The sequence below is a fragment of the Cornus florida genome, unplaced genomic scaffold (assembly GCF_030987335.1).
Source record: "Cornus florida cultivar Cherokee Brave unplaced genomic scaffold, ASM3098733v1 CherokeeBrave_3.0.0_Hap2_Chr09, whole genome shotgun sequence".
Taxonomy (NCBI): Eukaryota; Viridiplantae; Streptophyta; class Magnoliopsida; order Cornales; family Cornaceae; genus Cornus; species Cornus florida.
The window spans coordinates 61635325-61707062 of record NW_026775579.1 but is presented as its reverse complement, the minus strand read 5'-3'; the positions used below and the strand labels follow the sequence as shown (position 1 = coordinate 61707062).

Below are 71738 nucleotides of genomic sequence, written 5' to 3'. Positions count from 1 at the left end.
TTGTGTTTTTCATATGTTGCTTAGACAATATATACTTAATTGGTCATCCTTGCTAATTAAATTAACCAAACACACACACACATCAATATTGCAACACACATTTCCCTCATTAGTCACTTATTAAGGGTGTAGAAAAGTATTATTTGGTTGTGACCTCTAAACCCCAAGATCTCTCTCTCTTACTTACTCTTTATTGCATTCAATTACTTAGTTTAATTTGCTCTCTAGTTTAATCAACCGACCAACTATTTGTTTGATCACTCGACCTACTAACCTCAATAGTGATTCCACAAGCTAGTACAACAACTCTATCCCTTGGGACGATCCCTACTTGCCCTAACTATATTTTTAGTGAAGGTAGTAGTGACTTTTATAAATGTAAAACTTGGCCCTCGCCTTAATGCACACTCTTAAGCTTATGGTGTAGTGCGACAACAACACACTCCGACCAAGTTTTTGGCGCCGTTGCCGGGGATTAGGCAACGTCGTATTTGTGGAATTCATTAGGAATTAGTACTCTTTTGATCGTGTCTTTACTTTGTTTTTATTTTTCTTTTGATTACTTATTGTGTTTGTTCATCTTTGACAAAGAGCATTGAGCTAGGAGGCAAGCAAAGGAGTATTCAAGCAAAGGAGCTAAGTAAGCAAGGAAAAATGCTAAAAATTTTAAAAAATTGCTAAGCTAAGCTATAAATTTGGAGTTGAAGTGCTAAAGGAACTTTGTGAGACTTTCTTTACTCAATCCCTTAGTAAAATCATCGGCCCACGTGGAGGCTTGTTTTTAAATTCATAGATAAATCGTGAGCCCGTGTGGAGGCATTCTTAATTGTTCTTTACATCATTGTTGTTAAAGCATAGGAGTATGGGTTAAGTGTTTGTGGAGGACGTTTCATTGAATTGTTGTGAAGTTGAAGTGCTTGTTCATTTATTGTGTGTTTTACATTGTGCATGCATGGTCGTAGATCACTAAAACCAACTCTTGTCCCTCTTGATTTGCATCTTGAATCCGTAGTTAGAAATCCTAGGGGAAGAGGAAGTTCTAGTTCTACCCAATCTATTACATCAATGGAAGGCCATAATGAAGAGCATGTAGAGGACCTTGGTCACATAGACCAACAAGGTATCCTCCATCCAAATATGCATCATGAGAACATTTAAGTACCATTAGACATGCCTAGGCCATTCATTCACCAACCACAACAACTACAAGGCCAAGTTCCATTTGGAATACCAAGGCTAATGTATGCTCCACCACCCCCCATAATTCAAGGCAACCAAGGTGTCCATCTTGCACCTTAAATTACTAATCCTCCACTTGCTTTAAGAGATCACTATGTGCCTAATGAATATAATGCACCCACATGCATTCAATTGCCACCATTTAGAGCACATCACTATGAAATTAAGCCACAAACCATTCAAATGCTTCCTAACTATCATGGACTTCCAAGTGAAGAACCTTACAAGCATTTGGATGAGTATCTAGAAGTATGTTCCACCGTAAAATATACGGACATGCTGGAAGAGGTCTTAAGGCTCAAACTTTTTTCATTCACCTTAAAGGACAAGGCAAAATATTGGTTTAACAATCTTAGGCCTTTTTCAATCACTTCTTGGGCAGAAATGCAACAAGAGTTCTTGAAGAAGTACTATCCAGCTTCTAAGACCAATGCCATGAGAACCTCAATTCGGCAATTTTCACATGGGGATGGAGAAACGTTTCATGAGGCATGGGAATGCTTTATTGAATTGCTTAGGAAGTGTCCACATCATGACATGCCCAAATTACAATTAGTTCAATATTTCTTTGAGAGCTTATCGGACAATTATAAGGGCATGGTTGATGCTTCCATCGGTGGCTCTTACATTGATAGGCATGAGGATGACATGTGACGTCTTTATGAGAGCATGAGTGAAGATTTTTTGCATGGAACATTATCATCCAAGAATGGTAGAAATTCACAAGGTAGGAAGAGTGTTGGCTTACATCAAGTCGACCACTCAAATGAAATAGCCGCCAAAATGAAGTCTTTATCTCAAAGGTTTGATCAATTTTTTATTAACTAAAACTCGGCGAACCAAGTATCTTCCTTCCCTAACCACTCTCATATTATATCGAATGAATCATGTATGACTTGTTCTAGTGTTCTTCATTCTACTTCTCATTGTCCTCACGGACAAGTGCAAAATGAACCTAATAAACAAGTCAATGCAGCTTTTGTGAACCAAGGGAACAATCCTTATGGTACTCATTATAATCCAAGTTGGAGAAATCATCTGAACTTCTCTTAGAAAAACCAAGGAGAGGGCTCAAACCCTTCCCAAGGCGGTTTTCAAGGGAAGTACATTCCACCTCCACTTCAAAGCCAAGGATCCCAAGGTTATAGACCTTATCAATCACAAGGGAATCAATTTTCTAACTCTCATTTTCCCAGCCAATCTTATTCCCAAGGAAATGCTAGAAGTCCCGCCTTTGAAGAAAAAGTTTTGAATGTTTTGGGCACTCTTGAGGCAAACACACAATTACTTTATTCCCACTCTCAATCTATTGCGAAGCTAGAAACCCAAGTAGGGCAAATAGCAAGCACTCTTAATGCAAGAGAGAAGGGAAAGATGCCTATGAATGCCCCACCTAAGCAACAATGTGTTGTGGAAACCCATTCCTCATCGGAAGGCCACACCATTGAGCATATTAATGCGGTGACTACCTTACGGAGTGGTAGGATTGTGGACAATCAAGTTGAAATGTCCAATGAAGAGATTGAACCGGTGCAACCTCAAGTTGTCACCCATCCCGTTTCACATCCCATTCCTCCTTCATTGCATATACATGATCTTGTGAATGAGAAAGCTTCAAAATGTGATTTGAAGAATGATTTCGAAAATGATTTGAAGAAAGATTTGCCGAAAAATGAATTTAAAAAGGTTTTGTTGAAAAATGATTTGAAACAAAGTGATTTGAAAAATTCTTGTGTTGAAGAGTTTTCAAAAGAAAATGCTAAAAAAGTGTTTAAGCCAAAAGCTCCATTTCCGGATGTCTTAAAAGGATCCATTTCAAAAGATAAGCAAAAGGCAAAAACCAATGAAATCATGGAAATGTTTAGGCAAGTGAAAGTCAATCTTCCACTTTTGGATGCAATCAAGCAAATTCCGGCTTATGCCAAATTCTTGAAAGACTTGTGCACCCAAAAGCAGAAGAACAAAAGCCAAGCACCAAGAAAAGTGGTTTTAACCGAGCAAGTGAGCTCAATTTTGCAACATAACACTTTACCAAAGTTTAAGGACCCCGGTTCACCTACCACATCATGCATCATTGGTGATCATATTATTAATCGGGCGCTTCTTAACTTAGGAGCAAGTGTTAACCTTCTTCCATACTCGGTTTATGTCAAATTGGGCCTAGGTGAATTGAAACCGACGTCGGTAGTTTTACAACTTACCGACCAATCCATTAAGAAGCCTAGGGGTATCATTGAGGATATTTTGATAAAGATTGACAAATTTTTCTTCCCCGTTGATTTCGTTGTCATTGACACGGAACCGGTCCCCAATCCTAAAAGCCAAATTCCCGTTATCCTTGGCCGTCCTTTCTTGGCAACCGCTAATGCCAACATCAATTGTAGGACGGGGATAATGAAGATCTCATTTGGCCACATGAAGGTGAAGTTGAATATCTTCAATCCCACACCCAACTCATTTGATAAATATAAATGAGAGGTTAATGTTGTAGATAAATGCTATGATCTTCAATGTCAAGGAAGTGAGCTTTTGTATAAGACCAAAACTTCAAAGGGATCATCTTCAACCTTGCATTCTCAAAGTGTTGTTTCAAATTCTTGCTTTGAAAGGGTATGAAAGCCCAAAGATTGTGTTTGCATTGACAAGGGATCAAAAGTTTCTTTTGAGCTTAATCCAACAAGTTCTTCAAAGAACTATTTGTTGGGTAGAGTTCAAAGCATCTATCACCCCAACTAGGAGGGGATGCAATACAAGATCTTTGATCCGGGCTAAAAGAGTCCAACGTCTTGCTAGAGACGTTAAAGACTAGCACGACATTTTGTAGGGTGTCAAAACCTATTCCTCCCTCATTTCTATCTTAAATTTCATTTCTTGCGAAGTCTAGATACTTGTTTTTGGTTCATATGCATTGCTAGGAACTGTGGTTAGGATTGCATGAGCTTTCATGTTGGAGTTGAGCATTTTGCATAAGTTTGATCAATCTCAAATGAGAGTTCGATTGATCGAACTTCTACCTGCATCCAACACTTAGAAAAAATTTTGACATGCATCCACCTACATCCAAATCACCTTTCTGTCCCATTGTTCAAACTTGTTCTCAGATCGATCATAACTTTTTCGATCGATCCAAACCTCAAGCTCGATCGATCTTGAGTTCTAACACTTAACCAAATTTTTGAATCAAAAACATGCATATTTTTTCTCTCTGTCAGATCGATCAAACATTTTGTTCAGATCGATCACAGTTCTTCATCTCACCATTTTGGACTTTGTTTGACTTTTTAATTTTCAAAAATCCAAAAATATTTTTATTTTATTTTATTTTCCAAAAATACCAAAAAGATTTTCTTTTATTTACTTAATTTTTCAAAAAAAAAAAAAATTTACTTTATTTATTTCAAAAATCCAAAAAGATATTATTTTCTTTTATTTTATTTTTATTCTTATTTTTCAAAAATCCAAAAATATTTTCTATTTTTCAATTTTAATTTTTAATTTTTAATTTTAGTTTTTAATTTTTCAAAAATTCCAAAAATACTTTGAAGAGAGATCATCACAGTTCGATCGATTTGAAATCTCAGTTCGATCGATCGAACTGGACAGGAAAATTTTAAAAAAATAGAACCTGAGGGTCTCAAGATCGATTCATTAGATCGATCCAACCCTCTTCCAAACCCTTAATCCCTCATTCCCGTCACCACTGTGCACCCATCTTCATTATCATCTCCAGCAAATCTCCGGCGAGATCCAATGAGTTTCGACTCTCTCTCTCTCTTCTCTCTCCTCTCGGATCTGAGTTTGCATCACCCCCTTCGCATCTCATCTTTTCTCCTCGATTTTAGGTAAGATCCGAACCTCATCTTTGATTTCAAGCTTCAAGTTGTTAAATACATGTTTTAAATGTTAAATCCATGATATATTGATAATGATTTCCTCCATTGATGAAGCTTGAGGCACTATGTATATATGTGTATATATATATGTTTATATGTTTTGTATATTTTTTATTTTTGAATTGATTTTAGGAGTATGGGCTTTGTAAAGTGAGTAGGATTGATTGTATGATGTGTTGATGGGCCCACAACCATGTCGTGAAGGCCCCGTGCCATCCACGTCACAGATCTGTGACTTTTCAACTTTCATCTTCGCACATTTCGATCGATCAAACTTCTATCTCAGATCGATCTGGTGAGATTGATCAAACTCATTTTTTTCAGTTTCTCAAATCGATCAAAGTTTTGAGATCGATCTCACAATTTTTTGTGATCGATCGAACTTTACAGATTTCATACACACATTCCATGCATCTTATCTTGTGTCCATGCTATCTCATTCATGCCCAATGCCTATGATTTTTCACATTGGATGCATTTTACACTTATACTGCTTAACATGTTCACCTCCTATCACTTGTACAGATTCATGTCATATATATTTTGTCTATCTTATTTGACATGTATGTTTCTATTTTGTACTTTCAATTCTTTATTCTAGCACTGACTCCCCTTGCAAGTTTTAAATTATTTTCAGGCCATGCCTAAGCGCAAGACTGTAGCCCGCGGTCACTATTACCGCCGGGGCAGGCACACTTTTGATGCCGAGGCCGGTCCCTCTCATGCACAGGACCCTGCACAGGAGGAGCCATTAGAGCCTACTCCACCTCAGTCACCTTCTCATGAGGCTGAGGCTAATCATATTCCATCTACTTCTGAGGCTCAGCCTACGTTTACACCATCTCCATCTCCATCACAAGATAAGGCTGAGGCTGAGCATTCACCATTATCATCTCTACCACACCAGCCAGTTCGAGAGCATGATAGGCCCGCGCCTAGATATGCACAGATGTCAGTGGCCCATGAGTCAGTTTTTGACATAGATTTCTTCTCTAGATCGGCGCTGACCCGATCAGCTTCTAATGATATTATCCGGAGGGGCCTTGCAGCTATTCTTGCCCCAGTTATTGAGCCAGTCCACCCGCGGCTAGTACGGATGTTCTTCCAGAACCTCTGACTGTCCCCGCGTACCACGGCAAAGTTGGTCACTACCATAGATGGCCACCAGATTACCATTACTATGGACACACTAGCTAGATCATGCCATTGTCCACATCGATGCCCTCCGGAGCTATAACCGAGGCTATACAGGCCTTCTTATGCCGACATGGCAGTATTTCTGACAGGTCACTATGCCGCTGGCGAGACTTTCGCCACCCGCACTTATCTTTCAGATGACCTATGGTTCTTTGATTCTGTTCTCTTTCGGAACATATATATGGCCGGGCACAAGATTCAGCGGCGAGGAGACTATCTGACAACCCTCTACGCATTCTATACAGGGCACTAGGTATCCATCCCCGCGCTCATCTGGAGTGTGATGAGGAAGCTCTACGATGAGCATATCAGCAAGGAGAGGCCCAAAAGGGCTAAGTCTCTCCCATTTGGCCACCTCATCACCCAAATCTTGATTGATCAGTGCTATCATTTCCATCCTCGGGAGCACCCTGGGAGAGGTTCCTGTCACTTCTTGAAGAAGGACTGGGACAAGAGCTATAATGCTATTATTGCCCGACTATAGGAGGATGCAGCTCAGGCGGCAGAGGACTTAGCTTTAGAGGATTTAGAGGTTGAGGCCCCAGCAGCAGTAGCAGACCCGGCAGCGGACGACTCACCAGTTGATCCGGCTGTCGAGCGTATAGACATTGATTTAGAGCGACCTGCAGATGACGCAGAGCAGCACTCTCCAGCTGGATCACCCATTCATGCAGAGGAGCAGACTCAGGATCTTTCTTCTGATTCATCCGTACCTGAGGCTCTTAGTCAGATCCCTAGCTTTGGAGAGCGTCTTCAGGCTCTTGAGGATGCAGTGGTTGCTATCAGAGCTGATACTACTGCCATTCGAGCCGATGCTGTAGGCCACCGAGCTGATTTTGCTACATTCCGCACGGATGTCATGACTGCACTCCGAGACTTATCTCACAATATCCGCGGAGCTCGCCCTGCCCATCCTGCCTCGTCCACCTGAAATTCCCAGTTTCTTCTATCTTTTCATACTACACCTCTATGATCTATACTTCATTTTTGTCACTGTATATTATTTGCAGCCGGATATGTCGGCTTTGCTCTTTTGATGTACTCTATACTTTATTTTCTTTATATATACTTTTGTTATTGATGTCATTTATCATATTCTTATATCTGTCTGTTTGACTCCATCAGGTGCATCACAGTGACTACAGTGAGAGAGAATGCTACACAATTTTTAGGACCACCGTTATATCTCTCTCCCTACTTTATCTGCTTTATCCCATTTACACTTGCATGTCCACTATGCACTGATTATCCCTTTTGTTATCTGATGAATTTATCCGAGTGCCAAATTTCAGGACCACAGTTAATCCCAAGTTTGGGGGGGCCATGCTACCCACTTTGGATACTTTAGTCCCAGCCATTCTTTGCCTTAATTACACCGGTATACTCTTTCCTTTTATTCTCTTTGCACATTGAGGACACTGTGCCTTTTAAGTTTGGGGGTAATGGTGTATGTTACAGTGTTTGCTTTTAAATTCAAAATTTTGAGCATGACTTGTGTATTTGAGAGATTTTCTATGATTGGTCCATATTAGCGATGATTTTGATCTTTTAAGGACTATATTGCTTAGAATTTAAAAATTACTTGACTTGAGAGTCCAATACTCCTTGCATGCCTTATGAAAGCCATTTAGGAGTAAATTTTTCGAAAGATTAATATCTTGCTTGCATTTGCGGTCCACATCGTCTTGATTTTGTGATTGTTTTGAGATTCATTCTAGGATTCTACACTAGCATAGGCGTATACTAGCATTCATTTGTGGGGTACATGCTTTGTTGATTATTGAATTGGTTATATCCCAATTGGGCTAGTAGTGCATTGAAAGATTTTATTCTTAATAAAGGTGGATAACAACCCCTTTTCACTAAGTAGCCGAGATTCTAACCTCATCAAGCACTGAACTTCTCGTGCCGAAAGGTGGAGGGCCCAAACTCTAGGTTAATACTTGAACTTGCTTACAAAAAAAAAAAAAAAAAAAAAAAAAAAAAAAAGTGAGGACTTCTCCCAAATGGTGAGAAGTGGAAAATGATTAGATGGAGGTTATCTTGATTTGTAGCCTAGTTGATTTGAGCTTGTAAGTCCGTAGGGGTGTTTGAACGCCTAATGCCCTAAAGCCGTCTGGTTTGGGAGTCATTGACCTAAAGCTCGACCTCATGAATCGCTAGAAAGCTTAATAGATCAACACATTGCACCATGCTTCCATCTTTGATCCAATAAAAAAAATAAAAAAATAAAATAAAAATCGAGTGAAAAGAATAAGCGCACCTAGAACAATAAAACTTTAATAAAAGGTTAATTTTTTGTCTTGATGATCGGAATTAGATTTGTGTGCTAGTTTGAGTGTAAGGATGTGATTAATTCTTTAGTTGGCTTAGATAGCAACACATTTGATGCCGGTCCACTCAAAAAGAATTCTAGAGTTGTTTTGATCTGCATGATCATTTTTTTGATGTGTGGAGGACCATATTTGCTTGCTTGATGTTGAGATTTTGGGAGATTGCTTGGAAATGTTTGAAAAATTGCATACTTGAGGTAGTTTTCTCCCAATACTTGTTTGCAATATTGGTGTCTCTTTTGAAAGAATGAGCTTAATATTTATGGGTATCATCTCTGGAAACCCTCACGAGACTTCACTCGTCCACTAGGGGTAACCTAGGGGTTTAAAAGGCTTGTTGCATGTGCTAAGGGCAATCGTGTTCCCCACGAAAGTGGTGTTATCCATTTATAACTTTCTGGTTCCTAATTAGTTAGTTGTTCATTTCATTCCTTTACTTTCTAGTTCATTGCTAGGGACTAACAATATTTAAGTTTGGGGGTGTGATGAACGCTGAAAAGTGCGTATTTAAACCCCTTAAGCTTAGGCATTCTAGTACATTTATCTATCTTACTTTACCGTTTTAGATTGATTTCGTGTTATTTCCATTTTTAGGCACTTATCCCGAAAATAAGCTAACTCAGCCAAATAAGAGCAGAAATGAAGCAATTCTGGGATGAATCAAAGAAAGGAGCCAAGTGGAAGCAAAAGGAAGAAAAAGGTGGAATTCAACATCTCCGATCGATCTCAGATCAAAGTTCGATTGATCCAACATGATCAATCTCAATACTTCAAGATGGATCAGAGCCATAATGACATTTTCAGAGATCTCAAAAGTTTGATCGATCTAACATCATTCTTCAATCGATCGAACTACTTTGTCCTTATCCAAATGATTGATCTTATCTAGTTGTACCACCCTACCAACCACTTTTGTCCTTTTCCCAAAAATATCTTCGAAATATCTCATATTTGTTTTTATCCAAAAAGACGCCGCCATTGAGGATCGATCCAACTTCACTTCGATAGATCTCAGCCATGTTCGATCGATCCAAGTCCAAGGTTCGATCGATCGAACTTCCTCCAGTGCAAAAAAGTTAAATTTCTAGCTCATTGAAAGCTGTCCTTATCCAATCATTGGGGAATATTTTATGCATGACCCTAGCTTATTTTGTGTGTCATTTGACCTACCTATATATAAAATATGATACACTTTTAAAAAAAGATTTAATCTATCACAATAGAGGCTATTCTTAAGGAGGAAGAAAGGAGGAGAAGGTTATAGACACAAGCTTGGGAGCTCTTCATCAACCAAGGAGTAGATTTCTTCCATGGAGTTTACCCTTGAAGGTTGGAGAAGCATACCATGAGTGGCTAGACATCCTCTTGGGGCTAGAGTTAGGCCCAAGCATGATTTTTACATCTTAATTTTGTGTATTATTCAGGGATTAGTGTTGGAATACATGTTTTGGCACTTTTATATTTATAGATCTTGTTTATTCAATGATTTATGTGGTTTAATGCTTCTAATTGATCATTTCATTATATCCATATGTCTATGTATGCTAGAATAGATGTTCATGTGTTTGTCTCTATTTCTTGTGTTATTGATGCATGTGTATGTGTATTAATGACATAGATCTAGAGATTGTCAAAACATAGTGCTTAATGAAATGCTTTTGTAATTTTCTTAATGGTTCATGCTCATTGCTTGATGGATTGTGCCTCTCCCTTAGCTTAATTAGTTTAATTTCATGTTATTAGCTTAATTGTAGTGTAGTGGTAATATAGTTGTTAGATGGAAGGACAATCCATGCTTGTTGTTTGATGTTCCATACTTTTGAATGCAAGTAGCATATGTCTCTAATCTTGTGGTACATTTGGCTTGTAAGCTTAATGAAATGATTAATGACTTGCTAGATATATTGTGTTTTTCACATGCTACTTAGACAATATATACTTAATTACTAGATATATTGTGCTTTTCACATGTTGCTTAGACAATATATACTTAATTGGTCATCCTTGCTAATTAAATCAACCAAACACACACACACATCAATATTGCAACACACATTTCCCTCATTAGTCACTTGTTAAGGGTGTAGAAAAGTATTGTTTGTTGGTGACCTCTAAACCCCAAGATCTCTCTCTCTTACTTACTCTTTATTGCATTCAATTATTTAGTTTAATTTGCTCTCTAGTTTAATCAACCGACCAACTATTTGTTTGATCACTCGGCCTACTAACCCTAATAGTGATTCCACAAGCTAGTACGACAACTCAATCCCTTGGGACGATCCCTACTTGCCCTAACTATATTTTTAGTGAAGGTAGTAGTAGCTTTTATAAATGTAAAACTTGGCCCTCGTCTTAATACACACTCTTAAGCTATAGTGTAGTGTAACGACAACACACCCCACCAGAATCTATGTGGGATAAATAATATTTAGCAGTTGTTGACTTATTATAAAGCATTAACTTCTAATTTTACCTAAGTGTTAGTCTTCTATTACAAATTTAATTCCTTCTTTAATTCCCTCCATTTTCTTTTCTATAAATATATCTGCACTAACCGTTCGTCTTCTATTAGGAATTAAATTCCTTCTTTAATTATCTCCATTTTTTCTCCATAAATATTTGGGTTAATTCCACCTACACTCCCTGACGTTTGCCCATATTCCACTTACACCCCCTCTACGTTTCACTATTCCACCTACCTCCCTTGAGGTTTTGATTTGTGCAGCAAATTACCCCCTGCCCGTTAAGCAACTCATGGTGTGTGCTGATGTCAGCATCAACAAATTGATAAAAAGTCAATTTTGCCCTTCGAATGTCTAAAATGACATCTTTAACCTTATTCACCAATACGCAATTACAAAATTGCCCTTAATTTGTTAACTAAAGTGTACAAAAAATCATCAGCCTTGGCATCAAACTCGTTGTCCACCTCCGTCACTTTAGACTTCCTTTCTTTCACTGTTGCCATCCAGTTTCGACAAATATCCTCTTCTTCTAAATGCCCAAAAGCCGACTTCACACTCGCCGACTTCCTTATCTTCGCCGGCAACTTTGGTGGAACTGATGGTCATCCGTGAGTTGACTGTAAATCTCATCCATTGTCCGTAAATCGTCCCCAATTTTACCAATGATATGTTTCGGAACAAAATGGGTCTCTGTTTCTAAAGCTTATTGTTTTTAGCAAGGTTGTTAAAATCAGGGTTCTATCTAGAATCGTTTTGGATTCCGTAGAATCGGAATCGTAGAATCGGATCGTAAATCGAAAGATTCTACCAAATTAATAAAAATACAACTCAAACTAATTTTCTCAACAAAAATTATCTTCAAAATAAATAAAAATGAGCCAAAACACAAATATATATATATATATATATATATATATATATATATATATATATATTAATAAGTTCATATAAAATTATCAACAGATTCTTTTAAAATTTACAACAAATTCTTTTAAAATTTAATTTATTTATTCAGTTTTTGGAATGCTAGACAAATTTTATATAAATGTAAATATTACATTGGGCTTCAAAAACTTAAAATTTATAAAGCCCATTTGGCCCAGCTGTACAATAGAGCACAAGAATAGTATAAGGCCCAAGACCAATCTTTTTTAGGCAAGTCTGACCTAGGTCAGACTTGCCATCTCAAGAGAGCGTGTTTTGTTGACCATCTCACCTTCGTGAAAGTCCCTAGCGGTAGACAGAGAAAGCAAAATTCCCCTGTTGCAATTCCCTGCAGCAGCGGCAACTCCTCTAGTCTTTTTTAGGTAAGCCCTCCTCCTCCTCTACTTCTTCTTCACCAAAGCCCTAGCATTCTTTTTGCCCTCTGCATCTTATCTCTTCTCGGAGTTGTGCTGGAGGCCGCGAAAGAGAAGGAATTGTTGCATTGTGGTAATCGATTTAGGGTTTCTTCATAACTCTTAAACACAAAACAAGACCACAATCATGGATAATTCAGAATCATTGGGATCGTATAGAATCATACGATTCCATAATTCTACATACGATCCTGGTGATTCAACTCACGATTCTGCAGAAGCCACGATTTTTCTGTAATTCGGATCGATTTGGGCTGTTGGACTGCACGATTCTACTAGTCAGAATCGCAATTTTAACAACCATGGTTTTTAGGGCATTGAGGATACATAATCTTCAAACATGGTTACTTAGAGAGAGAGAGAGGAAAAAGTCAGAGAGGATTGTGGCTTCTGCAAATGGTTTTAGAGAGAGAAACAATACTAGAGAGATAAAAGGAGAGAGAGAGAGAAAAAAAAAAAAAAAAGAAAAAGAAAAAAACGTCAACATTAAAACATAAAACTTCATAAAAAAACAAAGTCAACGTGACAAAACTACATCTACTATGATAGGAAAGAAAAAGAAATAAAAAGAAGGTAAAAGTGTACAATCTGGCAATCCAAATATGTGCGCCTTCGATTCTTCGCCATTGACTTCCATTTCGGCAGTGGTGGTGGTGGAGGAGCCGACATCCACTTCGTTTTTCTTCACAGGAATGGAATCAGATTCTTGGGGTTGTGATGGTGATGGTTCGGATGGTGACGAAGTTATAAAGCTAGGCCAAATTCTTCTACAGAGCTCTGGCGTGTGTATGGCCATTTTGAATTGGGTTTCATCGAGGTAGGAATTGCTGCTCACCGGACTAAATTGGGTTTGGTCGAACTTAGTTCATTCTAGCTTTAAGAATGACTGAATCGCTAAACTGGGTTTCGTATGACTGAATCGCTGCTCGCCGGACTGAAAAAGGAGGAATCCTTAGTTCAGTCCAAATGCCGAACTTCAACGCCGTCGAATCTACAGCCGTGTAGTCACTGTCGTAACGCTGGACAATAACGAGGTAAGCTGGATCAAAGACGACTGCGGCAAAGTTCACAGCTACCTCGACCCAGTTCAGTTCGGAGATCCCAAGTCCGGTGGAGCTCAATTCAGCCGACGAAGTTTCGTTGCCGGCAACAATGAAGAAGAAAGGGAAAAAAAAAAAAAAGAAAAAAGAAATATATATATGTGTGTGTGTGTGTGTGTGTGAGAAAGAGAGAAAGAGTAGAGAAAGAGAGAAATTTAATGGTGTTAAGGGTGTTAAAACTAGTCCTTTCCTTTAAGTTATAAATTTTAATATATAATTCAAGGGTAAAACAGTAAAATTACACATTTTCGTTGGTAAATTAGATGGTGGTTACGGACAGGGAGTGTAGGTGGAATTATGAAACGTAGAGGGGGTGTGTGTGGAATATAGACAAACGTCAGGGGGTGTAGGTGAAATTAACCCTATTTCTATCTCTATTTTATCCGTGTAGCTTAAAAAGGTAAAAAATAATAATAATAAGAGACGATACCAAAAAGGTAAAGGGAATACAAATATATAGAGATGATTTTATTAACATTTAAGACTCCATTAACATCCATTCTCTCCAATACAATTTAATTTTATTAAGATGTTATACAAAGAATCTCAATAACCACTTTGGACTCAATTAACATTTACTTTCTGTAATACAATTTGATTTTATTAAAATTTTATAAGTAGGTATCATCACTAACAAGTAATCAAATATCTATCTGCAATTACATGAAGGTATCAGGTTGTGTGAGGAATATAGATGAGATGACTAGAGAAAAACTGAAGAGAGAATGAGAAAAAGAGAAGGAAAAAAAAACTCTTAGGGTATGTGAAGATAAGAAAGGAAAGTAAAAAAATGGAAGAGAGAGAAACTTAATAGTAGTAGTTATCACTTTAAATATTGTGACAAGGCATATTCATATAGACAGCCACATAGATTAGGTCACAGAAATCGGTTTATCTCTTCGGTGCAAGTATCATTTTCCATATATGTATTGTTGTGGATTATCTCTTTGTGTAAAAAGTAAACTTGTATTCCGTAACGAAGCTCAGAGCTCGGCTCGAATAACTCGTGAACAATTCCGAGCCGAGCTTGAACACTAGGAAGAGAGCTTGGCTCGAGCTCGAGTCGAGCTCAACCATCTTTAACTATACAGCCGAGCCGAGCTCGAACAGTCCACTACTCAGCTCGGCTCATTTACAGCCCTATTGTTTGGTAACGTAAATTTGTTGCAAGATTTTTTAGATCAAAAACATAAAAGCATATTTGGTAAAAAGTATAGCAAGTTTGAAAATTTAAATGGCTAGTTAAAAATGTCATTTAAATATTTTTTTTCTTTCTTGAATAGTACTTTTGCTACAGTGTGGAAGCAACCAAAAACATTATTTTTATGCTTTTGATTTTAATCTCTTTTTCTAAAGTGTTTGACATTACCAAACATGCTTTCTACTTTACCTTCACTACAGTACACTAGTAAAATATATATGTGTATATATATATATGTAAAAGCAATTGCTAAACAAACCCTTTATAGGGATTTTTGACAACAGTTTTTACTTCATGTTTTTTGCTTTTAGTAATGTATTGTAGCGAAAGTAAAGCCGAAAACATGTTGTTAATGTTTATTGTTAATTGAATAGTACCGAAGCACTTTCGAAAAAGAAACTAAAATCTGAAGCATAAAATGATAGTTTTGCCATTTAATTTTTCAAACTTGCTATACTTTTTACAAACATGCTTTTTATGTTTTTACTTTTAAAAATCTTGTAACAAATATACATTATAAAACAAGTTTTGAACTAGTGTTAAACACACTTTAAAGTAAAGACACTACTTCTATTTGTGGTCAAAGCAAACGTGGTTGCTATTAATAAGAATTTGTTCCAATTTCAATGATCATGATGTCTTATAAGAGAATAAACTATTGTTTAAACGCACTATAAAAAATTTCCTGATAAAATTTTTATATACGATAAACCCAAAAATCACGCGTGTAATCCCAATCATAAAAGGCACTAATATAATTAATATATTGATTTCCAAAAATAAATAAATAATTTATTGTTCTTTATGCAAATTATTATTTGTTAAAAAATCATAATATTATGAACAATTATGTTTTAATTATAATTTTAATTTTAGTATTATGAACAATTACATTTTAATATTATAAGTTTAAAACATAAATTAATTTTAAATCATACTATTAATAATAAGAGTAAAAAATAAAATTCACGAATCACATAGAAAAACTATATTCAACAGACAAAGAATTACAATCCTTCAACATAGCTTAGTCTAACCACGACGGCCTAACACTCCACTTCCTCAAAGCCACTAGCATTTTATTTTTAAAATATTGAACATGATAAAAGTTATAATTAAAATAATGCATGATAAAATATTGAACATGATTGAAGAAGGGAAATATTATTGTTGTTGGAATTTGAAGAGTAAAAGAGAAAAGAAATTAAGGAAAATTAGAGATATTTTTAGGAATTTAAAATTTTAGGGGGACATTTAGTGGAATTCCACAAATATATGCATATAAAAACAAAAAAAATAGATATTAGACTTGGCCTTCGGTCTAAACTCACTCCGACCTTTGCATAAAAAAATAAAAAATAATATGATGAGCGCTGAAAAGTGCGCATTTAAACCCCTTAAGGTAAGGTATTTTAGGACCTTTATCTATCTTATTTTCCCGTTTTATTCTAATTTTGTGTTATTGCCCTTTTCAGGTGCTTATCCCAAAAATAAGTCAATTCGGCCAAATAAGAGCATTAAAGGAGTTAACTCAAGTTGAATGGAAGAAAGGAGCAAAGTGGGAGCAAATTGAAGCAAAGTGTGGAAATTCAGCATATTCGATCGATCTCAGCATTTCTTCGATCGATCGAAAGTTCATCAATCTAAATAATTCAAGATGGATCCAAGCCCTTATCCTTATCCAAAAAAATCCAACAAGTTCGATCGATCCAATATTTCCCAGATCGATCGAAATGATTCAATCTTATCCACACCTACCACTTTTGTCTTCTTCCCAAAAATATCTCAGAGATTTGTCTTTATTCAAAAAGGCGCCACCAAGGAAGATCGATCTCTGCAGCATTCGATGGATCTCAGTCATGTTCGATCGATCTCAACACAATTCGATCGATCGAACTTCCTCAAGTCCAAAAAAAATAGATTACAGCTCATTAAAAGTTGGCTCATGGTGCAATCATTGGAGGGACCTTGATGTACGAGCCCAGACCATTGAGGTGACATTTGACCTACCTATATAAGGATTGAAAGCCACTTTTAGAGCATATACACATAGTAGATAGTTGTTATTCATAAAATTATATTTTTCATATCTTGGAGAGAAGGCTAGAGATTAGAGAGCTTTACACATCTTGAGAGTTCTTCCATTCTTGTAACGTTTCCATCAAGAAGGAGGTCATTCCTACCATAGAGATAGCCCTTGAGGGTTGGATGACTACTTCAATGAGTGGCTAGACATCTACTTGGGGCTAGAGTAGCCCCTAAGTTTGCTTCCTAGACTTAGTTCTTTGTATATTTTTGGGGATTTATTTATAACAATGTTTTGACCTTGGATTTATATATATATATTGTGGTTTCTACTTAATGTGTATGGATTAATGCTTTCAATTGATTATCTACTTCTAACCATACGTCTATGTGAGCTAGAATGGATGATTCATGTGCTTTTTTTTAGATTTAGTGAAATTTATGCATGTCTATGTGTATGGATGAAGTTAATCTAGCAGATGGTCAAAACATAGAGCTTAATTGAACACTCTTACAATTTATTTAATAGTTCACACTTGTTTCTTGATAGATTGTATCACAACTTTAGCTTACTTAGTTAAATTTCATGTCTTTAGTGTAGATGTAGTGTAGTTGTTTTAAATTCATAGATAGGTGGACAATCTACTCTTGTTCCTTGGTGTTCCATACCTATGAATGCATTTGGTGTATGTTTCTAGATAGTTGTGTATGCATAAATTGTGGTTTCATTGAATGAATTTTGGTCTCATTTGATAGGTTGTGCTTTCTATTTGATTTGGCTTGACAACCTATGCTTATTTTCCATCCATGCCTAGTTTCAATTAATGTCACACACATACACACAAGTTACAAGTCAATTTCCCCATTAATATACAATTGCTAGTGTCTAGTGAGTCAAGGTTAGTGGTGAGCTCTAGTACCCCAAGTCTTTCCCTCTATATCTTTCTCTACTTTATTAATCATTGAATTTTGTTTACTTTAATTTTAATTGCATAATAGTTTAATCAATCAATCCAACCAATCTTTGATCACTCGACTTACTAACCCTATATATTGTTTCCATTGCATCGGTACCCACGATCCCTTGGGACGATCCCTACTCACCATAGCTATATTTTTAGTTAGAGGTAGTGGTGGCTTTTACAAATTTAAAACTTGGCCACATTGTACACTCACACTCTTAGTTTATATCTTTGCAAACTTTTGGTGTAACCGACGGCTTTTGAACCACCAAGTTTTTGGTGTCGTTGCTGGGGATCTAATTGGCAACGCCGTGTTTTGGAAGCAAATAGGAATTAGTACTCTTTTGATTGTGTCCTTTCTTTATTTTTTTCTTAGTTACTTATTGTGTTTGTTCTTGATTGACTAGGTACATTGAGTGAAGGAAACCAAGCAAAGGAGAATTAAAGAGCAAGGAAGCCAAGTGGAGCTAAGCAAGGTAAAAATGACTAAAAATCTAAAAAAATTGCAAAGCAAGGCTAGAAAGTTGAAAAATATTTTGAAGTTGCTTAAGGACCCCTTGTGAGATCATTCTAACTCAAGTTCTAGTTAAATCGTCGGCCTGCGTAGAGGCTTGTTTTTCATTTCTTAGATAAATTGTGAGCCTGCGTGGAGACAATTTACTTTTCTTTGCATGTTGTTCAAGCATGGGAGTATGGGATCATTCTATGTGAAGATTTGTTGATTTGTTGTGGGGGCGAAGTGTTTGTTACTTGCTTATTTCTTGTTATTGTCATTGCTAGTGCATGCATGGTCGTAGGTTATTAAATCATACTCTTGTCCCTCTTAATTTTCATCTTGAATCGGTTGTTTGTAATCCTAGGGGAAGAGGTAGTTCTTATCACTCCATTTCATCAATGGAGGAGCAAAATAATGACCATATGGAGGACCTTGGTTACATAGACCAACAAGGCATCCTCCACCTTAATGTGCATCATGACAAAATCGAAATACCCTTAGGCATGGCTAGACCATTCATTCCACCACAACAACAAGGCCAAATTCCATTGGGAATGCCTCAACAAATCTTTACTCTACAACCTCCTACGGTTCAAGCTAATCCAGGTGTTCGTGTAGCACCACCAATTGTGAATCCTCCCATTGCTTTAAGAGACCATTATGTGCCTAATGAATATAATGCACCCACTCCCATTCAATTGCCCCCATTTAGAGCATATCACTATGAAATCAAACCACAAACTATTCAAATGCTTCCTAACTATCATGGACTTCCAAGTGAAGAACCTTATAAGCATTTGGATAAGTTTCTTGAAGTGTGTTCCATCGTGAAATACACGGACATGCTGGAAGAAGTGTTAAGACTTAAACTTTTTCCTTTCACCCTCAAAGATAAGGCAAAATACTGATTCAACAATCTTAGGCCTTTTTCGATAACCTCTTGGGTGGAAATGCAACAAGAGTTCTTGAAAAAGTACTACCCGGTTTCGAAGACCAATGCCATGAGAACTTCCATTCACGAATTTTCTCAAGGGGATGGGGAAATGTTTCATGAGGCATGGGAAAGATTCAATGACTTGCTTAGGAAGTGCCCACATCATGAAATACCTAAGTGGCAATTAGTTCAATATTTCTTTGAAAGTTTACCAAATAATCACAAGGGTATGGTTGATGCATCTATGGGTGGTTCTTATCTTGATAAGCATGAAAATGATGTGTGGCAATTGTATGAAAGTATAAGTGAAAATTCCATGCATAGATCTCTGTCTTCTAAAAATAGTAGAAATCTAGGTGGAAGGAAGAATGTTGGCTTGTATCAAGTTGACAACTCCAATGACATAGCCGCCGAGATGAAATCTTTATCTCAAATGTTTGATCAATTTTTAATCAACCAAACTTCGGTGAATCAAATGTCTTCCTCCCCTAATCATGTTCATCATTATGCATCTAATGAATCATGTATGACTTATTCTAGTGTGTTACATTTTACTTCCAATTGTCCCCTTGGACATGTGCAAAATGACAATCATGAGCAAGCAAATGCCAATTTTGCTAACCAAGGGAATAATCCCTATGGCAATCATTATAATCCAAGTTGGAGGAACCATATGAACTTTTCTTGGAAAAGCCAAGGGGAAGGCTCAAACCCTACCCAAGGTGGTTTTCAAGGAAAGTATGTTCCGCCTCTAATGCAAAGCCAAGGTTCCCAAGGTTTTAGATCATCATCATTTCAATCACATGGAAACCAATTCTCTAATTCTCATTTCCCAAATCAATTTTTTTCTCAAGGAAACTCTAAAAGTCCCGCTTTTGAAGAGAAAGTTTTGACCGCTTTAGGCGCTCTAGAGGCGAACACTCAATTGCTTCATTCTCACTCTCAATCCATTGTTAAGTTAGAAACCCAAGTAGGGCAAATAGCTAGTACTTGAAATGATAGAGAGAAAGGGAAAATGCCTTTGAATGCCCCACCAAAGCAACAATGTATTGTGGAGACTCATTCCTTATTGGAAGGTCCCACAATTGAGCATGTCAATGCGGTGACAACCTTGAGAAGTGGGAAGATTGTGGACAACAAGGTAGGTATGTCCAATGAAGAGAGTGAACCGGTGCAACCAAAAGTTGACACCCGTCCCGTTTCACATTTTATTCCTCCTTCATTGCATGTGCATGATCATCATATTGAGAAAGCATTGAAAAATGATTTGAAAGATGAATCAAAGCATGATTTGAAAAAGGACTTGAAAAAATCTTGTGTTGATGATGTTTCAAAGAAAAATTTTGAAAAAGCTTTTTAGCCAAGAGCTCCATTTCCGGATGCCTTAAAAAGATCCATTTATCTTGATAAACAAAAGACCAAGACCAATGAAATCATTGAAATGTTTAGGCAAGTGAAGATTAATCTTCCACTTTTGGATGTAATTAAGCAAATTTTGGCTTATGCCAAGTTCTTAAAAGATCTTTGCACTCAAAAGAGAAAGAACAAAAGCCAAGCACCAAGAAAAGTGGTCTTGACCGAGCAAGTGAGCTTTATTTTACAACATAAAACTCTCCCAAAGTTCAAAGACCCCGGTTCACCCACTACCTCTTACATCATTGGTGACCATATCATCAATCGGGCTATCTTAGACTTAGGAGTAAGTGTTAACCTTCTTCCATACTCGGTATATGTCAAATTAGGCTTAGGAGACTTGAAACCGACGTTGGTAGTTTTACAACTTGCCGACCGATCAATCAAAAAGCCTAGGGGTATCATTAAGGATGTTTTGATTAAAATTGAAAAGTTCTTTTTCCCGGTTGATTTCGTTGTCATAGATACGGAATCGGTTCCAAATCCTAAGAACCAAATTCCCGTTATCCTTGGCCATCTTTTCTTGGCAACTTCAAATGCCAACATCAATTGTAGGATGGGGGTAATGAAAATCTCATTTGGGCATATGAAAGTGAAGTTGAACATTTTTAATCCAACCCCGAATTCAATGGACCAACATGAAGAAGTGTGTGTTGTAGAGGAGTGTGTCAACCATGAATTTGATGAAGTTAAGTCTTTACTTGATGTTGAACATTTCCATGGTTTGTCTACCAACTTGAAAGCAAGGAAAGTTGCATTGAATTCAAGTATTCCAAGGGCATGGAAGCCTAAGAGTTGTTTTGACCAAGGACCGTCAATGTCGTTTGAATCGAATCCAATAAGTTCTTTAGGGAGTAATTTGTTGGGTGGGATTCAAAAATCCATTCACCCCATCAAAGAGGGGTTGCATAACAAGATATTTGATCCGGGCTAAAAGAGCCCAACGTCTTACTAGAGACATTAAAGACTAGTAAATGCTTCGTATGGTTTACAACCCTATTCCTCCCTCATTTCCATTTTGCATTTCATTTTCTTGCGTCGTCTAGATATGTTTTGGGGTTTATACTCATTGATAGGAACTATGAATGAGTATGCATGCACTTTTATTCTGAAAATAGACATTTTGTACCTGTTTGATCGATCTCAAAAGAAGTTCGATCAATCGAACATCCCTTCTTGCATCCAATCATCCCTCTGTTCCATCGATCAAAATTTTCCTGCATAAATCAGTTCTCTGTGTATCGATTGAAAATTTCTTTAGATCGATCTGAAAGTTCCTAGATCGATCCAACTTTTTCTCAGATCGATCTTCACTCCACACTTAGAAAATTTTTTGAGATCCATGAAAAAGGCCTCTCTGTGCATCGTTCAAACTTTTCTGCAAGTTTTCACCTGTTCGATCGATCGAAGTATCTTTCAGATCGATCTTACATTGATCGATCTGTACCCCCCTTTTGTTGACTTTGATTTGACTTTTGAACTTTAATTTAATAAAAATCCAAAAAAAAAAAAATATTTTGAATGTTTAGTTTATTTTATTCTCAAAAACTTCATAAATATTTTTAATTTTAGGAAATTTTTCAAAAATCTAAAAATAATTTTATTTTATTTTTATCTTTATTTTTATTTTTATTTTTATCTTTCTAAAAAAAAAAAAAAAATCAATAATAGTTAGTCATTTCGAAGCATAGATCGATCTGTGTTCTTTCAAGATTGATTTATGTTCAATCGATCTGAGATTTTTCCAGATCGATCGAACTTGTCGGGACCAGTTTTTAAAATAAAACCCTAGGGCCATTTTGATCGATTTGTAAATCGATCTCAGACCCTCATCCCTCGCCGCTGCAACACCCATCCCTCTCAGCTCCGGCGAACTCTTCAGCAAGCTTCCCGAGCCTCGAATCTCTCTCCCTCGTCTCAGATCTCGTCTATCTCTCTCCCGATCCACTTCTCTCCTCGGATTAGGTAAGTTTGTGTTTCCATTTCCATTTTCGAGCTTCAACTTACATGCTTGTGATGCTTCCATACTAGATCTGAGCTTCCCATAATTGATTTTTGCGATTTTTGACTTAATGAAGCATGTATATATGTGTGTATATATATGTATATAGATGTGTGTATAAATTTGATTCCGAATGTGATTTTGAGTTGACAAGTGACCCATACTGTGTTATTGTTGTGTGAGAGAGCCCCACAAGCTTGCTTGGGTGCAACAGAGTTCGATCGATCTCTGTTTTTCTCAGATCGATCTTAGGGAGATCGATCTCACTTAAATCCAAATCGATCCAACTTGGATCGATCTCATCTTTTTCAGATCGATCGAACATCACAGATTTGCCTATACACTTCACACACCATCTTTTGTGTTCCATACTACCTTATTTATGCTCAATGCTTGTGTTTTTCATATTGTATGCATTCTATACTTGTACTGTTTAGTATGTTACACTTGGTCACTATTTATTTGGCTGCGTCATCACTTGCATAGATTCATGATTAATATTCTGTGTTGTCTATCTTATTTGACATACATGTTTCTATATACTGTGTTTTAACTCTTTATACCAGTACTAACTTATTTTGCAAGTGTTTTTCTTTTTATTTTGCAGGCCATGGCTAGGGTAAAAACTATTGCCCATAGGCATTATCCACACCGAGTGAGGCGGCGAGTAGAGGAGCAGGCAGGCCCATCTCATGTTCAGGTCCCTATTCCGGAGCCAGCTCCAGAGCAGGTTGATGAGGCTAAGCAGCCTGAGCAGTTAGAGCAACTAGAGGCAGATCCAGTTCAGTCCCCATCAGCCAACTCGAGACTACAATCTTCAGCTTCAGCATCATCTTCTTTAACTGAGGCTGCGCATATACCTTCTCCCTCACGGCCAGGCCAAGACCGCGACAGACATACCAGGAGATACTCACGCCTTGAGGTGGCATATGAGTCAGTATTCGACATTGTCTTCTTCTCCCAGTATCTCCTTACCCGGTCTGCCTACGATGATATTGACTGGAGGGGTATTTCAGCTATTTTGGCCCCAGTCACCTATCCAGTTTACCCGCGACTTGTTCGGTTGTTCTACCAGAACCTCCGTCAGCCCCGAGTAACCTGTCAGAGCTGTACACTATTATTGAATGCCACCCCATCCGGATCACGATTGATATTCTTGCCAGAGCCTCTCGATGCCCGCATGTCTGCCCTCCTAATGTTCATTATCCTCTCTTGGAGTGGAGGCATTCTTACGCAGACATAGCCGTGGCACTGACCGGCCACTATGAAGATGGTGAGACTTTCACCACCCAGACTTATCTGCCCGATGACCTTTGGTTCTACGATTCGGTACTCTTCCGAAACGAATTTATGGCGGGCCATAAGATCCAGAGCCGTTCAGACTTTCTCGTTGCTTTATATGCATTCTATACAGGCCACTGGGTATCCATGTCGGCACTCTACTGGAATGTCATGATAAGGCTATATTCGACCTACATTAACAAGGCCAAGCCCAAACGGGCCACTTTCCTACCATTTGGCTAACTTATCACTCAGATCCTACGGGATCAGCGCTATCCCTTCCACCCAGACAAATACCCAGAGACAGGAGCTTGCCACTATGGCAAGAAGAAGTGGAATAAGAGCTACAATGCTCTTATCAAGAGACTGGTGGAGGACGCTGTTCTAGCAACTGAGGAGCTGGAGGAGGAGGAGATGGCAGCAGCAGCAGAGCCAACAGCAGACGATCCAGCAGTCGCACCGGTGGCTGCAGTATATATGGCCATTGACTTAGAGCAGAAGCCTCCAGCAGAGGAACTACCACATCACTCTTCAGCGGGGTCACCATTACATTTCCCAAAGCAGGCTCAAGATGCACATTATTTTCCTGATCCAGTCATACCTGAGGCTCCAGCACTGACACCCGGCTTTAGAGAGTATATCTAGGCCTTAGAGGACGCAGTTGTCTTTCTTCGGTCAGATGTGGCATCTCTCCACTCCGATGTCTTAGCTGCACTGCAGGGCATATCCAGATATATCAGGGGATCATGCCCCACTCGCCCTACCTCAGCTGCCTGATCTCTATTCCTTTCTTTTATCATGTTATATATCTATGATACATTCCTGCTATTTTGATACAGTTATATTATTTTTGCGGCCAGTCTGTCGGCCCTATTACTGTGATGTACCATATACTATTTTTAGTTTCCTATTTTATGCATGATCTTTTGGATGTCATATTCTACTATTGATATATCTGTCTGTGACTGACTCCATTATCAGGTGCATCCCAGTGACTTCAGTGAAAGAGTGCTGTCCGAATTTTTCAGGACCACCCTTTTTTCTCTTTCATTAGTGCATTTGTTATCCTATTTACACTTGTATGTCCACTGTGCACCATTATTATCCCCTTTGTTATCTGATTAGCTTTTTTCCCAGTGCCACCTTTTCAGGACCACAGTTTATCCCAAGTTTGGAGGGGTTATATCACCCACTTTGGATACTTCTGTCCCGGCCATTCTTTGCCATAACCACACTGGTATACTCTTTCCTTTGTTCTTTTTGCACATTGAGGACACTGTGCCATTTAAGCTTGGGGGTAATGGGTATTGTTACAGTATTTGCTTTCAATTCAAAATTTTGAGCATGACTTGTGTATTTGAAGGATTTTCTATGATTGGTCCATGACTAACTATGATTTTGATCTTTTGAGGATTATATTGTTTAAAATTTAAAAATTGCTTAACTTGAGAGTCCAATACTCCTTGTATGCCTTATGGATGTCATTTAGGAGTAAATTTTTTTGAAAGATTGATATCTTGCTTGCACTTGTGGTCTACATCATCCTGATTTTGTGATTATTTTGAGATTCACTCTAAGATTCTACACTAGTACAGGCGCACACTAGCATTCATTTGTGGGGTACATGCTTTGTTGATTATTGAATTGGTTATATCCCAATTGGGTTAGTAGTGCATTGAAAGCTTTCATTTTGATAAAAGTGGATAACAAACCCTTTTCATTGAGTAGCCGGGATTCTAACCTCATCAAGCATTGAATTTTTCGTGCCGAAAGGTGGAGGGCCCAAACTCTAGGTTAATAATTGAACTTCGAAAAAAAAAAAAAAAAGTTACAAAAACAATAAAAAAAGTGAGGACTTCTCCCAAAAGGGGAGAAGTGGAAAATGATTAGATAAATGTTGTTTTGATTTGTAGCCTAGTTGATTTGAGCTTGTAAGTCATTAGGGGTGTTTCAACACCTAGTACCCTAAAGCCGTCTGTTTTGGGAGTCATTGACCTAACACTCGACCTCATGGATCGCTAGAAAGCTTAATAGATCAACACATTACACCATGCTTCCATCTTTGATCCTTAGGATAGAAAAAAAAAAAAAAAAATCGAGTGAAAAGAATAAACGCACCTAGAACAATAAAGCTTTAATAAAATGTTCACTCTTTATCTTAATGATCGGTACTAGATTTGTGTGCTAGTTTGAGGATAAGGATATGATCATTTTTTTAGTTGGCTAAGATAGCAACATATTTGATGCCGGTCTACTCAAAAAGGATTTTAGAGTTGTTTTGATTTGCATAATCATTTTCTTGATGTGTGGAGGACCATACTTGCTTACTTGGTGTTGAAATTTTGGGAGATTGCTTGGAAATGGTTGAAAAATTGCATACTTAAGGTAGTTTTCTCCCAGTACTTGTTTGCAATATTGGTGCCTCTTTTGAAAGAATGAGCTTAATGTTTGTGGGTATCATTTCTGGAAACCCTCACGAGACTTCACTCGTCCACTAGGGGTAACCTAGGGGTTTAAAAGGCTTGTTACATCTGCTAAATGCAATCGTGTTACCTACGAAAGTGGTGTTATCCATTTGTTGCTTTCTAGTTTATAGTTGTATAGTTGTTCATTTCATTCCTTTACCTTTAGTTCATTGCTAGGGACTAGCAATATTTAAGTTTGGGGGTGTGATGGGCGCTGAAAAGTGCGCATTTAAACCCCTTAAGCTAAGGTATTCTAGGACCTTTATCTATCTTATTTCCCTATTTTCTTCTAATTTCGTGTTATTGCCCTTTTCAGGTGCTTATCCCAAAAATAAGTCAATTCGGCCAAATAAGAGCATTAAAGAAGTTAACTCAAGCTGAATGAAAGAAAGAAGCAAAGTGGAAGCAAATTGAAGCAAAGTGCGGAAATTCAGCATGTTCGATCGATCTCAGCATTTCTTTGATCGATCGAAAGTTCATCGATCTAAATAATTCAAGATGGATCCAAGCCCTTGTCCTTATCCAAAAAAATCCAACAAGTTCGATCGATCCAATATTTCCCAGATCGATCGAAATGATTTGATCTTATCCACACCTACCACCAACCTACCACTTTTGTCTTCTTCCCAAAAATATCTCAGAGATTTGTCTTTATTCAAAAAGGCGTCGCCAAGGAAGATCGATCTCTACAGCATTCGATGGATCTCAGCCATGTTCGATCAATCTTAATACAGTTCGATCAATCGAACTTCCTCAAGTCCGAAAAAAAAAATAGATTCCAGCTCATTAAAAGTTGGCTCATGGTGCAATCATTGGAGGGACCTTGGTGTACGAGCCCAGGTCATTGGGGTGACATTTGACCTACCTATATAAGGAGTGAGAGCCACTTTTAGAGCATATACATATAGTAGATAGTTGTTATTCATAAAATTGTATTTTTCATATCTTGGAGAGGAGGCTAGAGATTAGAGAGCTTTACACATCTTGAGAGTTCTTCCATTCTTCTAGGGTTTCCATCAAGAATGAGGTCATTCCTACCATGGAGATAGTCTTTGAGGGTTGGATGACTACTTCAATGAGTGGCTAGACATCTACTTGGGGCTAGAGTAGCCCCTAAGTTTGCTTCCTAGACTTAGTTCTTTGTATATTTTTGGGGATTTATTTGTAACAATGTTTTGACCTTAGATTTATATATATATCTTGTGGTTTTTACTTGATGTGTATGGATTAATGTTTTCAATTGATTATTTACTTCTAACCATATGTCTATGTATGCTAGAATGGATGATTCATGTGCTTTTCTTTAGATTTAGTAGAATTTATGCATGTCTATGTGTATGGATGAAGTTAATCTAGAGATGGTCAAAACATAGAGCTTAATTGAACACTCTTACAATTTATTTGATGGTTCACACTTGTTTCTTGATAGATTGTACCACAACTTTAGCTTACTTAGTTAAATTTCATATCTTTAGTGTAGATGTAGTGTAGTTGTTTAAATTCATAGATAGGTGGATAATCTACTCTTGTTCCTTGGTGTTCCATACTTATGAATGCATTTGGTGTATGTTTCTAGATAGTTGTGTGTGCATAAATTGTGGTTTCATTGAATGAATTTTGGTCTCATTTGATAGGTTGTACTTTCTATTTAATTTGGCTTGACAACCTATGCTTATTTACCGTCCATGCCTAGTTTTAATTAATGTCACACACACACACACAAGTTACAAGTCGATTTCCCCATTAATATACAATTGCTAGTGTCTAGTGAAGTCAAGCTTAGTGGTGAGCTCTAGTACCCCAAATCTTTCCCTCTATATCTTTCTCTACTTTATTAATCATTGAATTTTGTTTACTTTAATTTCAATTGTATAATAGTTTAATCAATCAATCCAACCAATCTTTGATCACTCGACCTACTAATCCTATATATTGTTTCCATTGTGTCGGTACCCACGATTCCTTGGGAAGATCCCTAGTCACCCTAACTATATTTTTAGTTAGAGATAGTGGTGGCTTTTACAAATTTAAAACTTGGCCATATTGCACACTCACACTCTTAGTTCATATCTTTGCAAACTTTTGGTGCAACTGACGGCTTTCGAACCACCATAATAAATAAATAAATAAACCCCACTAATGGGTAAGATATATTATTGGCTTTTGTCACACCCTACCATAGGAGTAGTTTGCATGGCAAATCATTCTAGAATTCTTTGCAATGTACAAATGGCAGATGATAATAATACGAGTAGTCTGTATGCTAGGACATTTTAAAATTCTTGGCGCTCGTGTAGTATAGATTTGTCATTTATGTTGCATTCTTCATAATATTCTACACTTGTATAGTAACTTTGCAAATATCTCAAAGAATTCTCCCAACAGTTGGATATGCGACATGTATGCACATCATAGCCATCCATTGGAAAGCACGCCTAAGTGCATATAAGTAGGAATAAGAAAACAACTAGATGTAAGCAACAAATTTCTTTTTAAAGTGTCTGAGTTGTGCAAAAACTATCAAACTATCTTGATGCAGGTTAACTTTCATTTGGCTTTGAAGGTATGTAGCGATTAGAATGGCAGGATTCGATACATCATTTGCTATTTCTTTTCTTATTTTTTAAATTTTTTTCAGAACAAAAATACTTATTCAAATATTTTTTTTATTTTTTGTTAGGAATTTTCTTTTTAAACTGCTTTTAGATTTCTTACAACTGTAAATCGTTTGTACAGTTATTATTAGTCTTCTTGTATATAATTTTCATTCTTCCAATAAAAAATTGATAAGTTATAATAAATTTTCTATTTCATTAACCATCCATATTTATTACATAATGTCAATCATAACCATTATATTAGAAAAAATGAAACACAACCACACGACCGAACCAAGATAACAACGAAAAAGAATTACAAACTATCAACATAGGTGGGTCTAACCACGATGGCCTAACACTCCACTCATCAACACTTATTCTATCCCTCAAAGCCACTCTACATTTCTGCATTTTGTACAATAACATTTTCGAAAAACCAAAAAAGTATGATACAAGACTTCAGAATTAATGGGGATGGGATTTATAACTGTTTTTGTAACGATCCATTCCACCACATGATATGATATTACCTACATATAAGCACTTCACTTTTATGTGGGATTGTGCACTCGTAACTTGTCAGTGTGGTAACCTGTCAGTGTCTCGCACTCACCCACGGCACATCCGCCTACAGGGTCATCACAATTCACCCCCCTTGGAGGCCCGACGTCCCCAACAGCACACTTCCGACTGGATTAGGCTCTAATACCATTTGTAACGACCCACTCCATCACATGGTATGATATTTTTCTGCTTTGGGCCTAAGCTCGCACGGTTTTGCTCTTCGGCTTTACTCCAAAAGGCCTCATACCAATTGGAGTGACACCTATATATAAGCACTTCACATTTATGTGGGATTGTGCACTCGTAGCTCGCCAATGTGGTAGTCTGTCAGTGTCTCGCACCCGCCCACAAGGTCATTACAATTGATATCATACCATGTGGTGGAGTGGGTCGTTACAAATGGTATCAGAGCTGACCTAGCTGGAAGTGTGCCGACGGGAACGTCGGGCCTCCAAGGAGGGTGGATTGTGATGACCCTATGGACGGGTGTGCCGTGAGCGGGTGCGAGACACTGACAGGCTACTACATTGACGAGTTACGGGTGCACAATCGCACATCGCCTGGGAAAGGGAAAGGTAAAGTGCTTATATGTAGGTGTGTCACTCCAATTGGTATGAGGCCTTTTGGGGTAAAGTCCAAGAGTAAAACCACGCGTACTCAGGTCCAAAACGAATAATATCATACCATGCGGTAGAGTTAAGTCATTACAGCTTTCCTCCACTATAATGCCAATATCATGTTGCTATCACCCTCCTTGACCCTGCTTCTGCTACTGGAAATGAACTTTTGAGCCGTAAGTTATGCCAAACTCTCCTTGACACTGACTTCTTGTCATCTGTTGAATCTGCTACTGGAAATGAACCTTTGAGTAGTAGGCAATGGTTTTGTAGTTCTTGTAACCCTTGCAAATGCTTTACATGGGTCGATATGCCTAGTCTTACTGAAAGAAAAAATAAACTGGGGGCTGTCCACACTAAAAATGAAAATTAGTAAAAACCGACTACTTTCCTAACTCAAGCCTAAAAAGAACCACATTAATGAAAGAAAAAAATCAAAATCAAATCAAATCGACTCAAATCAAGTGTGTATGCCTGTGTTCAGTAGAGAGATCGCGTGTGTGTGTGTTTGGGGGGGAGTCTGGCTGCAATTTCTGTGATAATTGCACCAAGTGAAGCTCAAACAGTACTTTAAAAATTCAATTAGTCAGACATACCTTTTTCTGACTAATTTAAAAGGGTGTGTTTGGGTTTCTTCTTTTTTATTTGTAGCAAAGCCGTCACTGATGTCCACGTCTATACAGCTTTGCTCTACGTGGCAGCTCTTCAGCAAGCAACGTTGCGCTTTGGGTGTTGATTGTATTGGGCCCAATTTAGTTTGGGCTTTTTCATTAGTTTTGTGTTTAGTTAAAGAGCAAACAGGCTCAAGCCCAATCATGGTTGGTTGCTTTTTTGTTTGAGCCCGTAGAGCAAAGCTGTATTAGACGTGGACTGACCACTTTTGCTACCAATAAAAGAAGAAACCCAAACGCACCCTTTTTCAATTTTCTGTTTTCCTAACCCTAAACGCTTGAGATCGAGAGTTTTAGAGAGAGAGAAAGTAGAAGGTTTTTGGTAATGGAAGAGGGCAGAGCTTCATCATCAGCATCCACAAACAGGAATCAAGAAATGTCAGCGTTGTCTCGTATCAAGAAAGACTGCTTCTCTTTTACGGTTTCCATACAAGAAGGTTTCCGCTATTTTAAGGCCACTTTAACCGGTCAGGTAAGCCCTCTCCTCCTCTCTTTCTCTCTATATATACATATACATATATATAATAACGGAAGCATGCAGGCGAAGAAGATGACTGCAAGAAACGAGAAAGAAGCAACTGAAGCTGACCTACAGACTGCAAAAATGCAGGTTGAAGCTGTTGATGCTGCTGAGGATGCCAAGAAGAGGATTGATAAATCCAATTAATTACAAAATAGAAAAAAATAATAATAAAATTATTTTTATTTTATTTTATTTTTTTGTAATTTTTGTACAATCTAATTTTAGGGCCTTTTTAAGGAATTATTCGGATATATGATATTTGTGTGATATGTATATTAATTTTTGCTTGGACCCAAAAAGCTTCCTTTAGTTATCAGAAAAAAAAAAAAAACAGAAAAGTCGCTTTGATGATTCGATGGCAGTATCAATCAATATGGATTGGGAACTTAACTTTTTTGTTTTGTTTTGTTTTTGCTTTTTTCCTCTCTCCAAATGATAGTACAATAATTTAATAGTGATATTTATAGTTAAATATTATCCACTCCGGTGATAGAGAAGTCAAATGGTTAATCTAGTTGTGATATTTGTATCATACCATTACATCTATTTAAATTGATTAGACTCCTCATCTTGAAGAGGAGAAATCGTTGTCATCATTTGAGAAGTTTCTCTCACACGCATACGGTGGGCAATGGGGGCGGTGTACACCCTCCCACAAATGTTTAGAAATCTCCGCCCAAGTTTTGGAACAGGGAGAGTCCTGTTTTAACTCCCCGTTTTAAACCATGCGGCTACCATCCCGGCCCCATTTTGTTCTATAATTTTTTATTTTTTTATTTTTTATTTTTTATTTTCTCAAATACAATTATATAATTATTAAAAAAAATATTAAAAACTTATTAAAAATGAACAATTAATAATTTAAAATAAAATTCAGTATAAATGTTCTTAGTTTGCAGATTCTGTTGCTCTTTAAAATAGTTGAGAAAGTCAATGAATGCAATTTAAGAATTTTAAAATTAACTATATATACTAATGATTTAAGAATAATTTACCTATACAAAAGAAAAAGGACCAGATGATCTTCATCCACCCCATCCTAAATTCAACCAGATGATCTTCATCCACCCCATCCTAAATTCATATAAATTTTTATTAATAAAAATCATCACCGCCTATAAATCGGTACTAAAAATTATCACCGCCTATAAATCGGGGAGGAGGGCAGGGTGGGGGCGGGTACCCGTCCCGGGCAAATTGCCATTTCTACTTTCACACACTCAAATCATTATATTTAGCGGGCGCACACAAATCATGATATTTAGCATTTACCATTATTGTTATCATACAGATTTAGGCTTATAGCATTGTTAATCAGAATACTAGAAGGGAAGGGTCCTCTACAAGCATAAAACATTAGTTAATTAGTAGATGGAGGGGCTTCCAAACGGATATAATCATACATGAGCCCTTGGAAAGGGCTAGTGTTGCTTGCTTGTGTTAGATATATGGTATTTTGGCCTTGAAGGAGTCGAGTGCTTGGTATGTCCACATTGAACAGCCAATACAGCCCATGAATACCGTGTCTTGCTATTGCATTATCCTTCCCAATCAATCCACTTGAAAATTCTGGAGGCTCTGCTTTTGGATCATTAATCCTAACCTTAATTTCCACCAAAAAAAAAAAAAAAAATTAATAATAATAATAATTGTGTCAATGTACTTGCTAAATAGGATCTAAATTAATGACCTTATATATTAATGAAAAATGTTAAGTGCAGTCGTGACTGTGCAATTCCAGTTCATAAGATTTTTTTTCCCCAAGTCCCATAATATTCAAGGACTGAACTTGTAGAGCCACGTTTGTACTTGGCACAACTCTATATCAATTCATACCAGTAACGAGTGGTTACATATTGGGTGGCTTTTATATCAATGGAAAATGTTAAGTGCAGTCGCGACTGTACAATTTCAGCCTATAAATTTTGTGGGCTTCCATGCGTAGTTGTTACCAAAATCTCAGTCTTTAGATTTACGGGTCCGTTGTAAGACCCATAAGATTCAGTTCCGATTGTATTTAGCACAACTCTATGTCAATTCATACCAGTAATTGGGCAACGTTTGCAGAAGCAAGTGCCACGCGCAGTTTGTGGATTCCACTTTGATACGCGTTGTCATTGTTGAACTTTATTTGCCATGTAGTTCCATCGTATGTGCCATCACCAACTTTCCTACACCACAAGATATAACATTGAAAAAGGAAAGGAAAAACAAAAATTCTCAAACCAAATAAGCACAAGTCTAATCTCTCACACATGATTGTGAAATCCGGTTAGCGGAGTGACACCATGTCCTTAAGAGGAAGGAGGGCCGGTTCAATTTGAGGCTTTAAGCGAAAAATATAAAAGATTCTTAAACATAAAATATAAAAATTAATTTAAAATTTTGTATTCGAGTTTAATAGGAAATTTAGAAAAGTGAAAAAAAAAAAAAACCTCGATGCAAGAAACACTTAATACACTTTTTGCCCACACCCAGGCTCAAACCCCTCCACTTCTCTCTGAGGATGAGGAGGTTATACTATTGGGCTAGATGACCTTTGATACAACAAATGTTTCTTCACTTTTCAATACCAATTTTTCAAGGATTAAAAATATATATATATACAAATTATTATTACATGAATTAAAATTGGGTATTAGGTGACCGGCTAAGTGGCCTAAGGCTCAAGCCGGCCCTGTGAGAGACTCGGTTTACTCTGACTCGACTTGTATCGAATTTTTATAAAACTGATGGATATTTAACTATAAATTCTAATGAGTTGATTGAAACAACCAGTAGCTAACTATAATAAGTACTAAAAAGCACCGAGATCCAAGCTAGTCCAATTATTTGAACCAGCATTTTACTTGTATGCTTGTGGAAGTTGAGAAGTTCAATTGATCTTTATGAATTCTAAATAGCATGAAATAAATGTTTACCCAAACAAAAAGTTCTAAATTTGAATTTACCAAAGGTTGAAATGTTTAAATAAGCCACAAGCTTTAAAGAAAAGAGGCCAATATTGTTAGAAACTCGCACCTGGTTACATGAGCAAAGAACCAATCTTTTTTATAGTCACTAACACCCACTGTGTAAACTAAATCCCCTTCAGGATACAAATCTGCATATCTTTCCCACAATCCATATTGTCTAAACCTGCCATTTGAACGAGAGAATTTAAACTTCAACTTCAATCATAAGATAATTATAATTAAGTAGAGTCTTGATTAAAAAATATTGACTATATAAATATTGGAAAATACTAAACATCACGGAGTTTATTTATATGTCTTTCTAACAATTTAAGCTTTCAGAGCAGTTGGTAAAACCCGTCTCAATAAAAGTTCCAAATCTAAAACATAGAAAATTAAATCATAGAAGCTAAAAAAAAAAAGCACATTGTACTTCTATATTATATATGTTAGGGAGCACTGAAGTTGGACACGCCATAATACGTTAGCTTGTAGATTATCTGTCAATGTCAAATATATAGTACTACTAAAGACATCTCAACTCAATAAATGTTATGTTTGGCGGCACCGAACTCGTGTTTTGAATTTGGGATTGAAGAAAATTTAGTATAAAATTTGAACTAAACTTTCTTCAATTCCAAATCCAAGGCACTGATTCGGTGCTCCCAAACATAACAAAAGTCTTTTCCCAATCGGTGCCTTGGATTTGGGACTGGAGGAAGTTTAGTTCAAATTTTGAATTAAATTTTCTCCAATCCCAAATCTAAGGTGCCGATACGGCGCTGCCAAACATGGCATCATCAGTGTAATTGAATGATTTTGGTCATCCTAATCTGTCACCAAATCGTAGTAAGAAAGGCTAACCTATCTGGGTGATTGACATAAAGTTTGTTGATATATTTGGGATTAGGATCAGGTATGTAGAATTCTGCTGCGGATCGATCAGGGATGCCTATTTCCCACAATGTAGGTCCATCTCTTGGAGGCTCATACATAAGATGGCCAATATCAATATCACAACCTGCTTCACATTCTTTTCATTATGAGTAAATATGCAGGTGATTTGAAGGACAAAATGATACATCCAATATAAGAACCTCGAAAATCTAATTAATGTAAATACATATGCATGACCTGAGGTAATGGTAATGGCAACATCATATCGATAATCTCCAATAAAACCAGGAACCCAAGCGTAAAGATTATAGTCGCCTACACGTATATTCTTGATTGTAAAATAGCCTTCTTCATCAGCTGTGGTCCAGAATTGATAGCCCTGCTAAGAATATTGCCATATAACATATATAACTACCTAAATGGTGTATTAAGAGGTGACCTAAATTGGCCAAGAAAGCCCTTATTTTGGTGCACTAATGGCATAACATTGTATGATGACAACAAGAAGAAATTCAAATGGATCACCTTGCCTTCTCTTTGCCATGATCCGATGTCTCCTGGTGGAGCCAACCCCACATAGGCACCATTTGCTGAGATAAAGTTCTCACTGATGTACCTAATCAGGTGTGATTACAAAATTTTGATTACTCAAACGTCAAACCTATATATATTTCGAAAAGACAATATAAGATCGTTAGCGGGTTTAAATATTAAAGTCTAGGAGTAGATAATGGTTAACAACGTATCAGATCAGATAAGGTCAGGAGTTCAAAATTCACCGTCACTCTGATAATTAAAATTAAAACATGTGTTGGACCAAATGAAGGCCACGTGTGGCGGGGCATTAGTGAATTTGACTCTAGTTGATTAATTTTACATTTTTTTTTGGGTAATTTCTTGACCTGACAACATTTACATTAAAGATTGGAGTTGAAAAGGATATTGTGTTTGCATCAACAAATTTAAGAAGTAAGACGTTCCCCTCTTTTTTAATGTAGCATATCAAGCCCAAGAGTTCAAATGAGAGAAATTGATCAAGGTGAGCCAACGAAAATAAGAAATAAGCACCTACTATACCTGTCTTGGACTAGCAAATAGTGAGCCAAGGAAAATAAGAAATAAGCACCTACTATACCTGTCTTGGACTAGCAATCTACCATTAACAGTACCCCTCTGATCAGAAGTTGGAAAATCCTTCGACTCGGGGAAACTATATGGCCAGCAGCGGACTTCATTCTTCATCTGCATATCAATATCTATGTTAGTATATACACAGTGGTGCATGGTTATCTAGTTTGGAGTAATTAACAAGCACTTTTTCTATGTCAAACCTGTTCTTTGGCGTCGTTCCAGAGCTTAAATGTGTCATTATCATCCAACACTGAATTAAGATAGATGAAAACCGGGCCAAAAACTTTCTTCCATGGTTCGCCTGATTTGAATTTCAACACATGATCCTCTCCCCCATAATGGGCACTTACAAACATCTAATGACACACCAATTCAGTTTGTGTTAATTAAACTTAACTAAAATGATCATCATCATAACTGTTGATACTATTGTGATCGTTAATGAATAAGAATATAAGGGGGAAAAAAATTTGCCGATACAGAGGTTGTTATTATATAGTTACATACAGCAAGGGCTGTTGGATTAACATGGGATGTTAGATCCTGTTTGAGTGGACCTGCAGTCTTGAACTCATTGCTGGCTGTGATTTGCCAGAATCCCACGGGCGGGTCAAAGCATATCCACCCGTGAACCCGGTTATCTTTGTTCTCACATGAGTACTGGTACTTGTCATCTACCTGCACTTCAGGAGACATATCAAAACCCCATTGTTGCAACACAATGTACATAACAGTTTGCAGTCAAATATGCATTATATACTTTATCTCAACAATTTCTTTGCCGTTTTTCTCCTTTTCTTTTTCGTTTTAGTAAATCACGGCATAATGTGTTCTCTAATTTTATTTTCTTTTCTTTTCTCGCAAAGAACTCCCACAATGTTTCTGGGAAACCCAAAACTTTTAGAATTTTTTTGAAAATTCAAGCAATTTGTATATATAAGGTACATAAGGGTAATATGTACCCTAAAGGCTCGAACAATTGAGTTCAGCTAAAATGTGACCGTTATAACAAGACGGATAATTGACCAATCCAGCGACAATCTGTTGTAACTTTTTAGCTTTCACTTTGAAAGAAAATGAGATACCAATAAGCCACACACCTTGGTGGTTATAAGGTATTCTATAAACGATAACATGAAATGATAAAATCAAGAATTGCAAGGTAAGGCTTTACCTCTCCTTTAAATTCTGGCTCAATGGGGTTAACAAGTAGGACTGCTTCAGGGAAGGCTAGTTCTTCACCTCTTCCTGGTAATCGGTCATCTGGTAGGGGCATGCATCTTTGTCTATTATCTGCTATTGCCATGTACCGAAACCTGGTAGCTCATCAAAGTACACCATTTTATTATTATTCTTTTTTTTTTTTTTTATTCTTATTATTTTTTTCATTTGAGCATGAAAGTCAATGTACTTAGCAAAAGTATAATTCTTTAGAATTTGTTTACTTGTCTATTTTGAGCCTGAACACGATCCTGGTTTCATCGAGGTTGAAAGCAGGCATGTCCTCTAAGTGTTCGTAAATGCTGTAGTAATAAAAGCCCGAGGAACCACGAAGCATTATGAACCTACATGATCATCATTATTCTCAATCAATAAAAGGATTGAAATTCTAAGAGTGAAATGATCATATGTTGTGTGGAGACGGTATAGGACTGACTCATAAATTTTTACTCTGAGACCCATTTTATCCAATGAACCATTTGGGTACTCTTTTAAAAATAACTGCATATAAGGGATTTAAGTAAAGACCTTTTGTCTATATTTAAGGGGGCATGCTCATGCTGGAGAGAAGGGTACCATGTCCTTGCAAATGAGAGCTCTACTTTTTCCTCATTTTCTACTACAACCTTAAAACTTGTTCCTTTGATCCTGCATATATGATCATTAAACCTTGTTACTGGGGCTATTTACTTGAGTGAAAAATGGCATTATTTATGTACTATCACAGTGGCATTTCAAAAATCACCTGAAAAAGTTCTGTAGAAAAATTGAATTGCATGAATTAAATAATAGAAAATTGAACAATATTGGGTCAGGATTATCTGTTTTTATATATATATATAAAAACAGATAATCCTGACCCAATATTGTTCAATTTTCTATTATTTAATTCATGCAATTCAATTTTTCTACAGAACTTTTTCAGGTGATTTTTGAATATATAAGATTATTACAATTTACTAATATATAAAAACAGATAATCCTGACCCAATATTGTTCAATTTTCTATTATTTAATTCATGCAATTCAATTTTTCTACAGAACTTTTTCGGGTGATTTTTGAATATATAAGATTATTACAATTTACTAATTGCATGGACACAAGGGGCAGGATTCTTATATAAAATTCACTTTACAAGATTATTACATATTTAAAAATTCAAGTTATTTTAGATAGAGAAAAGTGAGCTGAGGAGGACATACGCATCGAATTTTCCACTTGTCCCCGACCTTCCCACTTTGCTCCAATTGAGGGTCGAATACCTGCATGTTGAATTAACTTGTTAACCTTGCAAAACATTCCATACATGACCTATAAAGAAAATGAATCCCATACCAGATTTCCTTTGCTGAATAAATTTTCAGTGTAAAAAAATTTATGTATGAGGGGTTTTTTTTGTGTGCGTGTACCCCTATTTTGGCATTGTAAAAGAAATTGGTTTTTAAATTTTTTTTTTTTTTTTGATGCTAAACTTTACTGTCTTTTTAATTGTGTAGATGATGTTCTTCTTCTTTTTTTGTACCTTGTTTTGAATATATCTTACTTACCGAAAACAAAAGGCTAATACTTCTTGTTTTGACACTAGCAAGAATAATATTACAAAAAAAATGCTAATATATAATATATCTCAATGTGTGTGAACTAGTGTACATATATGATAGATATGTATATAATAAACAGAAGTAATTGCAAACGGTGTTTACCCTCCTCCATTGGGTTCTGAATTATGAAACTCAAGCAAGTTGTCAATTCCATTGTATTGAATTCCAGTGATTGTTCCCCCTGGATTTGAGAATGTGGCTTGAAGTATGCCATTATCTAACACCACCTGCACAGGCAAATTCAATGGATGTCTCATTCATTATATACATTTTTATAATCGAAAATCTCATACAGTTCTTAATACAAGAAAATATTTTCATGTTAGCTGAAAAAATATCATTTTTCTTTGGAAATTTTTTTCTGAAATAGTTTCCATTGAAGTTAACATATCAATAGTAATTTAATCATACAATCAAGATAGTGATGTGCTGTTTTTCCATTTGTTAGATATATGCTTGTAGAGAGAAATGCTTGGAGAGGATCCATTCCCCATCTTGAATATGCAGTATCCTTCAAAACTACACACTAGCTAGGATGAATGAAAAATCTATAAAATAGATTTACTTGCTTATCTTGAATATGCAGTTGCACCCCTTTGTTAGACATCAATCCAAGGCCTCCTTAGCTTATATTGCTTGCAATTTATTCCGGAAAATAAGAATCTGCATGTAGATTGCAAATATAATTGATTAATTAAGCAACAATAAATGGATCATCAAGATCGAACACCTTAATATAGTATAGTAAATGCAAATTAAAAAACAACACCATCAATGAGCATTAGTCCAAACTCCAGACGGAATAATCTCTCCGTTTCAAAGGGGACCTTGAGAGGAGCCCTGTTAGAGGCAATATTACAAGTGCGTGCGTTTGCTTAAAATTTCAAAATAATAATAATAATAATAATTATGAAACAACAAACAAGAAAGATAACTTCGTGCATGCTAAGAAAATGAGTAAAAGAACTTTCTTAGTTACATTTCCTGATTTGGAGGAGAGAAATCATGTTACCTTTTACGACTATGTAATGGAGACAGAGAGAGTAGGACTTTGGAGCTAGTCGTAATATTGGTTACTCCATTTATTATGACTTGGTTTCTTCAACCAGACACAAAAAACATCTTTTTTTCTTGCTTCTCTTCATTACATCTCTTTACTTCAAAGTCACCTCTGTCTTGGTGATTTTTTTTTAAGTGCAAGAGTTGCGGTGTAAAGAAGAAATTAAACCAGTATATTCTGATATTTTTTTACTTTTCATAACTGGGTCCTATGGTGACCCAACAAAGTTCACAACCGTTACTGAGCTCCATCACAAAGACCCAATTGATGCGCTTTAGTTCCAGTTCAGTCCAGTGGAAGCCCAGAAAGTTTCAGCTAGTCCGGCGAGCCACAGTTTCAGACGACCCGTGTGAGCCACAGTTTCAGTCCGGTGAAGAGCTAGTGAGCTTCTCAGTTATACACTTCCGACCCAACAACTGAGATCAAGAGAAGAGAAAGCACTCTGTCGGACTTTCACGGCATCTACAACGCCGACGGCGAGACCTGGAAGTGAGTTCAACACCAAGTCTCTACGTAAATTCGTCGAGCATGTAGTGGACGTAGGGGGAGTACATGCCCGCACAAACCGTAACACCAACCCAAGACGATCAAACCCTAAAACCCCATCATCATTGATCCACCAGCAAGCCAAGACCAGCAACAGAACCAGAACCCAAGATAGTTAATCCACCACCAAGCCAAGGCAAGGCCATCATCAGCCCCATACCCTGTAACACCACCAACAGAACCGAGCGCAAGACCCATACAATAATCCAAGACCCAATCGCAAATCCAAAAACCCATCATCGTCGATCACCATCAACCCATACCCTGTCGTCACAAACCCACTGTTGCAGAACCCTTGTTCGTCTTCTGACGATAAATCTCCGGAGAATGCTTAAGACGATCGGCAATCATGACGCTATGAGGAAGCTGGAATGGCCGTGAGCGGAGAGACGGTGACCGTGACGCAACTCCGACGCGGCAACGGTTGGTGTTCACCATGGTTGTGGCTTGGGGCTCGATGGTGGGTCACCGATAACGATTGTTCCGACAAGGCAGCGGTTGGTGTCCGTTATAGTTGTGTCTTGGGCTAGATGCACCAGTGATCTAGCTTTGTGAAGCCATTGAAGAGCGACAAATTAAGCTTGATCGCAACTGTCGGCAAATTCGTCCTTCTATAATTTATTATGGATTTAAAAGTCGTCAACAAATAGAGTACAAAGATCATTTCACGGTCAAGTGACAAAAGGTACCTTAAGTCACGTGCTTAGCTTTTTCAAGAGCCAGCCAACTTGTGCTTTCCAAATTTTAGCCCTCTTTAGATTTTCACCCTCTAAAAGTAATATTTTTTTAATTATATGTATATGTGTGTGTCTATATATATATATATATATTTTATACCAAACGTAATAGACCAGAAGCTAAGTGACACAATTATTTTTAACAGGTATTGTTGTCACGCTTTTTGTAACTCCCATGCTTTTGCTTTTGAAATCCCTTTTGTTTCGTTTTATATGACTTAACAATGACAACATGAAAAATTTATTTTATTTTATTTTGCGATCAAGTGGGCCCGCTTGATTACTGCGAGCCGACTGCAGTGGGCAATGCCCACCTTCTCGCTAGATTGGGCCTCTAACAAGGTCCTCCAGTAATAATAATAATTTTCTTAATATTTTTTCATTGTAAAATTTGTACAAACTTTAAAAGTGTCATTGAAATTAGGCCCAAGGTTTTTTAAAAAAAAAAAAAAAAAAAAAAAAAGAAAAAACTCCACGCTTTGCAATTTTTTTTGTAAAGGTAGATTAAACTTCACCTTCAAGGTTGATTCTGTCATTTACTTTACAGTCATTTACTTTACAATAAGTGAAATGTAATGGAGTGCTTGTGTGCATAATACATACATACACATTAGTAAAAGATAAGTGCATGTCCATCAGTACCCCGCTGCAATCACAGTAGTTATAATTAAGGAATATAATTAATACATACATATTATTAAGATTTATTTTATAATAAGTGAAATGTAATGGAGTGCTTGTGTGCATAATACATACATACATATTAGTAAAAGAGAAGTGCATGTCCTTCAGTACTCGGCTCCAATCACAGTAGTTATAATTAAGGAATATAATTAATAGGGAAATCCCATTTTTGAAAACATTAAAAATAAATTTTGCCAAATAAAATTATTATTTTTATATTATTTTCCTTTCTTTCCTTTTTTCATATCATACACGTGTGTACAAACAAATCATACTCATACATATATATACATCCTAAAAGAGGATTTTTTTTTTTTTTTTTTTTGTCTTTTAAAAATATATCTTTAATCTTTCCATTAACATAAAGAACATATTAAAAATATATTTGTTATGTTTTCATAAACATAAAGAAACATATTTAAAAAATATTTTTTAATGGTTCCATAAACATAGAGAAAAAGTGGGATTATGGGTACTCTACCAGCATCCATCATCCATGGAGACGAGGAAGAAGAAGAAGAAAAAAAATAATAAAAATTTTGGAATAATAAAAATAATGAACAGAGGAAAGAAAGGAAAATAATATAAAAGGGTAATTTTGTCTTACAAAATCTGTTTTTAATGTTTCTAAAAAATTAACTATGAAAAGCGACACCTATGTGAGAAAATAAATGCGTTTATATTGTTGCAGTGTCTAAAAAAGATTAGGTCTAATGAAAGTGTAAGAGAAAAATTGACTGTGACGATAAAGTAAACTTATGTAGTTTGAACACTTGTAACAAGACATATAATTGCGGCGATAAGAAGAGAAAAATTAGTTACAATAGAAGGCAAGAGGTGGAGAGAAACAACTACATAAAAGTGTTAATGGGATAATTTAAATCAATAACGTAACAATTACATAAAAGTGTTTAGAAAATATTAGGTCTAATGAAAGTATAAGAAAAACTGACAAAGACGACAAAGTAAACTTATATAGTTTGAACACTTGTAACGAGACTTATAATTAGGCGATAAGAAGAGAAAAATTAGTTACGATAGAAGGCAAGAGGAGAGAGAAACAACTACTACATAAAAGTGTTAATGGTTTTTTAATTTAAATCAATAATGTTGCACTTGCATTCACAAGATGAGAGGAATCTGGATCTCTTTCACACAAACACACAAATCATGATATTCACAAGATGAGAGGAATCTGGATCTCTTTCACACATACACACACAAATCATGATATGAGGAAGAGAATCAGGAGATCTCTCTCTCTCTCACACACACAAATCATGATATATAGCATTCATTGTTACTGATATTATACAGACACAGCATTAGTTAGTAGATGGAGGAGCTTCCAAACGAATATAATCATACATGAGCCCTTGGAAAGGGCTAGTGTTGCTTGCTTGTGTTAGATATATAGTGTTTTGGCCTTGGAGGAGTTGAGTGCTTGGTATTTCCACATTGAACAGCCAATACAGCCCATGAATACCATGTCTTGCGATGGCATTATCCTTCCCAATCACTCCACTTGAAAATTGAGGAGGCTCAGCTCCCGGATCATTAATTCGAACCTTAATTTCAAAAAAGAAGAAGAAATAAATAGAAAAAAAGAATAATATTCTCAAGTGCACATTAAAGTTGGAATTGAAAGAAATTTAGTTCAAAGAATTGGGATGAAATCTAAAGGAAATGCGGAGAAAGGGGATACATATTGCGTGGACTTTATATTAAGTCGTACCTGTAATTCGGAATCATTTGCAGATGCAAGTGCCACGCGCAGTTTGTAAGTTCCAGTTTGATACAAGTTGTCATTGTCGAACTTTATTTGCCATGTAGTTCCTAGGTATGTGTTATCACCTACTTTCCTGCACCATAAGATTAATACATTTCAGAGAGTCTGAAACTCAGCCGACTCGACTTGTATTACATTGTAGATGATATTCAACTATAAATTCTAGTTTGATGATTGGAACAACTAGTAGCTAACTATTGGTATTGAGCATCAACATCCAAGCGAGTCCAATACAATTTTACTCGTATGAAATCTGAACAAAAGAAGGCAGAGACAGAAAAAGCCAGCACCAATTGACAATTGATCTTTTTATGAATTCCAAATAGCATGAAGTATATGCTTACAGGTTTTACCAACAGTTCTGGAATAGGACTTTATTACCAAAGATTGAAAATATTAAATATCCGGACGTTACCCAGTGACCTAGTTGGTAGAGCGCCTAGTTCCCTGATCGGGCGTGTCTGTGTTTGACTCCCCCCTCCCCTACTTTGCCGGGATAAAAATATATAATATTGTTGGAAACTCGCACCTGGTTACCTGAGCAAAGAACCAGTCTTTCTGATAGTCACTAACACCGACAGTGTAAACTAAATCTCCATCAGGATACAAATCTGCATATCTTTCCCACAATCCATATTGTCTAAACCTGCCAATTCAACAAGATAATTTGAACTTCAACTTCAACAATCTCAATTACGAAGATTGACTACATAAACAAGTTTTTAGAGTAGTTAGTTGTTAACGTGAAAATTAAATCATAGAAGCAAAACACCCACCAAGAAATGAGCTCATATAGGATATTCTTGTCTCGAAATATAAAGCAGGAACTTGTGGACACTTTGTGTAATTATATGATATTCTTGGTCGTCCTACTCTCTCACCAAATTAATTGTGGTAAGAAAAGCTAACCTATCTGGGTGATTGACATAAAGTTTGTTGATATATTTGGGATTAGGATCAGGTACGTAGAATTCTGCCGCGGATCGATCAGGGATGCCTATTTCCCACAATGTAGGTCCATCTCTTGGAGGCTTATACACAAGATTGCCAATATCAATATCACAACCTGCTTATAGAACATTCTCCTCACTATGAGTAAATATGCAGGTGATTTGAAGGACAAAATGTTACATCCAATATAATAACCTCAAAAATATAATTAATGTAAATACATGTGCATGACCTGAGGTAATGGTAATGGCAACATCATGTCGATAATCTCCAATAAAACCAGAAACCCAAGCATAAAGATTATAGTCGCCTGCACGTATATTCTTAATGGTAAAATAGCCGCCTTCATCTGCCGTGGTCCAGAACTGATAGCCCTGCTAAGAATACCATATAAGATATATATATATATATATATATATATATATATATATATAACTACCTAAATAATGGGTTAAGAGGTGACCTAAATTGGCCAAGAAAAAAAAGGTTGCCTTTATTTTGGTGCAATATTGGCATAACATTGTATGATAAGAAGTCATATTTCAAATGATCACCTTGACTTCTCTTTGCCATGATCCACTATCTCCTGGTAGAGCCAACCCAACATAGCCACCATTTGCTGATATAAAGTCCTCACTGATGTACCTAATCAGGTTTGATTACAAAAATTTGATTACTCAAACCTATATATATTTGGAAAAGCCGATATAAGATTATGAGAGGATTTAAATATTAAAGTTACACCATCTTTCACGGCCGAAGTTTTAAGAGCAGATGATTGCTAACGTAGTATCAGAGCAAGCAATTAAGGTCATACTCAAGTTCAAAATTCACCGTCACCCTTATAATTAAAATTGAAGCACGTGTTGGACCATAAAAAGGCCACACATGAGGGGGCATTAGTGAATTTGGCTCATGGTTGAAAATTTTACATTTTTTTTGGCTATTTCATCACCTGTGACAACATTTATAAGATCATCAAGGTAAGCTGAGGACGATAAGAAATAGTAATCACCTACTATAGTCTATACCTGTCTTGGACTAGCAGTCTACCATTAACAGTACCCCTCTGATCAGAAGTTGGAAAATCCTTCGACTCAGGGAAACTATATGGCCAGCATTGGACTTCATTCTTCATCTGCACATATATGTTAGTATATATAGTCATATATGCATGGTTAATTATCTAGTCTGCAGAAATAAAAATGCAGTTTTTTCTATGTCAAACCTGTTCTTTCGCGTCATACCAGAGCTTGTCCGCGTCATTATTATCCAACACTGAATTCAGATAGACAAAAACCGGGCCACAAACTTTCTTCCATGGCTCCCCTGCTTCAAATTTCACAACATGGTCCTCTCCAGCATAATGGGCACTGACAAACATCTAATGGCACCAATTTGGTTTACATTAAACCTAACTAAAATTACCATCATCATAACTTCATACTAATTTAGAAAAATATTGTTGATACAGAGGTTGTTGTCATATAGGAGCATACATTAAGGGCTGTTGGATTAACATGGGATGTTAGATCCTGTTTGAGTGGACCCCCAGTCTTGAACTCATTGCTAGGTGTGATTTGCCAGAACCCCACGGGCGGGTCAAAGCATATCCACCCGTGAACCCTATTATCTTTGTTCTCACATGAGTATTGGTACTTGTCATCTACCTGCACATCAGAATAAGGTGTTCATGTGCGTGCATCATATATGCTTTCACTTATATATATATATATATTTAAAGTAAGTCACAGAAATATATGCAAGGGTGGTTTTGAAAAGTTAATAAAGCGGTTTTAATAACCGATACTGATCTGAATAAGTTTGAGATTTGCTTGATGGAAGTAACTCTCTAAATTTATTCCTACAGTTTTCTTAGAGAGTTTCCATGCCTAACAAGCAACAGAGTCTCCGTTGTCTCCATCAAGTACACACATAAGGATTTGCATAGGCGAGAACATCTCAAGGTTGAACGTTTCAAGGTTTTCTGAATTGGTTTTGAAGAACTGATTTCATGACTGGAGCTATACAATCTATTTTGGGCATGATATTTCTTTTCAAGAACATGAAATGATAAAATTAATAATTGCAAGGAATGGCCTTACCTCTCCTTTAAATTCTGGCTCAACAGGGTTGACAAGTAGGACTGCTTCAGGGTAGGCTAGTTCTTCACCTCTTCCTGGTAACCGGTCATCTGGTAGGGGCATGAATCTTTGCCTATTATCTGCTATTGCCATGTAATGAAACCTAGCGCACACAGCTCAAAGTATGCCATTTTAGAATATTTCTATTTTCCATTTAAGCATGCATGTCAATGTAATTAATTAGCTGAATTAATAGCTTTTCATTATCAGATGTTTCCTGTAAAGCTTTTTAATCTTTCAAGTTTAAACTAGTTCTAGTTTAATTTTTTTTTTTCGGTAGTTCTCCATTTTCAGCATGGACAACATAATCTCACAGTAGAAAACGATAAAGAAAATTTGTTTACTTGTCTATTTTGAGCATGAACACGATCCTAGTTTCGTTGAGGTTGAAAGCAGGCATGTCCTCTAAGTGTTCGTAAATGCAGTAGTAATAGAAGCCCGAGGAACCATGAAACATTATGAACCTACATCACCATTATCATGACACCCATATCATCCAACGATGTGTACAGTTTTCATGTAACAAGTACGTGGACAAATTTTCAAACATTCTCAAAAAAGAAAAATATAAAATATAAAAGGACCTTTTGTCTATATTTAAGGGGGCATGCTCATCCTGTAGAGAAGGGTCCCAAGTCCTTGTAAATGAGAGCTCTACTTTTTCCTCATTTTCCACAATAACCTTAAAACTTGATCCTTCAATCCTGCATATTTGATTATTGAATCTTGTTACTGGAAAATGGCATTATTTATATGTTATTATACTAGCATTTCAAATTTAACTTTAAAAAAAAAAAAAAATCACTGTACAAAATTATTTAAATTTCTAAAATTCTTGCTATTTTAGATAGAGAAAAGTGATCTTAGGAGGACATACGTGTCGAATTTTCCACGTGTCCCCGAGCTTCCCACTTTGCTCCAATTAAGGTCAGAAAACCTGCATGTTCCATCATAATTAACGTGGTTAATCTATAATCATCTAACTATATACCTAGCTACATTACAATAATGATAGGGAATTTGACACTTAGACACATCCGGCTAATTTTATGTGAGTAAGGTTGATGTCATCATGAATATTAATGACATCATGTCAACCCTCACTCACATATATGTTGATGTCGCAAAACATTCCAGATGTATTTAAAAAATGAAACCTATACCAGATGTATTTAAAAAATCTTCAGTGTCAGAAAAACATATACTATGAGGTTTTTATGTGCATATTTTAGCGCCATAAAAAATGGGTTTTCAATTTTATTTTTTGTTTTTTAGGATGCTAAACTATATATATCTCTATGCGTGAACGTGTGTACAGTACACACACATACATACGTACATACATACATACATACATACATACATACATACATATATATATATAATAAGTAGAAGCATTTGCAAACAGTGTTTACCCTCCCTTGAGTTTTGGATAGGCTGGATTATCAAGCTCAAGCAAGTTCTCAATTCCATTATATTGAATTCGAGTGATTGTTCCCCCTGGATTTGAGAATGTCACTTCAAGTATGCCATTTTCTAACACCACCTGCACAAAAATTAAACGGATTCGATGTCTCATTAATTTTATATACATTTTGTGATCGATTATGTCATACAGTTCTTAATGCAGGAAAAGTAAATCGTTGCTAGAAAACGTTTTCTTGTCAGCTGAAAAAATATCATATATATATATATATATATACATGAAATTTTTTTCTTAGAAAAAATTTCCATTGAAGTTAACAGATCAATAGCTAGCAATTTTTAAAATTATACATGATAGACTTACTTGCTCATCTTGAATATGCACTATGCTTCAAAACTATACACTAGCTAGCTAGGATGAATGAAAAAACTAAAAAAATGTGCACAATAAAAAAAGATAGAAAAATCACAAGGTGGGTGTAATGTGTATATAACTATATTTTTATAAATTGATGTACTTGCTCATCTTGAATATGCAGTTGCACCCCTTTGTTAGACATTAATCCAAGCCCTCCTTAGCTTATATTGCCTGCAATTTCTTGGGGAAAATAAGAATCTGCATGTAAATTCCAAAAATATAATTGATTAATTAAGCAACAATAAATGGATCATCAAGATTTACAGAAAAAAAAAAAAAAAAAAAAAAAAAAAAAAAAAAGAAGAAGAAAAAAAAAGGAGACCATAAGGGTTGGACACCTTAATATATGGTATGATCTCTTCTTTCTAAAAGGAAAGGTTGAGAGTCAAGTCCTGCTAATGTAAATGCTAGCTAGTATTAATATTGTGAGAGTGTGCGCATTTACTTGAACTTTCAAAAGAAAATGAAACAACAAAAAATGAGTAAAAGAACGAGCTTGGAAACTTCATGATTGCAAAAATACAACTTTATAGACTTCTTGGTCAAAAACAAAAGTAAGGGAAAAAGAAAAAGGACATTGTTGAATCTAGCTAGATTCTACAACTACATAAACTTCATAGCAAATTCCCATAGTGACACGTTTAATAATTAATAATATTGATCACATTAATAAGTAGTAAATAAAAATATTATTGGTTACATTTGATGATTTTGAGGAGAGAAATGATGTTACCTTTTAGGGTTCTCAGTAGTTTATGGAGAGAGAAAGTAGGACTTTGGAGCCTATATTTATTATTGCATACTCCATTAACTTTGAGTTGGTTACCTTCAACTAGGCACAAAAAGCATGCTCTTTCTTGCTTTTCTTTATTACATCTCTTTACTTCAAAGTCACCTCTCTTTTGGTGAATTTGATACGTGCAAGAATTGTAGAGGTAAAGATGACAAGAGATGCACAAAATGCGAAATTGATGATCATGATTCTATAAGCTAACTGTCAATTTTTTTAACTATTCAACTTATGGATTCGTGTCCAATATTGATACATGGAAATGATGTTTGCACGACACTCTTTTACTCGATATTTTACCATTTTAAATGAAAGAAATGACATGATTATTTTTAAAAAATATTCTGCACTCCACATTCTCTGCACTCCACATTTTTTCTGTAAAGGTGATTTAAACTCCACTTTTTTGAGGGTTGATTCTGTCATTTATTTTATTAGAAGTGGAGTGTGAGCATATAAAAGTGTATGTACACACTACACATACATACAAAGTAGTAGTAACTAGTAATTCTGTACAACAGACATAGTAGCTTTAAAAGTATAAAATTTTGGAAATACCTAGTTTTGCCAGAGGGAAATATTTAGGGTCTATACTGAGGAGACTAATTAATCATTTAGTAATTGAAGACAAATTTAAGACCTAGTTTTAAAATGTCATCTCAAATTAATCCTGGGATAAAGAAAAGAAAGTTGTATTCAATGACATAAAAGGGATTCTTTGACACTGCTGTGAGTGCTTGATTTCAATGAAAGCTGTTCTAAAATAAGTACAAAGATTTATTCCCAGTTTTATCATGCAAAATGGAGAATATATCCAACATATGTAAAAGTGTATCAAAGCAGAGTAGATTGAGATAGAAGCCAATATGGAGATTTAATTTAATTATGTTCGGCTGCATGGAATTGGAGGCTTGGAATTGGAATTAGTAGAATTGGAGAAAAGCAACTCATAAAATCAAATTAAAATTTTCTCCAATTCTACAAATTCCAATTCCAAAGCTCTAATTCCATGCAGAACATAACCTAAAGAGATTGCTACCAATAATCATGATGATGCAACTGTGGGTTGCTGTTCTCAATATTCAATCAATGAAAAGAAAAATGTTGTTAAACTCCCATTCCTCTCCTATACTAAAAAAAATTATTACATGGCCAAGGGACCATATGGTTCTGACCAATCACTAACTAACAGGCAAGTGGGAAGCTCCTCGTATGATGGTTCTTGAACCCTTTGTATGTTCATTTGATTTATGTTTTATTTTTGAATTTTATTATGAATCAGTGCAGGCATGGACCCTGACCAACCCAGTGCCAGGTTCTAGGTATAGCAAAGAACATATCTGACATTTAGTTTTAGCTGTGTTGAATTTTGTAGCAAGATTTTATGCTTATTAGTGAAATATTAATTCTTAGTGATTATTTACCGAAAAATAATAATATAACCATTTTAGTGAGGCCTCATTCATTTCTTGATAAACTACATGCACAAATGTAGTATGAAGAAGAGCACAGAGCCACAGATCATAAATCATAAACAGCCTAAACATGAACAATTGATTACTAGAAATCATGATTCAGCCTGCTGTAGCGTGCTGTAGTGTTTTTCAACGCAATTTCAATACTTTTGAAACACAATTTAAGTGTGTTGAAACTAGAAATAACGACTTTGAAAACAGATTTCAACACAGTTAAACGTGTTTCAACACATGCATCATCTCCTGAGATCTAGAACAAATGTGCTGAAAATGAATTTTAAGTGTGTTAAAAGTTTTTACATCACACTACAGCAGTTGTTGGTTACAGCAGAGGATCCGGACACACCTTCGAAACGAATATAATCATACATGATCCCTTGGAAAGGGCTAGTGTTCCTTGCTTGTGTCAAATACATGGTGTTGTTCCCTTGCACGAGTTTAGCGCCCGGTATGTCCACATTGAACAGCCAATAGAGCCCATGAATGCCATGTCTTGCTATAGCATTGTCCTTCCCAATTACACCACTTGAAAATAGAGGAGGGTTTGCTTCTGGATCATTAATCCTAACCTTTGAGAAAATTCAATACTAGTGTCAATTATTGTACCCTATGTTTTTTTTTATGGAAATGAAAAGTAAAGGGAGCTAGAGAAAAGAACCACAGATTTCTCATACTGTGTGAACTGTGTGAATTTTCTAAGGACCAACATGATATAAATTCATGCCATTCATACCTGCAACTCAGATTGATGCGCACATGCAAGTGCCAGTCGCAATTTGTAGGTTCCTCTTTGATCCACATTGCCAAGTTTGAACTTGATTTGCCATGTAGTTCCTTTATATGTCTTATCACCAGTTTTCCTGCAATGCAAGATACAATAATTTTTTAAACATCTAGCAACAATTAGTTAATTGGAGAAACCATTAGCCAGTATTATGAAATAGTCAAGAAGGGAATCACTAGCAACACAGTTTGCCATTTTTCACTTCAAGGAATTTTTTGCATCCAAGAGGAGTCGAACCTTAGACTTGATGCTTCCCGAGGCACCAGAGCCAAGTTCATACCCACCTGGGCCACCCTTGGGGTTCAGTTTGCCATTTTCACAATGACAGATCAACCAAAGTTAAGTTGCATTTACTAACAAACGACATACACTTATCATCCATCCTATTCTTACATCATCATCATCCTTGCCTTAGTTCCCATATGAATGAGATCGGCCGCATGAATTCTCTCCACTCTTTCCTATTACATGTCATTTCCCCTACCACGTTTAACTTCTTAAAGTGATTTTAATAATCTCATCCCATGTTATTTTTGGCCGCCATCTCTATCTCTTACCTTCTATTACAACTAGTCTTTCCCTCTTATTCAACGCGTCTCTAGGTCTCCGTTATATATGCCCAAACCATCTAAGTCTACTCTCTCTAATTTTCTCACCAGTAGGTGATACACCTAATTTTTCTCTCATACTCTCATTAGTGACCTTATCTCTCCTAGTCACTCTGCTTATTCATCTTACCATTCTCATTTCCACTACATGAAGGCATTGACCTTTCGGAAAAATCATAAGGATTGGAACTAATAACCTTATAGTCAAACAAAACTAAAGTCCAAGGAAAGATACCTGGTTACTTGAGCAAAAAACCAATCCTTTTTGTAGTCACTAATGCCAACAGTGTAAATCAGATCTTGATCGGGATATAGATCGGCATATCTCTCCCATAATCCATACTGCCTAAACCTGTACTCAGAGGAAGATGATCAACATGATTAAACCAAATAATTTTATTTATTTTTTGGTAACTAAGCAAATCAGTTGACTAAATTATTTATAACTACACTAAAAACTTCTCTTTTGACTATCCAAAATTTGGTAATAGGGAGAGCTAAACCTGTCGGGATGGTTGATGTAAAGCTTGTTAATATACTTTGGACTAGGATCAGGAATGTAAAATTCTGCAGCAGAACGATCGGGGATGCCAATTTCCCACAATGTTGGCCCATCTCTTGGAGGTTGATACACAAGATTGCCCATATCAATGTCACACCCTGCTCTAACAGAGAATTGAAATTCGCAAAATGCCTTAATTCAATAGTTGAACTTGAAAGAGTTAGTGATAAGTTAGAACCTGAGGTTATGGTAATAGAAACATCGCTATAACGGTAATCTCCTATAAAACCAGGGACCCATGCATAAAGATTGTAGTCGTCTGCACGTATATTCTTGATAGTAAAGTAGCCTTCTGTATCTGCTGTGGTCCAAAATTGGTATCCCTGATATAATGTTACACATAAGAAATAACAAGAGTATTATTAAGCATGGTCTGCACAAGAAATTAATAAACAAAGTCCTTTTTCTGTATCCCTAACATGTATGGTATCATAAGATAACCTTGCATTCTCTTTGCCATGATCCAACATCTCCGGGAGGGGCTAACCCAACGTAGGCGCCGTTTGCTGGAATATAGTCCATGCTAATATATCTAAACAAGTTTAATTAGATTACATTAGATCAAAATTACTGTACCAGGCAAAAACAATGAAATGAAGAAATGGAAAGAAAAATAAAAAATAGTAAGAGTGGTGATCTGTTTCAGGACACATATTCTTATGTACAATTTTAGTTGGAACTCGTTCGATAATTAGCCAATGGGCTTTCTACAGCCTCACCGGAATGGTAACAAAAACACACCTGAGTCATTCCTGAAATTACATCTAATGCTGCAAATTACAATGACAATAGTTCTGTGTAAGCTAAAAATCAGTTATGCACATCCACTCTTATCTTCTATGAAATGATAAACTAGGATCGATCCAACAATTACAACAAGTACACATGCCATTTTTCACAACATTGTCCATCTCATATTAATTATAATAACAATAATTCTAATGAATTTCTATCAGTTACTTAACACTTTAGTAATATATATTTTCTTATTGTGGTGAGAGTTCTTCTAATGGTCTTTTCTGAAATTTAAATGAGCAGGACTTCTAAGAATTTCAAGTACCAAAAGCAAAGTAATCTAAATAACAAACAATTTAAGTCCAGGTTATATAATGCAATCAAGAGAAGCTCAGGAAAAAATAAAAATAAAAAATAAAAAAAAATAAGGAATGGGTTCACACCTGTCTTGGACTTGTAATTTGCCCCTAATTGTACCCCTTTGATCAGACGGTGGGAAATCTTCGGAAGCTGGGAAACTGTAGGGCCAGCTTTGGACTTCAATATTCATCTGAAGATTATTTTGCACCAGCGTTCATATTTAAAAGTCATAGTACTATTGTTTCCAAAATATAAACAAGAAGATTTTCGATGCCAAACCTGTTCCTTTGCATTTTTCCAGAGCAAAAGCGCATTGTTTCTATCCAGCACAGAGTTAAGATGAATAAAAACAGGACCAAGAACTTTCTTCCACACCTCACCATGTCCTAATTTTACCACAAGATCCTCTCCCGCGTAATGAGAAGTGATAAATATCTGTCACAAAATTTTGATCAAATGTATTAATTAGCAATATTTACTAAACTCATGACACTAATTACTGGTACATTTCATGCACATGCTACCACCATATCAATTGTTGTTAAGAACACTGCTAAAAATGTCACAGCCACATCTTGTTGTATAATACAACCTTCACATTAATGATGCTGAAAGTAATACTAAACAAAATACACATGCTATGTTCGGTTGCATGGAATTGGTGCCTTGGAATTGGAATTGGAATTGGAGAAAAATTAATTTAAAATTTTCCCAATTCCGATTCCTTGCAAATGAACATAGCATAAAATCTATCCACTTCAACCAAGTGGAGAAAATGGTTATCGGTGACATACAGCAAGGGTTGATGGGTTCACATGGGAAGTTAGGTCCTGTTTGAATGGTCCACCAGTTCTGAACTCATTACTAGGTGTGATTTGCCAGAACCCCACGGGCGGGTCAAAGCATATCCACCCGTGAACCTTGTTATCTCTGTTCTCACATGAGTATTGGTACTTATCATCCACCTGAACATCAGAAATCAATCAAAACATGTTACATTTTCCTTTCCTGCCTTTATAATTATTCTAATTTCTCATAGGGAAAAAAATCATTCTTAATTAATTCCTTTTTGGATGATAAACTCAATTGTGTATGTAGGAGAGCAAGAATGTGTCATTTAATCAGCAACATTAAATGCTGAAAAAAAAAAAAAAAAAAAAAAAAACAATTCATGAAATGTGTTTTTTTTTTTCCTGATGAAAATGAGTGAAAAATAATTACCTCTCCTTTGAATTCTGGCTCTAGGGGGTTGACAAGTAGCATTGCTTCCGGGTAGGCCAGTTCTTGACCTCTTCCTGGCATTCGATCCTCCGGCTGGGGCATGTATCGTTGCCTGTTATCTGCTACAGCCATGTAATGGAACCTGTAGGCTCAAAATACACCAATGTGAAAATCTATTTTTAATTTTTCCCTTTGAGTATGTCAATGCAGTTGGCGTACTACATATTTTCTGTATAGACTTTCCACCAAAACAAATTATGTGTAATTCTGTCACTAGGAGAGCAGATCAAGATTCAGATCAGTGTACGAATAAATCGGTCAGTTTGCATGGAGCTTACACATTATCATAAACATGAATTGAGAGCCAAAATGAGGAACATAATTCATTATTTGCACATTTCATCAACTTCTCAATTATGGCAAGTAAAAAACATGAGTGTTCGGGTTCAATTTTCACAACACTAGTAAAAAAGGGTCGAAATTTCAACAACCAAACAAGTGCATGGTGATTATTTATATTTTATTGTATAGTTTTTCTATGATGGACAAAAAAGGTTTTGTTCTATTAACAGAGACTTTCATACAAATTGCTTTAAACATAATTCAATTGGCTGTTAGGAAAAGCTTTTTCAATGAGTCTCTATTTTTCAACATGTTACTTATGCTATGCAATTTTATTTTAAAAGGCATTATGTAATTTGATTAAAAAAAGAAGATGGCAAAAGTTTGTTGTGTACTTGTCTTTGTTGAGCATGAAGGCAATCCTGGTTGTGTTGAGGTTGAAAGCAGGCATGTCCTCCGAGTGTTCAAAAATGGCATAGCTGTAGAATCCCGAGGAATCGCAAAGCATTATAAACCTAAAATATCATCACCACCGCCATCATCATCGCTGTCAATTAATCAACAATAACAGTGAAATAATAAATAAATAAATATTTGAGATTTAAGCATGAACCTTTTTTCTATGTGTAAGGGGGCTTGCTTGTCCCGGAGCGAAGGATCCCATGGTCGTGTGAATGAGAGCTCTACCTGTTCCTCATTCTCCACTATAACCTTAAAAATTGTCCCTTCAATCCTGCATTATAATCATTCTAGGTTCTGAATACTAGCTTTAGTATAGAAGAAAGTTATTTAGACACTAGCCCAATTTATGTATAAAATCATAGGGAAGAATTTGAATTTCCGAAATTTTTGGTTCATAAAACATGGAATTGGAGATTAATCAATAAACAATACATAAAAGGAAGGGGCAAAATTCAAAACATTTGGAAAAACTCCAAAAAACAAAATGAGGTAGAGTTGTTAGGGAATTGATAAATGTAATGTTTTAAAGAGGTTTTTTCTGAATTTATTTCTAATTATTTTATGAACTTCTTTTTGTTCTTTTTATTAAATATACAGCATAATTGTCACCATATTGGATGTCACATTAGCACTTTACTATAGTGAACAACAATGAACTAGATTTGGGTCACCATATCAAATTATTATAAACTTCTAGTGATCAAAGTTATCATATTTAGTCTCAGTAAACAAGCACCAGATAGGAAATTCTTAGCTAGATAAGAAATCGATTTCTGCTCCTAACACCTAAAAGTCTCCCAATAGTTCTTCAGGGGAACCAAGGAAAAAAAAGAACTGAATTCATTTCCTCCATTAGTTTCGAAATTATTCGACATATAAGATGGTGAACAAAATTAGGTGAGAAATTCTCTAAGAAGAATCATTTGATCATGACTTTTAAACCTTTAATTTGTGGTTGTTTGTGTGTGTGAGTGTGTGTTTGAGAGACAGAGGGAGGGAGACATTATGTATCAAATTTTCCCCTTCATATAGGATGGTGAACAAAATTAGGTGAGCAATTCTCTAAGAAAATTCATTTGATCATGACTTTAAAACCTTTCAATTGTGGTTGGTTGTGTGTGTGTAAGTGTGTGTTTGAGAGACAGAGGGAAGGAGACATACGTATCGAATTTTCCCCTTGTCTTTGCACTGTCTGGTTCACTCCAATTAAGGTCCCAGAACCTGTACATTCCATAGAAAATAAATTCTATTATTCAGTCATTTAACTACCATTTGTATCAATAATAAAACTAAACAGCTGATGAAACTCAGAAAATAAAAAATACACTCTTTTAAGATAACATGTCACAATGCATTTGTACCAGAACATTATCTATCAAATTTAAGTTTCTTTTAATTAGAGGTCCATACAAAATTGAATTTTAGGGTTTTCTTGAAAAGCACTGCTTCAAGATTATGGAGCATTTGTAACACCATTTCCATACCCTCCATTCAATTCCGGATTGCGAAGTTCAACCAAGTTATCGATTCCATTGTATTGAATACCGGTGACAATTCCCCCTGGATTTGATAATGTGAGTTGGAGTATGCCATTATCTATCACCACCTGCACAAATTACATATGCATCATTTAAATTATGTGACAGACAATTAACCAATGTAGGACTCTAATGCTGAACTACTTTATTTCAAAATTTTCCTATGACAATGTTATTGCAGAGAATAAAAAACATGATTTTTTTTTTTTTCCTTAAAAAAAATTTAAAATTTTAGACATCATCTGTTTTACAATATTTTTTGAAGTCTTGATAACCATTGCGGGGTTTGGGAGGATCAGATGAATGCAATACGAAATGGCTTGCGCCAAGGCTTGAAGGCAATATAAAATGTTGTACTAACATTTCCTTTTAAATATTTTTTTAATAATAACATAAAATAAACTTATATTATGTTAAAGTTTATTTAAAAGTCATGGTTTTTTTTTTTTTTTTCTTCCTTTGATTTGAAATTAAGACTCATTATATATTTACAGTCATGCACACAGCACACTGAAGCATATTTTTCAGCCAAATCCACAATGGTTTGAGCGATATTGCATACATATACATACAAAGATATATACAAATATATGTATATGATTTCAACCAAACTCACTAATTTCAACTATATATACATAATGAACATAGAAAAAAAAGAAAGTAAATATGAGAATTACATGATCAACTTGAACATTCAGTTGCACCCCTGAAGCAGCCATTTTCTCTGTTTGAGCCCCAAGCTATCTCCTGAAACTTTTTTCCGGCACAAAAAGTCTCAATTACTGATTTTTTTAAAGAATTTATATTATCATTTGCTACATTAATTTAGAAAAACCCATGATTATTTGAACCCAAAAAAAAAAAACATTCCAATCTTACCTTTTGCAAGTTCAGATTGAGAAGATGACAGTTTGAAGGCTTGAGTTTGAATCTTTGGTTTGGTTGCTTATAACACCAGGAAGATGAGACAAAAATTCTTCAGTTCACTTTTTTTTTTTACTTTGACGCCAACTGTTTTATAATGAATTAGATACAGGCGGGTGCAAGTCACGGGTGCAAGTCACGTGCGAAGAAATAAATTGTAAGTAAATGACAACAATATCCTTGCCTTTTGGGTGACTATTGGAAATTTGAAAAGATTTTGAAACTTTACTGCATAAGTTTTCCATATGGCCCATTTTTTTTTTTTTTTTTTAGTGGCTTATTTATTTTGAATTAGTAGGCCTATTTATTCTATTTAATTTGGCTATTTATGTGATTTATGGGCCTATTTATGTTGGCCTATTTATTCTACAGTATATAATTTGGTTATTTATGAAATTTATTGAATTTGTTTAATTTGGAAGTTAGAGGCCTTAGATTTGTATATATGAGTTGATATAGGCGCTAATCCGTCTATACCCTATTTACAAACCCTTAAATAGGGCTCTATTATCTTTTGTGTTTCATTAATTTAATTTTTGGAGAGTAGATATTGGCACTAATTATTATTATTTTTTTGATAAGTAATATTGGCACTAATTATGCTCAGCCCTCCATTTCCTTTCTGGCTCAGAACAAATTGGAATTCTAGGGAAGGATAAAAGAATTAAACGAGTCATGTAAGAAGGACAATTACGGCATTCCAAAAAAAAACTAGACATGGTATGATGTAGGGACTCTTTTGTAAATATAATTAATCAATTGCCTTTATGTGAACATGCTCATTGAGGACATTTAGAAATGTTTGAGTTTGGGGATGTATTTTAGAATATATGTGATTGTCAATATTTTCATTAGATGTTTATTTGTTATTCAATGTACATATTTGTATTATTAGTAAACCTTTAACATTTGGTGTAATTTTATATTTTCGTTCCAATATATGAGCTAAATTATAAAAACTAACATCCACTCCTACCCTTTCTGTATTCATATTGCGAAAAACTAGCTACAAAGTGAGAGAACTTACTATGAGATAGCTCTCATTTTCACTTTTTTTCCATGTATATGAAATGAAAACATTCCTCAAGCCACCTTTACATTCCTCATTCAACAATTTACCACAAAACTAGCTACCCGTAGAGCCAAAATATTCCTTCTTTGGTTTGTTTGGAAATTTAGTTAATCTTAGTAGCTAACTAGCTACCATTCATACTTGAAAGTTTTTTCTTAGTTAACTGCAGCACCCTTTATCAGTGGACGTTAGCCCAGATGATATGATCTTTCTATTCCAAAAGACAAAGGAGAGATTGAGAGGTCAAACCTGATAGGAAAAATATCGTTGCTCGAACTTTTGAAAAATGACAACACCTTTTCAATACGTAACACTCTAGCATCAAGAATTGGCAAATTAGGTCAAGCAAAGGTTGCTCAAGTTTTTTCTATTTTTGTTATCGATCCTCGTGGCAGGACTATTCACCTCAGTGCACACCCACACCCGAAAGTTGTATGCCGGATGAACCTAATGCTATGTCGGGTAGCACCGAATCGGCACCTTAAATTTAGGATAGGATAAAATTTAGTACAAATTTTGAACTAAACTTCCTTCAATCTCAAATCCAAAGCACCAATTCAGTGCTCCCGAACATACCATGAGAAATTTCACGAGGACTTGGGGGTGGAGAGAGTTCAAGAAAGGGACTCTGCCTTGTGTTGTGACCTCTGACCAACTGTTCTAACCTAAGGATTCAAGTAAATGCAACTCATGCATGCCTTTCAATCCAGTTCACATTTCAAGCAAAGTAACCAATAAATTAAACCGCAACTTATCGTCAACAAAGCAACATGCAATAATTCTACTAAAATTCCAGAGTTAAGATTTTCATCACATGTTCTCAACTTTACAGATGCATACTACAAAAAAAAAAATTCTTTACAGATGCATATTTACTGCAACTGAATGGCGTGAATCATCTAATAAGGAAATGGATATGCATTACCTGTCCAAGTATTAACATAAAGCAAAAAAGTTCAATAGTCATAGCATTATGCTGTAATAACAAATCCAGGTAACATGTACTGCCAATGTGTTTCCCTCAACTGCTACCGCGCTTAATTATCTCCGTTTTTCTCCACTGCTAATGCACTTAATTATTCTGCATTTTTCCCTGGAAAAATAGCGAACCTAATAGCACAGCAGTGCTTATTGCAATGGTAAACATTACGCGTCGCCGTGAAAACTCAAGTGGAGGCCCTCTCAGATCACCATGCTCTCTTTCAGCTGTCCTTCTGCCCCTAAAGAGATTGCAAATAAACAGCATCCATGAAAAAGCAAGTAAAATCATAGTAATACAAATTTTCAGAAATTTCAATGGATCTTATGGAAACCAGAACGTCCTACAGTTAATGAATGAGGACATGTAAAATGTCAGAACAAGAAATGAGTGTCAATTAAGAAGGCATAATCAGGAATCCTAGTGCATCTACTTAGTGAAGTCGAGGTCTGTTCCTCTCTAATCCGGGTGATGCAAGTAAAAGCTGATCATGGCAAATGTTGAAAATTACAATGTGGTGAAATGAATTAGAAGTTTCGTAGGAGGTAAGTCAGGTTAAAAGTACTGTAAAGAAATATAATCACGAACAAGGTGATTCAGATCATATGATCACAGTTGTACAATTTTGTACTTAAAACTTTTCAAAAGGACTTCCTTGTGAAACTGCATAATTTACTGATGAAATTCTTCATTTCATCACTTCGTTTCTCAAATGAACATCCAAGTCCTTAGGAAAAATCACTGACCCTTGTATATGTCAACATCACCTTCAATTCATCGTCTCAGTTGGTGCTCTCTCTCTCACTCTCTCTCTCTCTCTCTCTCTCCTGAAATCGAGATACGACATTCCGGATAGATATCATAACAGTACATATGAATTCTATAGCCAATCCTCGGAATATCCAAGAACACGTTTTCTTCGCTATATAGGGGACCAAATCACAATGCCACTAGGATAAGCATAAACTGTTTCTAGAAAACAATTAAGCATCAATGAATTGGGCCAACTGCACTTATAAAAAAGAATTGGGCCAACTGCAAGCATGGTTTTCAATTTGATAAATTCAGTCCTTGACTCAGCAAGTCCAGTAGTTGCCAGTCCTTGAGGTTGTGACATTGGGAACAACCAGACAGATATGAGAAAGGGCATTCACACTGAACCGGATGAAGGTGGATTCGGATTCCTTGATGGACTATATGTTGCAAAAGAATAGTTCTGTTCCAGATGGGGTGTCATTGTGCTGTTTAAGATGTAGGAGGTGGTGAGGAGGGCAACTTGGAAAAGGGTCCTTAAGATCGCCATTAGTTGTCATGAGTGGACTGATCAAGGCACAAATCGCGGTCGCAGTTGTTTTTCCAGTCATGGTTGGCAACAGTGTATATATAAGCAATGACACAGATAAAGTTTAGAGGAACAGAGAGAAGGGGTACGATTTTTTGAGAGATGTTTGATTTCTATGGGTTGTAACTTGAGCTATTACATGTTTTGTGGGTCGGTTCATTTTTATAGTGGACCATCAAAAATTGATCAAGGGTAAAATGTTCATCTACAAAGGGATTAATAGTCATAAAACCAAATTTCAATGTCAAATGCGATGCACATGACCAATTCACCGTAAAAAGAATTAAGGGTTGTCCGATGCGCTGCAGGCAGGCAAGTTGCACGGTTTGGTAGATGAGAGGACTTTTTGACTTGAAAATTAGTTTAGGAGGATTATTCACAAATGCTGCATACAGAAATAAAGTTTAGAGGAAGAGAGTGTGGGTACGATTTTTTGAAAAATGTTTCATCTCTATGGGTTGTAACTTGAGCTATAACATGTTTTGTGGGTCGGTTCATTTTTATAATGGACCATCAAAAATTAATCAAGGGTAAAACGTTCATCTACAAAGGGATTAATAGTCATAAAACCAAATTTCAATGTCAGATGCAGTGCACATGACCATTTCACCGTAAAAATTATTAAGGGTTGTCCATGTGCTGCAGGCAGGCAATTTGCGCGGTTTGGTAGATGAGAGGACTTTTTGATTTGAAAATTAGTTTAGGAGGATTATTCACAAATGCTGCATACAGAGATAAAGTTTAGAGGAAGAGAGAGAGAAGAGAGTGTGGGTACAATTTTTTGAGAGATGTTTGATTTCTATGGGTTGTAACTTGAGCTATAACATGTTTTGTGGGTCGGCTCATTTTTATAATGGACCATCAAAAATTGATCAAGGGTAAATAAATTACTGTTGTTTCAAGAATGGGGAAAGGTACGAGAGAGGAAAATAGAAGTTAGCAAAAGGGAAGGTACTTAAAAGAAAATAAAAGTGAGGGAGAGAAGGAAATAGTAAATGAAAGGGCTTTTAAAATTCTCTTCTCTTGTTTAGTAGGAGAAAAGAGAAGAACAAGAAGAGAATATAAAAGAAGCAATGAAAAAAAAAAAAAAGGAGGGGAAGAACTTTAAAATTTCTCTATTTTCTTCTCCTCTCTCATTCCAAGCACAAGACAAACAACAGATAAGTTTTCATTTATCGCCATAAGGATGATTTAGAATGGTTGCACAAACTATGGTATGTCCCTTGGAGGTTGATGAGTCCCATATTCCTTAAAGTCCATCATCATAATTCTATGGATTGGAGAAAATGGTGGGCATCTCACAAATGGTGATGAGATATTGGAAGAACATTTCTAGAAAAACTCAACAATCACCCACCAAATTAGTTATGGTGAAGGCACTCATTATCATCTACGGCCACATTCAGAATCTAGGCATTTTACCTTAATATGGTCTGTAATACACAACAATGTTTTCCAATTCCATGGGATACCTGAACACAACCCAAATTGTTTAGATCATATATAAGCGTTCAACATTGTGCACTTACATCCTGAATACAATCAGCATATATACAACATTCATCCTAGAGTTCAAGAACCTAATATATATTTCTTTTACTTTTTTTTAGTAAGTAATATTTCATTCAAGGCACTCAAGAGAGGAGCGCTCCCAAGGTTCAAACACCTAATATTAATGCACTCATCAAAATAAATCTTCCAGATGGATCGTGTTCAGCCTTTTAGCCTACATTTTGATTACCATCTTGTAACCATTATCCTACAGATTGATGCTAACTCAATAGAACTAGAATTCGTGAAATTTTGCAACACCTTAGGGAAAATGGGTAAACTGTGCATGATAGATAGGCATAACTTCTCATGATCCTAATACAAGTACGCCTTTGAACCTTTGAAAATTACCAAGCATTTGCAAGTTCTTGCTCATTGGTTTTGCTTGCAGATATATTTCATCATAAAGTACTAAAAAAAAGTATGTAATGCTTTGAATCATAGAAAAACATAAAAACAAATCATAATTATTTTTACCTAGAAGATTCTGCAGTATTATCTATTACACCATTGCATCTGCTTTCATGGTCATTTCTTTCACGCAGTCTAATATATCTGCTGCACAGATGACAATGTTCTGTCCGATTCCCACATACCTCCTGAAATCACAACCAAAAATAGTTATACAAACCCAAAGTAGATGTTATAACTTTTACTTTCAAATCATTTAGCAATTACTACCTGATGCTCAAATAGATCAATTGCAGGCAATGGAAACTCGCAGTACTCACATGTCACGATCCTTTGGGGGCAATTTTCACTTTCATGCAGAGCTAAGATTTCACGTTCAACTGTCTCACTGCACAGTGAACATGCTACCTGACCAAAACAATGCAGTCACCAACACAATTATATGCAAGAACATTATTCAACTTGAGAAAAGCTCGTCCCAATGATAGAGATAGGAAATAATTAAGAAGCTCTAAGGATTTTCCACTCCAAAAAACCTGCATCTCTAGCTTCAACAATTCCACAGTAGTAAATGGTTCAAAATAGCTGGAGTAAAAAAAACTTAAAACGCTCTTACATCCAATGAAAGAATGGTCTTTGCGACTAAAGAAACTTCCCTAACAATCAAACCTCGCATGTTCATTCTTATTAAAATTTTAGCTAAATGTTAATCAATGAAAGCATTAAATTCATGCCATGCTAAAGAGGACTTAAGACAACTATTTCATTTCCCTTCTTGTTTCTAGACATGTTAAAGCTGTCTGAATCTATGGAAACAATATTCAAGAGTTACATTATAATGTGTGCGCATACAGCATGTCATTTATGGTAATAGTTGTCCAGCTAGATCTGATTAGGAACTTAATGATTTTCTCTCTCTTGATAATGGAATATTTTTTCTAGATTGAATATCGAGTTTATTCTCCAATATTAGCTAACCTACTTATGTCACATGATAAAACAGATGAGGGAAATGATTCTTCCGTTTTGAATATAATAAATGATTAGCAAGTGAACAAATCAGGTAAATGTTTGTGATCTATGTAGCAGCATTATTAGATTTTAGTGCAGTATCAGCACAAGAAGGCAGCTACAAGAACGTGGATTTAGAACTTCAGAAAAAGATACGATGGTCTATAATTTAGTGTGGTATAATAGGAAATAATTTGAACTTAATACAAACTAGATATTCCAATAACCCCCACTAATTTAGGTTTCAAAACAATTTTTTCCTAGAATTTTTCTCCTGTTCAGCCTATTTCATAATCAGAATTCATATGTGCCCCTTTTTTGATATTATTTACAACAACAATGGAAGATCAATTTGAAAGCTAATGCTTGCAATGAGTATCTTGTATAGAGAAAACATGTTGGGGGCATCACTACTGACAGAATTCAATTATTGTTTTGTCTAAATAAATATCTTTGCTCTAATTCGTGAAACTTTGATGAATACTCAATAAAAAATATGTTGGAGATAGAGAGAGAGAGAGAGGGGTGAAGACTAATAATGGGCAAGAAGCCAACAGAGAGAGTTTGAATATATGGAGCATGAGAGATGGACGAAGGTTGTACTAGTAGATATTTAAAATACTGCAAAAAATTTTACTTTTTACAAAGACCAGGGCTAAGCCAAATATCAACGATACTATTGAAGCTTCTGATGTATTTATCAAATAATAGTCATGACTTAGTGTCTGTCCTGCATGCTAGGAATGTGGACCTAACATGAAAAAGTAGAGCAATGTGTGCATGAAGTGGCTCCGGAGACTTGAGCATTCCCAAGCTTGACAACACAAGCTATTAACATGCGCCAAGCATTGGCTCCTATCTTAACAGAATAATATATATATATATATATATATATTTCTTCTAATTTTTCTTAGATGCAAATGTTGCCAAGGGCCCAAGACTGACTAATAAACAGAAATCTTTTTAACAATGGGCCACTAGCCCAATGGTATAACCTCCCTATCCTCAAAGAGGAGGGGAGGGGTTCAAGCCCTGGCATGGGCAATGTGTGTGTGAGTACTTTTTTTTTTTTTTTTCTTTGGTGGTACTCACACACCCATGCCTCCATGGAGGCTTGAACCACCCCTGTCCTCCCTTTGAGAGGTAGGGGCTTGGTACAACTGGGCCACTGGCCCATTGGTTTTGTGTGAGTACTTACCTGACAAAAATAAATAAATAATAAAAACAGAAATCTTTAGGTTTGCAGAGTCTTAAGTAAAACATTTGAATGGGAATTTTTACACAGTAAGAGCTTACAAGCAGGGACATCTACAGAGGTATTTCTTAATCCAAGCCTCAAAGTTGAACCTTTGAAGTTTTAAACACGAGAACATTAACCGAATTTTTTTTTTTTTTTTTTTTTTTTTTGAAGAAAAAGAAAAGAAGTGACCAATCGGGAAAAGGTATGGTGAGTCATACAAAATCATTTAAAGTGTCATGAAGAATTATGAAATTGTGGGTACAACATCCAAAAAAACAGTCTGTCCCTAATAGCCAAGAGTGCTAGGAGGGATTGACTGGATACAGACCTAACATTTGGCATTAATTGCACAAAGTGGCTGCTCTCAACGTTGAACCCGTGTTTTCACGCTTGGTAGCCCGAGCATTTTATCAGTGCACTAAGCAAAGAATGTGAAAAGCTTCACATTATCAGAAGCATTGAAAATTAACACAAAAGATATTTATTATTTCCTTGAAGTTGCACATACAATAGAAGATTAAGGATCACTCTATGAATCACGGTGGCTACATAAATTTTGGAAGGTGTTTGACAACTTACTTTAATCTGACTCCCTGAATATGTAGATCTTTCAAGTTTCAATCCATTTGTTTCATAATACAACTGGTTTAAAAGTATTGAAATATCTCAACTAGACTCAACAAAACTTTAAACCAAAACTACTTCAAGCTAACCACACAAATCCTGTATCAAAATTCAACTCAATCAAGGGCGCAAACTGCAAAGTTGTGATTTGAATGCTATAATCACATATTCGAGAAAAAAAAAATTAAAAAAGAAAAAGAAAAATTGAGGTGATTCTGGATGGCTAACTGGTGCTTCATATGCAAAGTACTTCTATCCTTTTGGATTGGCTGGGCTATGGCTTAGTGACTGATTGATGTATTGAGGAGTTGGAGAAGGAGTTGCTCGAGGCAGATGATGGGAAGGTCTGTGTGCCGCATGGCCCGCACCCCTTTGCTTATCTATCATTCGAGGAATAGGTGCACCCTTTGAAAGAGACTTCTTTTTTACTATAGCAGGTTTTCTAGAGTCCTAGTAGAGTCCTATCATCTCTCGATAAATTCTTTTGTAGAATTTATTTATGCAATGATTATGCTCTTCACCCTTTTTGTATAAGCTGTATTACTCTCACGTACATTGGTTTTGCCAATGTCTTGGCACCTGTAGTGGATTCATATTCCACAATAAAAATAAAAATAAAAAAGAAAAAATCGCAAGGCCCCATGATTCTACCATGCATAGTTTATTTATCTAGAGCCTTCTTCTCATTCTTGCCCCAAATTTATTTTAATCTAATCTAATCTCTCCTCCTCATAAAGTGCAATCATTGCTAATTGTTACATGATGAAATTATCTTACAAAACGCTTTCTCCTCTTTTCCTACCCCAATTAGTGTTACATCTAGCTTCTAAAGTCCACATTTGTATTTATTTCTTTCTTTCTTTGTATCGCTACTCGTCCATTTCAACATCCTCATTCTAATTTTGCAAATTTCATGGTGCTTCTTGTTCACAATATATTTATATTTCTTTGATGAAGCAAGCCAGCTTTATAGCCTTCTAATAACACTAGTCAATTTGATTCGTACTTGCAAATTACACAACATTATCGTACCAATTTCTCTTAGATTCACTCTAATTTGATGGGGAATTAATCTTAGTCCCAAGTATCTTTTTCCATGGGCGATCAGTCATCAGTCTAAAATAGCAAAAGCATTCAATTTGAAGTATCACATGACTGCTAACTTTTATTACTTTAACCTTTATACACACCTACCTTTCTAGAATTCCGAAAAATGAGATTTAAAAAATTCTTAAAAGGAGAAATTTTTATATTGCTTCATCATTATCAAACAAGGATCGGAAATGAAACACGTAGAAAACTGTCATCTTGACATTTAAATAAATTGAAGTATATCTTGTCTCTATGATAATATAAAATATAATTAAAAACAAAAAAACAAAAATCACATACAGGATAGCAAGATCCCTTCAAACAAAGATATTTATAGAACATAAAAGATGGAGAAACCACTCATCCAAAATGAACTAGAAGAAAAATCCTTTGATAAAAGTCACACAATTTCACCAGATAAACATTTTGTAAGACAAATTCACATACCGGCGCATGAATGTTTAAGAAATGTTCCTCAGCATGTTTTTTAGGAACCATATCACCACAAACTTTGCATCTTTCTAGATTCCGGGAGCAATGAGCGTAATGCAAATCAATATTTGAAGAAGAAATAGCTCTGCCACTGCGAATATAACAATTCTCATTATCAGCTGTGAATCATTTGCATTGGACATCTGAATTAGAGTCTACAGAGAATAGTAGTCATAACTTAATAAACTGAACTAGGTGATGATTTGACGAGTAAAATAGATGATCCAAAGGATTTGGGAATAACCAAACTATTTGATGCCCAACTAGAGGACTATTGCAAACTGAAAACTGATACTTAAAAGTGTAACAGAACGTCTTTCAACATATAAATGGTGGCTTATCAGTATATATAGGGCCTGTTTGGTTCAGGTTTTTTGTTCTCTGGATTTTTTTTAACTCATTTTTCAAAAAATTGTTAGACATAAGAATCTTCGCACAGTATTCTGTTTTGAGTTCATTAAATTAGAACTGAAAACATAAAACAATCACAGTCTGTTTGGTTCAGTTCTCTATTTTTGAAGAATTTAAAAACATAAAACAATTCAAAAGTTCGTTTGGTTGAGAGTCTGAAAACTGTCAAAAAGATCTAATTATAGATAACAATCATTTGTAGTTCTCTAAGATTGTTCTTGAAAACTATTTTCAGAAAAATTGAAGCAAACAAGCTTACAAAAACCACTGTTTTATGTGTCGTAAAGGATGATCGTGCTGTTTAAAGCCATATCTACACACTCTGTACAACTTTTTCCATCTAAATATATATCATACTAACGTAAAATAGATGTATAGATTTTTTTTATAAGTAAATTTCATTGAAAAACGCCCAAAAGGGGAGTGCAGGCCGGAACAACTGCAATAAATAGATGTATAGATTTAAAGAATTGCACTACCATGTGATACAAGCAACTTGGTAAATTGATTACAAAATAATAGTTTCTCTAACAAGCAACTTGGTAAATTGTATAAACTTACACATGATATGTTTTTCATATTTTCAGTCTTTTTTTATAGGTATAAATAAATAATCAAAGCGTGACAATTCACAGAAGACCCAGCCATAATGACGAAGCTTAAGTCTCCTTTATGCCTTGTTGTTGTACATGTTGTTGCAACTTAGTAAAACAAAAAGCTAATGACAGTCTTCCTTAGCAGTTTATATTGAAGCCCTCATGCAAATTCAGCAACTTTAGTCATAGTCATCAGATTGTGAATGTAATGAACAATGACTTGGAATCGACCAAGGGGTAGCAGGAAGTTGCTGAGACCCAAAAGAATAGGGGAACATGAAACAAGAAATAATTCAAAGGAAACATAAAATCCTGAAGAAAAACATAATATAATGGAAGCAACTGTACATCACACAAACTCTTCGGTTTATTTTTTTCCCTAGTTATATCACACAAACTTTTAATGCATCAAAAAATAACTTTGCTCGAAAAAACGAAGGAAATAAATAAATCTCAACCAGTGATTTTCCAGCATTAGATAAACTCAAAGGGGTCAAGACAACAATATATTAGAATTCTGAATTTCATGTGATCTTCAAACAAATCACTAACAAAGGGGAAAAAAAAAAAAAAAAAAAAAAAATAGGAAGAGTTGAGACCAACACAACAACATAATTTACAATTGCAACATTAATTTGGCATTCAAATGTATATACACACACATATATAGTCATTAAATTCCAACTAAGAACAAGGGTTCATCAAATACCAGTGACTGCAGACACTTGTGGCCTGATCAGAAACTACTTCCATTTGCGCACTCTAATTTTCCACAATGAACTTCTTCTTTTTATCAAAATTCTCTGCAAAAATCAAAAGGAATGATCAGATTTTAAAGAAATCAAAAAAAACGAAAAAGACAAAGATTGGAATTAGGTGAAGAGATCGAACAAGATTCAACTTCGAATCAAGTAAAAAATTAATCATTACCGAATAAAACCTAACCTTTTTTTAATGAATTTAGCTTTACCACTAAAAATCAAAATTCGATTCAGAGAGAGATTTTTCTTTGGTGTGATCGATAAATAAGGAAAAAAAAAGGCACAAAATAGAAAGCAGGTTGACGATTGTGGATTTTGACCGGTGTTTCATATGATATGCTACTTCGAGCGCGTGGACAGCACGCTCAGTTCAATGGATTCAAAAGAGAAGATTAGTGGGTTGGGCTTTATAGATGCTGGGGTCCAAACTCTAAAAGTCTCTGCCTGGGCTCTGGCTTGGGCTAGGGCATGGGCTCTATCATTTTACGCTCCTTTTGTATTTTTTATTTTTGACCTTGAATGGATTTGTTATTAAGATTAAACTAAATTTACTTCAATTTCAAATCCACGACACCGAATCGATACTCTCAAACATGACATATAATTATACAAGTAATTAAACTATTTTCCTTTACTCTTAGAGCATTTCCAACCGTTGTGTATACATATATATATATATATATATATATATATTTGTAAATCTGATGTGTTATAATAGATTTATACAAATTTTAGATTAATTATTTTTAGTTCTAGTAGTTCTTTTATATTTTCGTGTAAAAATATATCCCCCAATAACAACCAACTAGGGGTGGCAATTCGTGTTCGTGTCGTGTCGATGTAAGAGTATTATACTAAATAAGCAAACTCAAACCCAACCAATTTAATAATCATGTCAAGAATTCTCAATACTAACCCAACTCGTTTATTAAACAAATAAACGTGTTAACTTATTTAATGACCTATTTATCAAAACGAGACATTTAATATTTAATCAAATACTAAATAATAAAAAAATTGTCATAATTAACCCAAATATTCAAAATAAAAAGAAAAATCATAAGGCATAGACAAGGCTTATGTTGAAATGACTTAACTATTCATAGTAATTAGGTTTAAATGGATAACATATTACATAGGTCATATTCATTATTATAACATGTTGAGTTAAATAGGTTGTAAACAGGTTATATGGGTTGAACCCCTCAACCCTAATCCGACACGGTTAAGTAAACAGGTTAATCGTGTCAATCATTTTATGACCCAAACTCGTTTATGCTAAACCCAAACCCTTTTAACTCGTGTCATTTCGTAATTTGCCACCCCTACAACCAACTAGTGTCATGCATGGACCCCACATAATTTTTACAAACCTACTTAATATAGGGTTGATTAATTAATGGAACGAGAAAGATGAAGGGGAAAGGAAATATGTTGATGTGGCTGTGGCTGTGTAA

The 71738-nt window shown here is 35.7% G+C and overlaps 5 protein-coding genes and 1 pseudogene across 7 annotated transcripts; 1 reads left to right on the top strand and 5 right to left on the bottom strand.

Moving 5' to 3' along the window:
* Positions 1-19276: 19276 nt before the first annotated feature.
* On the bottom strand, positions 19277-19374 carry LOC132275619 (small nucleolar RNA R71; annotated as a pseudogene).
* Positions 19375-31042: 11668 nt separating this feature from the next.
* On the top strand, positions 31043-31677 carry LOC132273310 (uncharacterized). Its single transcript, XM_059774294.1, has 2 exons — positions 31043-31288; positions 31358-31677. Exons 1-2 carry the CDS (start codon positions 31142-31144, stop codon positions 31481-31483), a joined length of 273 nt encoding a protein of 90 aa, XP_059630277.1. The 5' UTR covers positions 31043-31141; the 3' UTR covers positions 31484-31677.
* An 865-nt stretch (positions 31678-32542) lies between these two features.
* Positions 32543-41400, bottom strand: LOC132274085 (probable rhamnogalacturonate lyase B). Of its 3 annotated transcripts, none has more exons than XM_059775248.1 (16): positions 40157-41400; positions 39710-39807; positions 39247-39371; positions 38746-38805; positions 38071-38190; positions 37767-37886; positions 37496-37637; positions 36829-36999; positions 36522-36677; positions 36326-36432; positions 35716-35806; positions 35428-35569; positions 35158-35314; positions 34361-34477; positions 33384-33510; positions 32543-32942 (listed from the first exon to the last, which is right to left on the bottom strand). In XM_059775248.1, exons 2-16 carry the CDS (start codon positions 39749-39751, stop codon positions 32700-32702), a joined length of 1920 nt encoding a protein of 639 aa, XP_059631231.1. In that variant the 5' UTR covers positions 39752-39807; positions 40157-41400; the 3' UTR covers positions 32543-32699. The 3 variants fall into 3 exon arrangements, with proteins under 3 accessions (XP_059631231.1, XP_059631232.1, XP_059631233.1); XM_059775249.1 differs by lacking the exon at positions 40157-41400 and adding an exon at positions 39914-40106; XM_059775250.1 differs by lacking the exon at positions 38071-38190.
* Positions 41401-43249: 1849 nt separating this feature from the next.
* Positions 43250-49478, bottom strand: LOC132274084 (probable rhamnogalacturonate lyase B). The gene is made up of 16 exons (XM_059775247.1): positions 49237-49478; positions 48999-49096; positions 48471-48601; positions 47933-47992; positions 47640-47759; positions 47400-47519; positions 47017-47158; positions 46411-46581; positions 46140-46295; positions 45943-46049; positions 45466-45556; positions 45144-45285; positions 44870-45026; positions 44490-44606; positions 43907-44033; positions 43250-43739 (listed from the first exon to the last, which is right to left on the bottom strand). The coding sequence occupies exons 2-16, from the start codon at positions 49038-49040 to the stop codon at positions 43497-43499; spliced, it is 1926 nt and encodes a 641-aa protein (XP_059631230.1). The 5' UTR covers positions 49041-49096; positions 49237-49478; the 3' UTR covers positions 43250-43496.
* A 1793-nt stretch (positions 49479-51271) lies between these two features.
* LOC132272692 (probable rhamnogalacturonate lyase B) lies at positions 51272-58494 on the bottom strand. The gene is made up of 15 exons (XM_059773792.1): positions 58453-58494; positions 57722-57843; positions 57399-57458; positions 56389-56508; positions 56171-56290; positions 55434-55575; positions 55007-55177; positions 54492-54647; positions 54296-54402; positions 53559-53649; positions 53296-53440; positions 53059-53215; positions 52791-52907; positions 51897-52023; positions 51272-51732 (listed from the first exon to the last, which is right to left on the bottom strand). The coding sequence occupies exons 1-15, from the start codon at positions 58492-58494 to the stop codon at positions 51460-51462; spliced, it is 1950 nt and encodes a 649-aa protein (XP_059629775.1). The 3' UTR covers positions 51272-51459.
* Positions 58495-60522: 2028 nt separating this feature from the next.
* On the bottom strand, positions 60523-70598 carry LOC132274083 (uncharacterized). Its single transcript, XM_059775246.1, has 6 exons — positions 70466-70598; positions 70230-70323; positions 68469-68604; positions 64325-64462; positions 64121-64242; positions 60523-60991 (listed from the first exon to the last, which is right to left on the bottom strand). The coding sequence occupies exons 2-6, from the start codon at positions 70271-70273 to the stop codon at positions 60844-60846; spliced, it is 588 nt and encodes a 195-aa protein (XP_059631229.1). The 5' UTR covers positions 70274-70323; positions 70466-70598; the 3' UTR covers positions 60523-60843.
* Between the last annotated feature and the right edge of the window lie 1140 nt (positions 70599-71738).

Coding starts and splice junctions, on each gene's coding strand:
- LOC132274085 (XM_059775248.1), bottom strand. CDS start 39,751: ATGTCTAACAAAGGGGTGCAACTGCATATTCAAGATAAGCAA. Junction 37,000..37,495: donor AGCCAGAATTTAAAGGAGAG/GTAAAGCCTTAC, acceptor CCTGAAGTGCAG/GTAGATGACAAGTACCAGTA. Junction 35,570..35,715: donor CATGGCAAAGAGAAGGCAAG/GTGATCCATTTG, acceptor TATTCTTAGCAG/GGCTATCAATTCTGGACCAC.
- LOC132274084 (XM_059775247.1), bottom strand. CDS start 49,040: ATGTCTAACAAAGGGGTGCAACTGCATATTCAAGATGAGCAA. Junction 47,159..47,399: donor TTCATGCTCAAAATAGACAA/GTAAACAAATTT, acceptor TGTGTGCGCTAG/GTTTCATTACATGGCAATAG. Junction 46,582..47,016: donor AGCCAGAATTTAAAGGAGAG/GTAAGGCCATTC, acceptor TCTGATGTGCAG/GTAGATGACAAGTACCAATA.
- LOC132274083 (XM_059775246.1), bottom strand. CDS start 70,273: ATGGAAGTAGTTTCTGATCAGGCCACAAGTGTCTGCAGTCACTG. Junction 64,243..64,324: donor TTGATCTATTTGAGCATCAG/GTAGTAATTGCT, acceptor TTGTGATTTCAG/GAGGTATGTGGGAATCGGAC. Junction 60,992..64,120: donor AATACTGCAGAATCTTCTAG/GTAAAAATAATT, acceptor CAATCTCTTTAG/GGGCAGAAGGACAGCTGAAA.
- LOC132273310 (XM_059774294.1), top strand. CDS start 31,142: ATGGAAGAGGGCAGAGCTTCATCATCAGCATCCACAAACAGGAATCAA. Junction 31,289..31,357: donor AGGCCACTTTAACCGGTCAG/GTAAGCCCTCTC, acceptor GGAAGCATGCAG/GCGAAGAAGATGACTGCAAG.
- LOC132272692 (XM_059773792.1), bottom strand. CDS start 58,494: ATGGCTGCTTCAGGGGTGCAACTGAATGTTCAAGTTGATCAT. Junction 56,291..56,388: donor CCCTTACACATAGAAAAAAG/GTTCATGCTTAA, acceptor ATGATATTTTAG/GTTTATAATGCTTTGCGATT. Junction 53,441..53,558: donor CATGGCAAAGAGAATGCAAG/GTTATCTTATGA, acceptor ACATTATATCAG/GGATACCAATTTTGGACCAC.